This window comes from Agelaius phoeniceus, chromosome 4 (genome assembly GCF_051311805.1).
Source record: "Agelaius phoeniceus isolate bAgePho1 chromosome 4, bAgePho1.hap1, whole genome shotgun sequence".
NCBI lineage: Eukaryota > Metazoa > Chordata > Aves > Passeriformes > Icteridae > Agelaius > Agelaius phoeniceus.
Genome location: NC_135268.1, coordinates 69,044,882 through 69,106,131, shown reverse-complemented (window position 1 = coordinate 69,106,131; position 61,250 = coordinate 69,044,882). Strand labels below are relative to the sequence as shown.

The 61,250-nt window shown below is 48.0% G+C and overlaps 2 protein-coding genes across 2 annotated transcripts; one reads left to right on the top strand and one right to left on the bottom strand.

Annotated features, from left to right (window-relative positions):
* Positions 1–16,032: 16,032 nt before the first annotated feature.
* Positions 16,033–28,185, bottom strand: LOC143693877 (uncharacterized). Its single transcript, XM_077176642.1, has 7 exons — positions 28,132–28,185; positions 23,565–23,657; positions 21,292–21,463; positions 19,229–19,369; positions 18,042–18,171; positions 16,852–17,004; positions 16,033–16,182 (listed from the first exon to the last, which is right to left on the bottom strand). Exons 1-6 carry the CDS (start codon positions 28,183–28,185, stop codon positions 16,863–16,865), a joined length of 732 nt encoding a protein of 243 aa, XP_077032757.1. The 3' UTR covers positions 16,033–16,182; positions 16,852–16,862.
* A 14,313-nt stretch (positions 28,186–42,498) lies between these two features.
* On the top strand, positions 42,499–45,680 carry FOXI3 (forkhead box I3). Its single transcript, XM_054633701.2, has 2 exons — positions 42,499–43,280; positions 44,442–45,680. Exons 1-2 carry the CDS (start codon positions 42,575–42,577, stop codon positions 45,029–45,031), a joined length of 1,296 nt encoding a protein of 431 aa, XP_054489676.1. The 5' UTR covers positions 42,499–42,574; the 3' UTR covers positions 45,032–45,680.
* The last annotated feature ends 15,570 nt before the right edge of the window (positions 45,681–61,250 follow it).

Sequence of the window (61,250 nt, the reverse complement as noted above, 5' to 3'; positions counted from 1 at the left end):
TCATCTTGAATCCAGGAGAGGACTTGTTTACTGCTCTGGTTCATTAGTTGAAGAATGAAATATTGTCTGGCAATGTTAATATTTCACATTTTATTATGGCTTTTCACTTGAGGATCTAAAAAATATTTACAAGACTCAAAGCTGGAATAATAACCTTTTTTTTTTTTGCAACAAATTGGGGGTGCCCTTTCCCTGGCAGTAATGAAGGCCAGGTTGGATGGGGCTTTGTGCAACCTGTCTAGTGGAAGAAGTTTGGTTTGGTTTTTTTTTTTTTAGAAGATGATTTTCCTTCCTCCATACCCCCCATTACTTAACCTATCAAAAATTGTACATATAAAATCATAATTAGAGTTACAAAATTCTTTAGAGCTGTATAACAAAACATCCCTTGCCTCTATACTTTTACTAAGTTAAGCAACGTGCACTTGCATGTAAAAACCATCTCACTGCTTGTCTTTTTAAGCTTAACTAAAGCTGCAAAACACCTCACAGCTCCATGGGTGGAAAGCTGATCAGAGCAGCCAAAGGCTCCCTGTTCCAGCAGGAATGGTGGGATAATTGCCCGCGGTTGTGCTCAGAGCACACACCTGACCTGAATGCCTGTGGAGGAGTTTGTGGAAATGAGGATGTGCCTGGAGCAGCAGGAGGAGGAGCGTGCAGCTCCTCTGCGATGGGAAATCACTCTCTGGAAACGCTGCTTTGCTCTGGAGATAAGGAAGCTCCAGGGAGATTAAAGAAACATGTGTTGGAAATCAGGTGTTATTCTCCAAGGATTTTTCTCTTGGCAGGATGTGGGAATATTGCTTGGTCATTAAATCTGGGGATATATATATATTTAAATAAAATATAATGTATAAAATATAATAAATATTATATTTTCTAGATATTTTATATTATATATATCGATTATATATATTATATCTAGATATATATTATATATATCTAGATATATTATGTATAATATATATAATATATATATTATATATATGGGTATACCTTATATATAATAGATGTTGTAATATATTATATATATAATATTATATCTATATTATATAGAGATATATATCTATATATACTATATCTAAAATATAACATGTATATACAATATAATATGTATTGTATATAATATATCATATATAGCTATAATATATATTATGTATAATATATATAATAGATCTATCTATATTATATATAGGTATATAATATAAAATATATATATTATATATATGAGTATATCTTATATATAATAGATATTATTTATATATATATATATATATATATATATATGTATGTATATATTCTATCCCTTCTCTCTAGCAAGAGAAGGGATAGAATATAAATGCAAGGCTGGATAAGGCAGGATAAGGCAGATGAAAAATTGGAATGGTTTGGGGGGCAGCAGGAATCACTGCACATGTTGGTGGGTTGATAAGGGCACGTGTTCATGCTGGCACCTCTGCTGGGGATGCCCAGCTGTGCCCAGCTGTGCCCTCTGCCACCCCAGAACTGCACCTGCTGGGTCTCAGAAAGAGCAGGAGAGAGGGAAATTCATCTCTGGGTTATGATACAGGAGAGGCTGAATAGAGGAAAATACAGCCTGTCTGCTAGGATGATGAACTTCTTTGAGCTGGATTACACAGCTCTTCAGGGGCAGGACAAAAATCCATCAGAAGCTCTGCATCTTTTCCAGGAACAGATATAAAGAAAGTGGGGAAGGGAATGAAAATCTTCATCATTGATGAGGGCAACAGAAACTGGGGAGGGAGGTGAGAGTGTGTGCCCATGGCCCTGTCAGACAGCCATGCCCACCCAGCAGATCTCTGCATCATCTCATTGCTTTCTCTCATGTTTGCTTTTTCTGCCTCTTTCCCCCTATTCTCCCAGCTCAGTAATTCTTTCCCAGGAATTCACATAAAATGGTGCAGCAGGTGCTGTCCCCAGCCAACAGCTTAGGAACAAAACCCAAAAATGTATTTCTGTTGACAACTGTGTCAGACTGATTCCTCAGGACCACCAAACTCCTCCTCTCCCAATAACAATCTGTCTGCTTTCCACTGCCTGCTCTGTAATAACAAAACTCATTTTTGGTTGTTCTGTTTTTCATGTCTGGCTTTGTACAAGCCAGGCTATGTTGGTTTATTTGACACTGACACTTGTGCCAGATAAATATAGGTTGGATTCAAAGAATTGGTGTCCAGGCTATTTATGTTAGCAGCCTGACTGAATCAGTTTTAACCAAGGTAAAAAGTAAAATCTGAATATAGAAAAGGAGCCAGGAAAAAACAAGAGCAGATTATAAGTTGCTTTCATGTATTTTCTTCTCTTTGCAAAACTGTATTTTTCTCACCTTTGTGATGAAGTTGCCACTCACCCCCTTTAGATCTGACACCATCCATAGCCACAAAGCTGACATTTCCCAAGGCAGGGACACCCACAAAAGCAGAGGAAGGTCAGAGTGACCTGCAGGCTCTCCTGGGGAGGCACTGACACGTCTGGGGCTGCCTGTGAGCAGCCCTGCAGCAAAGCTTTGCTCTCTGCTCTTGGCCACTCAGGCTGTGCAGTGCTCCCCTTCCAAAAGCAGGAGAGGCAGCCCAAAGAAATCACAGCTGGCAGAGGATCCCCAGGAGCCTTTGGGCAATGAGCTGGAAGTGGCTGGAATCTACAGAAATTCACAGTCAAAAATTGGTGCTTATCTATTAAAACTGGGGCTGAAGCAGAGTCCTTTGGCTCTGGAGGCTGAATCCACATTGTTCCAGGAATAAAATGAGGAAAACAACCTGATCTGAAACCACCACCACAGACAGCAAAGACTTCCCAAGCAGCACAACCAGGGGCTGCCAGTTTCTGATGCTCTCAGTGATGGGCACAGCCCAGGGAGGCTCCGAGCACTGAATTTGAAACATTTCACATTCTCTGCTCCAGTAACTGGGAGAGATAAACACCTTCCTGCAGCTTGGGGGATAAATAAATACCTTCCTGCAGCTTGGGGGATAAACACCTTCCTGCAGCCAAGGTGATGGGCGAAGGCAGGGACACCTTCCACTGTCCCAGGTTGCTCCAAGCCCCATCCAACCTGGCCTGGGACACTTCCAGGGTTGGGGCAACCGCAAGTCTGGGAAAAAAAAAAGGCATCATTCTAGCAACAGGTCCCTTGATGGATCAGATTTTATGTAAATTCATCAGATTTTATGCAGATTATTGCAGAAGATGAAGATGCACGTGAAGATGTTTTTTCTCTGATAATTTGGTTTTTTACTTTTTTTTTTTTAATATATAGTTCATGTTTCACAGAGCATTGATGGAGAGCACTGTATCCTGTCCCTTCTTTAATGAACACCCAGGGTGTGCCAAAAATTGCTCTAATTAGAGCAATTTTAGTGCTTTCCAGTGAGCTCACTGCTTAGGAAGTGCTACTCCATTAAACAGAACAAAAAATATCACATAGAACCCCATCCACCCCCAAAAAAAACCCCAAACAAAATATAAAAACTGTTGTTGGGGGACAGAAGACAAAAGAATTTCTGGCAAGAGAAAAGACCTCCATGGAAATCAGATTTCTCACCACTGCTCAGTTCAGACTTTTGCCTGTTGGTGCTGCATGGTGCTCTGTTAGAAGCCTTTATTTTTTTGGTAAAAGGAAATCCTGTTTTTCTGGCTTGTGCTTGTCAGGATGGCCCCAAGGGAGCTTTAAATATTCATTTACTTTACCAGAGTTCAGAAATACTTAGCTCAAACCAATTAAGTTTTTAATTAAAATGCATTAGAAGGAGAATCTTGCATGTTAAATGTCTCCTTTTATTTTCTTTTTTTTTAAGAGACACAGCAATCAGTAGAGTTTGGCAGCCCCTGTATTCCAACAAGGAGAAGCCCAATAACATTTTTGACCTTTGCTTGTGAATTGCATGAGTCACAGAATTGAAACTCACAGAGCAGAACCTTGCAACTCCATTTCCTTTTCCCAACGTGCTGATTTATGTATTGACCCTATTCCCCAGCTCCCTGTGACAGAAATGCTGTCATTTTAAAAAGAAGCAGGGTTTCATCTGTGGGCATCGTGCTCCTGTGGATTGCCAGGCCAATATCTGCAATTCTGTTAATGTAGGAGCTGCTGCAGTAATTGATCTGTGCCACCACTTGAATGGTAAATCCATAAATCCATGTTTTAAACAAACTGCTCTAAAAAACTGCAGAGAGCCTGGCCAAAAATAAATAAATAAATAAATAAACCCAAAAAAACCCCACAAACCCTGGAGAGAGCCAATAAAGAAAGATAAAATAAAATAAAATAAACTGTTACAGAGCCTCCCCTGTGCAGTGTCTTGGGAGGGGACTTAGGTATGGAGTGTCTAGAAGAGGTGAACAATGGTGTTGGTTTTAAAAACAAAATGAATCTTCAGTCTTCTTATTGTTTTGTGCTTCCCCAAAACACAAAATATCCCATACCACTGAGACAGCAGGATACAGAAAGCATTGCCATGGGTGGGATGAGTCTGAAATCCAGCTTTTCATGCTTGTTATTAGAGATAGGAAAACTTATTTGCAGTCTTCATAAACTTGATTTAGCGTAAGGATTTTGATAGAAAATGAAAAATGCCACTAAATCAAAAAAATACTTTTAGCTCTGGTGGAAAACAAATTGTGAACAGTGAAAAACAACCATCTCCAAAGTAAGGGTGGGAATATTTTATAAAGATACATTAATCTCAGGTGAACTTCTGGTGAAATTGCTTTTCTGTAAGGCCAAAACTATAAGAACAAAAGTAAAGGGCTAATATCTTCTCAAAGGAGGAAAATGTCTGTATTTGAACATTTTCTAGACTCCTCAGATGGAGACAGCTGGCAGCACCTCCACACTGGCTCATGGTGTAACATAAAATAATGAAAATATCTCACTGCAGAGGCAGAAATGTGTCCTCAGAGGTGGGGAATGAGCAGCAGAGCTGACCCAAAGCACAGCCCCAAGGGGCCCAGGAGAGCCTTCCATCAAAATAGAAAATGTCTGGAGTGGCTTTGAGTCTAGGATTAAAGCAGCAGCAATTCTCCATGTAGGAGAATTACATTTAGAACAAAGAATGTTTTTAATGTGACTGCCTTCTAGGAAAGGGAAGTGCAAGACAGCAGCATTTACCAAGAGGTTTCTGTCATTCCCATGCTCTTTGGGGTATAGAAACTGAAAGAGCATAAAGCTCCTTTGAAAGTCAGACTGCTGAGAAGTTGCAAAGTGATTACCTGAGACTGTGAAATAGATTAATTAACAAAGAAAAAAAAAACTGCAGTGCTTAATAAAAAGTTCCATATTCCAGGTGTCTGCCAGGTGAGTTTGGCTTTCAGTGCTATTTTTCTCCCCACAGCAGGGAACAAAATTTTCCATTATCATCAGGAATACTGCTAGCACTCAATGCCTGAATGGGGGACCAAAGACAAAGGACAATGTAATCAATCTTTTCAAGCTTTTGAGAAGGGTTTCTCCTCTCACCCTGCACTCAAAAATGCTATTAGCTATTAGTGGAAGTATCAGTATTGCTCCTTTTTCAGTTTTGTTGGCCTGGCCCACTGTCCTACAGCCAGAGCTTTGGCCCCTTAATACTTCAGAAATTCTCCATTTGTAGGTTAGAGTGGCAGTGTCACCCTTGGCTGTTCCTCCTCCTGTGATTCACCCTCATCCCTGGCAGGGATAAATGTGGAATAAAAAAGCTGTGGCAAGAGGCAGTCTGTATTTTTCATTTCACACTCTGACACATTAAACAGAGCCTCTCTCAACTCAGTGCTTGGGTTTTAAATTTACCCTTCCAGCTCTGTGTTTAGGCAAAAAAAAGCCTGTTTGCTTTTTAAATGTTTAGTTTTCTGTTGTTCACCATCCTTTGTCCTTTAAATAGGGCCCCATTGGTAACTTTTCCAAGTTGGCAAGAACACTGAGAAATAGAAAACATGAAAAAATTAATATTTCTAAACTGAGAAACAAATGTTTTCATGTTTTTTTAATCTGATAGCAGCTAGAAACTTGGTTTTGGTGAACAAATGGACAGAGTTAACTTTTCAAATGCTTTTCCACAACTATCCCAATGTCATCTCCCAGACATGGCCCTCACCACCAGATCCCAGCACCAGGAGTCAGCCCTGGCTGAGCTGGAAAAGGAAAAGGAAAAGGAAAAGGAAAAGGAAAAGGAAAAGGAAAAGGAAAAGGAAAAGGAAAAGGAAAAGGAAAAGGAAAAGATCATGAACAGGACAAGGAATAGGAGGGAAAATGCAGATTTCATGAGTTGCTGTTGGAACCCTGGTTAAGTAGTACTGTGTAATTAAATAAAAAAACCCACATTGGGGGCCATGAGTAGTTCATCACTGAGTTAAAAGTAAAACCAATTTAAGTGTCATTTCTTAATTAGACAATTTATCCTTAAAAAGCCTTAGAGAGAGAGAGAGAGAGATAAAGCTCCATTTTTAGTTTGTTAAAGTACTATGAAACTCACCATTTGTAAAAATATAATATAAATAAAAAACTAATAAACATCTAATATAAATAAAAAAAACTAATAAATGGACTGACTGAAGAAAGTGCTTGGTAACTGCCCAGGGACCCCTAAGAGGCTTCTGAGCATCCAGGTGCTGTAATCCTGGGAATGGGAGGGAAAATGCAGATTCCATGAGCTGCTGCTGGAACCCTGGTTAAGTAGTATTGTGTAATTAAATAAAAAAGCCCACACTGAGGGCCATGAGTAGTTAGTTATTGAGTTAAAAGTAAAAATAATTTAAGTGTCATTTACAACCAAAAAGAAAACCACACTAAAAGCAAAAAACTCCACAAGTTGCCTGTAAGAGCTGAAATGAGGGATGCAGGACTCCAGGCTGCTCTCTAAAATGCAGTTTATTCCATCCAAGAGGTTACAGCAGTGCAGGGCTGTGGGTGACAGAGCCTGTGCCTACAGCTGTCAGCTCCAGCTGCAGGCAGCCCTGGAGACCCTGAGTTTAGGTTACATTGCATTATAGACTTTGCTTTGCTGAGCATCTTAATGCCAATCTAGAAAAACCAATCTATACCTTAACTTTTATCTCTAGCCTATCATAACTACTGTAATTACCATATTTATGTCACTGTTCTCCAGTCACTGAAAGTTAGTATATTACAGTTTAAGCTAGAAGTTGTTTTTCAGTTTTCTTGCAGTGGAAAATTGTGGGACCTTTTTTCTACTTGCAACATTTGCTGCCTTGTTTGCCTGTGCTCTCTTTCTGCTTGGTAAAAACATCTTCTTGTTTGGGGTGGGTTTATCCTTTGCTCTAAGCCATAAAAACCCCTTGTAACTAACACACCCTGTGCCTCCTTGGTTATCCAGTGAGACTGGCTCAGCAATTCTTTTCTTCTCTATCAAAACTTGCTTCCATCTCTATTCCTTCATCAGACTCTACATTCAAAAATCTTTCTGCTAAGCACACATATCTGTGAGAGTTTCTTGTCAAGCTTTCACCCTTCCCACAGCTGCCAGTGGAGCTTTGTGTTCCCTGGTTGAAGCTCTGAGCTTTCCTGCCCACAGAAGTGCTGCTCCTTGTCACAGCAGGCTGTGCTGCGTGGCCAAGCCTGGCAAGGCAATTCCTGCTGGGCTGGGGGTGAAGGGCAGGCAGGCACTGCTGGGGTGCTCCTGGCATTAATGGACCTCACCAGTTCCCATTTGGGAATGCAGCAGTTCAATGTGCTCCATGCCATGCTGTGTCACACATGTGCTCATCATTTCTCAGCTCTCTGCTGCCAGAAAAACTCCACGGTGCAGGCTGGAGGAGATGGGTGTTTGTTGTTGTTAAACAATAAACAACATTAAATAAATCTCTGAATAAATGTCTGGAGAGTATCCTGAGGTGGGCAGAGGTTGGCTCACAGTAAGAGGTGCTGTACAGAGTAAGGTGTGCAGCCAGAAGGTGCCAACTATTAAAACCTGGATTCCCAAAGCAGAGCTCTGCCAGCAGCTGGGCTGGGTGTTAAGCAAGGAGATATAAGCTTGAATTAATGAGTGATTTGTGACAGAAGAATGGCTGATGGTGACAGGCTGCAGGAGGTCTGGCATGGTGCACAGGGCATTGCTGAGGAGTTGGGATGTTGGGTTTCTGGCATGTGGGGTGCACGAGCTGCTCTTCCTGCAGCCCCAGAGCTGTGCCTGAGATCAGGCTGGGACACACACAGGTACACACACACACACAGGCACATCCACACGGTGCAAAACAGAAAAATGCTCAAACCCAAACTCTGGCCACAGATCTGGCTTTCATCCACACCAATTGTCACTAATCCTCCACAGCAGCTTTGTCTTGCTGAGTCATGGGCCAAGCACAGATTCAGTTACTTGGACCACCCTGTTCCAGAGCTTCAGCTGATTTCCCTGGCCCTCTGATTTAGCATCACAGAAGAGCCTTCAGGATTCCTTTCAAACCCATTCTCCATAGGCTGGTATAATGTGGAAACAATACAATAAATAAAGATAATAAAAACCCAACACAAAACAAACCAACCCCCCAAAATCCAGCTTCCAGTGCTATCCCCCAGACAAGATTATTTATTATACATATCGGTCAAAGTTTTGAGTGATCAACAAATGAAGGATTGGGTTGCTGCCTTCTCTGAGGAGAAAACACCCCAACAAGCAGTGTTTGAATAGGAAAACATCTATTACAGGATGTGCAGCCACCGTGGAAAATGTGAATCCAGGAGCAGCTTTATGAGGGGTGACTCAGACATTGGTCATCCCCAGAAGAGTGGTCAAAACAGTGAGGGAAGAGTGGCAGGAAAGCACCTGCATTGCAGAGCTGAGTGACTCATGGAGAGTTTCATCTCCAGCCTCCCAGATTTCTGTGCTGTCGTGCGAGTCCCATCCCCAGCAGCATCCCAAATCCATCCACCTGTCTTTCCCTACCAGCTGCAGGCCTGAGAGTTTGGGGCTCACACTCAGGAACTTTTCCCTTCATTCCCAGAGGTGAAATTTTGGGGGAAGAGTGGCTCCCCTTCAATGCAGTTTTCATTCAGGGTGAAAAAATGTTTTGGCCACAAAACTATTTGAAAACTCAGGTGGGTTTCAGCAAACACCCCCTGCTAGCTTGGTTAGGATTATGTTGATTAAAGGCACAGCTGATTCTGCCCTGAAAAAGGTGGATAATCAAATTAGGTCCAAAATGAATTGAAAAAGAGTTAGAATTTTCTAAAAGTCCAAGTATTGTCTTTTCTCCAGTTCCTCTGGTTTTCAATCTTCTTCTTCAAAAGCTAGAAATGTGCCAGTGAAAGGAAAAGGCCTGACTCAGTTCAGACTATTCCCACACTTCTTTTAACCTTGAGCAGCTTGCTCCTGAAACCACAGAACTTCCCAACCTTGCACTCACCTGACACCTCACTCCTGGCCAGGATGGGACAGTTCCCACACCCTGCACTCCTTCCCTGCTCTGGGGCAGCTCCAAGCTCTCCATCCCACAGAGCCACAGCACCAATGCTCTCCCTGTCTTACCAGGGTGACCTCCAGAGAGCACTGGAGTCAGATATTAGACTTCTCCAAGAACTGCAGAAATGTTGCTTGGATGTTCTTCCTGCAACCACAGTATTGGGATCAGAAAGAATTGTATGAAAAACCAAAGAATCAGAGCTGGCATTTCTCCATCTGGCCTGCACAGCTCCATTTGGAGTTTTAAAAGCCCATTTATTTTGTATTAGGCAAACAGGGAACTGGTACAAAGCAACAGTGGGTACCAACCACCTCTTGTATGTGCACTGGCTGGGTTCCAAGGCAGCAGTGGACAGGCTCAGAGGGCACCTGATTCCCCAAGCACATCAGCTGCTGCTCAGCTCTTCTGCTTTGCACCCCTTCTTGATTTCTTTGCTAGTCTTGATGCAATTTTCCCCACCTCTCAAGATTCACACTCCTCCAAAAGCCTCAGTGGGGTGTGCAAAGGTTTTGGGCTCTGTTTTGAGCCAGTGCCCCAATTTTGGGGGATTCTGTTATTGTGCCATCTTTACTACCCTGTCACACCTGGCACTCGGCACCAGTCTGGGCAGCAGCACCATGTGAACAAGCCTAACTCAGCCCCAGCACCTTGCAAAGCCAGCCTAAGGCAGAATTAAAGCCTCCAGGCTGGTATTTGTAGCAGCAAGATTGGGTTTGTTGATTTTATTGCAGGAGGCTGTGACCACTGCCAGAAACAGTGCAGGGCAGGCAATGGGGAAAGTGAGCACTTCCAGCTGTGGGACTGCAAAGAGTCACATCAGAGGTCTCCTCTCTCTAATTTTTATTAAATTTACTTCTAATTTTTTTCCTAATTTATTGTTTTACAAAGCCTGATCCTCTTGAGACAAGTGGAAAATTTTCCATGGAACCCAAGAGCCTTTGGATGCAGTTTTCAGGGTGTGTGAACCCACCACCAGCACAGTGAGAGATGCAATGGGACTTTGGGAGCTCCTGTGTCACCTGCAGGGCAGTGCAGCTGGTCTGGCTCTCCAGGTGAGGCAGGCTTTTGGCACAGCTGAATTGAAGAAGGTGCAGGTGATTGCCAAGGTGTCACATCAATCACAGCCTGTATCTGCTTTTGAGGCAGGGCAATTTGAAATAAAATGCTGAAGTGCTTGTTTTCAGTTTTTGTCATTATTTATGTCTTTCACACACACATTTCTTGGATCAATCCAGTGAGATCTCACAGTGGGAGCAGTGATGGAAAGCAGGAGCAGCTGGCAGAGGAAGGAGCAGCTCCCAGCCTGGAATACCCTCACATGGTGATTAGAGCAGGAGCTTCCTGATGGGACTGTTTGCCCTGCTGACCTGTTTAATTAATTGACTCATTATCAGCAACTCCCCCAGGAGCCATCAAGCATCACCCATGAGAATGTTCTCCCTTGATATCCATCCCATAGAGAAATAAAATCTACTTATTTTTCATATTTCTCTGGCATATCATTTTCCTGCTGGGTAACACACAGCTGGATGTTTCCATGGAAGGATGAGAACTGAATTTGCAAATATTGCAGCATGTTTCCATTTAACAATTGCTCTTTTAAAAAGAGGCTTAATATAGGCTTATATATACATGGAATTAAGCCTATATATATATATAGCATTAATTCCATGTAAGAGTGGCTCCTCCTAAGGGGGATAGGCCTGGCTGGAGATCACCACTGCTCACAGGGAGAGCAACAGTGCTCAGGTCTACAAAGGCCACTTGATCCCAGAACTGCTGAGATGTGTCTGAGAATGACCTGCAAGGTAAAGGAAAGGCACAGGCCAGCCAAAAAACCAATTTTTTTCAAGGTCCAGTGACCAAGGAGATGAAGAGGAAAGTAAAGTATGTGGGTCAGCATGAGCCTCAGTCAAAACATTTTGTTTTCGACTCATGGAAGGAGAACTGAAAAATATGGGCAAAATCAAAACATATTATAGATTATGTTGCTGGTAATTTAAAACAAAAACAAAGTAGTATCAGGGGAAAGTTCTAAAAGTTTTACCAGGTTTATATTTGATGGAGGCAAATCCACCAAGCAGCTTTCAAGCTGACCACAGAATCACAGAACAAGCTGAGTTGGAAGGAACGCCCAAGGATCATCCAGTCCAGCTGCTGGCCCTGCACAGCCCCATCCCCAGGAGTCACCCCCTGTGCCCCAGAGCATTGTCCAGACACCCCCTGAGCTCTGCCAGGCTGGTGCTGTGACCACTGCCCTGGGGAGCCTGCTCAGTGCCCAGCCACCCTCTGGGGGCAGAACCTTTTCCTGATATCCCACACAAACCTCCCCTGACACAGCTCCAGGCCATTCCCTGGCTCCTGAGAGCAGGAGTGGGGTGGTTCCTGCCAGGAGGAGGAGATCTGAGGCAAAGCACTTGGAACCCACCTCTGAGCTGGGCACAGGTGCATGCAGAGGACTTGTCATCATCATGGAGCCATTTCTAGCTGTAAACTCCCTTTTATCTTGCAGCAGCATCAGATGGATCTGTACACCATGAATGGAGTCATCCCATCCAGCAGTACATTTCACTTTCTATTGATGATTCATGTGGCTTTTAACCAAAGCAAAGAAACCCTCTTTGTCTAAGCAAGCTCAAATAAAGGCAGTGAAGAACTTTCAATGGTTTATGAACTTCCATGAAGGCTGTGTCCCAAATTCAAGCCCAGCAGACTGTTCCTGAGCACTGACAGCACCTGAGCTGCCACAGAAACAGCACAGAAAGAGTGTGGAACAGACATGAGGCCAGCTGAGTGTGGTTGGGAAGCAAAAGACCTGATTTGAGGGAAAATGGGAGGAGTGGCTGGCACTTGCTTTTGTTCTGGATTGCCAAGCCATCACAATAAACCTTTCACACTTCTCTCTGTTTCTCTCCATTTCTTTTGGACTCCGTCATCTACCACTCAAAAAGAGTTGTTTGACCACCATCCCCTGACCAAAATCAGTTTTGTAAAATGTGTTGATTGGCAAATTTGCTTATAATTTCTGCTCAGGTTGCTGGCTGAGCCAAGGGCAGGGCTGACCTGGCTGCAGCAGGTGTGGATTTGCATCATTAACTCCTTCTCTGCTACCATGAAGCATTTGCTGAATGATTTATTGCACATTTGTGAGTTGGGTGGCAGCCATGGGAAGAGTTTTGTCCAAAACAGGAGGAAAAGGTGATTGCTCAGTGATGGGGCTGAGGATCAGCCCTTGAATGTCCTTGCAGCCTTCAAAGATGAGGTGACATTCATGGGCACTGCTGTTTTCAGAGCAGTGGAGGTGACCAAGCATTTGCTGCAGGTGTTTCTCTTTTATAAATGTCACATCATGAAACCACAGTGTTCTGTTCTGCTGGGCTAAATTAATCCTCTAATTACATTTGTAAAAAACACCTCTGGAAATTTGTGCCTGTGTTACAACACAAGTCACCAGTTCTTCCCAAGCAGGCTCCTCCAAGGGAGCTGCTGTGGGATTTCTGCCTGTTCCCATGCAAGGTGCAGGCAGCATCAAACACATCAGAGGGTTCAGTCATTCCTTGGTGAAGTGGGTGCTCTGTAGTGGTGGCCAGAATGACCACAGACGTGTTTTAGCCTTTCAGCGCTGTGAAATTCATTTAGCCATTCAATAAGGATGTTTTGCACCTCTGATGTACAATGGGATAATTTGTGGAGAGTTCTAGAAAGATTCAAAGTAGGGAAAGTCATAAGTGGATTAACCCATGATAATTTTGAATTAATTTTTCCATAAAGGACTCATGAAGTAAATTTAGAGCTCAGTCAGTGCTTCCATGCTGGGAAATAGAAAAGACAAAATTAAAGATGGAAAATGCTACTTCCAAATTCATGATGAAGATGAGGGATGAACCCAGAGCATCCTTTTCCCTGAACAGACATCTCCATTATGAATCCCAGGGAAGACAATTCTTTAGCAGCTCAGCAGGACCAGGCAGGGTGTGGGATCCTGATGCCATTGGGATTCTAATGGCTGAACAGCCAAGGGACTTCAGTTCCACCTCCAAAATGAGAATTTCCCCTTCTACCCAGGAGATGGCACTAAGGCATTCAGGTAAAAAGCATCACTTCAGCCTCACTAAAAACCTGGTTGTTCTGAAGCTAGAAGCTGGGGCAGGGTGGGGGGAAAGCTGCAAATTTTACATTCACTGGGTTGTGCTTCTTGTGATGGGACCAGCTGAGTGTCCTGAGAAGGAACATGTTTCTGATTTCCTTCTCATGGCTCCAGTGAGTTCTCCCCAGACCAGAGCAGCCTCCATCCAGGGATGTTCCTCTGTTTTGGACACAGGGAAGCACCAAATACAATGAAGAAATATGCCCATGGCTCAACCATAGCAGAAATGAGGCAACAGGATCCTGGAAAACATCTCCTAATCTCCACCAGCCACTTCCTGACCCATGCCCAGCTTGTTGCTTGTTTCTCTGTCTTGTTTCAGGGCTTTTCTCTTGGATTTTGTTACTTCTATGAAACCTGGTTGCATCACTTTTGGAACCCTGTAGAGCTCATGGCTGGTGTCATCTTGGTGCTGCAGGAAAAGGACTGGAAATGGATGGTGTTCAGGTAAAGCCAGTGTTATCTAGAGCTTCCCAACTCTTTTTGACCCCAGTGCTCTTCAGTGTTAACCCTGTGTCACTCACATGAACAGGACCCATCCACTGAAAAGCCTTGGATCCTTTAATTTGAAAATGAAAATTGAAAACCTGATTCTGTGTCTGCTGCCTTCTGCCATCTGGATCTATTTGCACACAGCCTGAATGTCCCCTGCATGCAGCAGTGACTCCTGGGGAGGTGTGAGAGCCTTTTGCTGTGTTTGAGCTGCCTTGGGACCATCACAATTCCCATTCCCAGGGAGCTGGGATGGGGGAAAAGCACTAACAGCAATCACTGCCATGACACACAGACCCCTATTTGGGAGGGGCAATGAGGGCTGGAGAAACCAAGGTTTGAAAGAAAATTTTGGGAAGAGGAATGGCACGAGATGAGGATGCAACAGGCTGGATCCTTTGTGGGGGCTGAACTTTCAAAAGCTGCATCTCTAAGCCTGGTCTGCAAACCTGGGAAGAACCTGAGCCAGGATGCTGCCAGAAAAAGCAGGAAGGACAAATATCTCCAACATCAGCAGGTTCCTTCCTTCTCCCTGGCACAAACTTAAGGACCCCTTTAGCAAACCCAGCATCCATCTGCCTGATTGAACATCCTCATCAGTGTCCCTGACAGCACAAACCCAAGGTTCCTATCCAGTCTTTTTTTCCCACTGCTTGTGGTTGTGATTACAATTTAGCAATATGCTTTTTCCTAGTATATTACCTTGTATATGTGCTCTGAGAACTTTATATAGACACAGCCCCCACCAGTGCAGCAAAACCCAGCACAGCAGAGAGGAAATGAGTTTGAGGAGCCCAACTCCAGCATGGGGAGACAGGAAAATGATGCTTTTTTTATGAGAGGAAGTTATCAGTAAGGCCACAGGGTAAATTTTAAGTGGTGTAAAAGCACATATTGCCCTTGAGAGCATCTCAGTTCTCATGGTCTCATTTTCCTCACAGAAGTCAAACTGTCTCCTCTCTGACCTAAGCAAGTATTTTCCCCTATTTTTAAGTTAAAGGTAGTTTCATTGTTTCTGTCCTCCAAAACTGCCACCAGTCCACTACACTCAGCTACAGTGGAAATCCCAAATGCTGCCTGAGCTGTGGTCAGCACTGCCCCACACCAGAGCAGCTTTGAGAAACACTGGCCCATCCTACTTCCCTGTATCATCTGCTTGGAGCTTCCCTGTATCATCAACTTCTCTGCCAGACACCACTTTGCTAAATCCTGCAGATTTAGATGATGAACTCCCTGGGGCAGGGACCAGTGTGCTGCTGTGTCTACACAGATCCTGTCACCAACAGGTCTGGGGATAGTTGATTTCACTGTAAAATAAGCCATTTGTTCTCATTATTTTTGACATTTTAGCTGTTTATCTTGCTTATCCCTCAATACTGCAAGGATGCCCTTTAAAAGAAATAACTTTTAGGTGTCAGGGAAAGGTTTCTCTACACCACCTACTCTGGGGTAATTTTGGCATCAATTTAGAAGACCCATTCAGGTCGCTAAAGCCACAGCAGAAGGGCTGTCAGCCCTTTCCAGGTCTGGGTTCGGCAGCTCTCCATTGCCATCTTCAGGCTGGGAGCAGCCTTGAGCCTTCCAGAAACCTAAAAATCCCAATTTTTTCAATTCCCCTTTACCCAGCATGAGCTCAAATTGATGGTCAAAACCTGGAATAAGTTGTTAAGTGTGAAGGAGGGGAAGGAGCTCTGCAAGGCTGGTACTCAGCTGCCCTGGAAAACACGGGATATCTCCCTCCCTGTAAGTGCACGAGGTTTTAGAGTAAATTAACACCAACAATGCTGTTTAACACACACCACTTCTTGCTGAGAGTCAAAGTTTTATCATCAAGTTCTCTTTAAAGTACATAAATTGAAACTGCCAGAGTGATTTTAGCTCTGTAACCTCCACCGTCCCCTCAAAAAAAACCCATTTCCTGACAATGATAAAAGCTGAGGTTCATGGGAGATTTTAATCATAATTTGCACTTAAAGAAGTCTTTTCCAAACATTTCACATCTGACAGACACAGTGATGAGTTTGGTAGTGATGAGGTTTCTGAGGCTTTCAGGGTCTCTGATGAGCAGGATCACACAGGCAGCTTGGAGGGCCAAAGAGGTGTAAATCACAGAACAACATAGGTAACACATCCTAAAAGAAATCAGAAAAATGTGCAATAATGTAGGTGTCCTGGTCCAACAGCCTAGATGAGGCTCCTCAGAGCCAGCATTGTCACCCAGGGAACATCTCCATGCCACTCCCCACCTCTCCAGTCTCCAGACAGTGTCTGACCACCCTCATGGTGAAAAACATTCTCCCAGTTAGATCTGGCTGGAAAATCACTTTCCAGGAGCCCAGAAAATCATAGAATGGTTTTGGTTGGAAGGGACCTTTGAAGGGCATCTCACCCACCCTTCCTGCACTGAGCTGGGACAGAACAAAATCATAGAATGGTTTTGGTTGGAAGGGATCTTTGAAGGGCATCTCACCCAACCCTCCTGCACTGAGCTGGGACAGAACAAAATCATAGAATGGTTTTGGTTGGAAGGGATCTTTGAAGGGCATCTCACCCAACCCTCCTGCACTGAGCTGGGACAGAACAAAATCATAGAATGGTTTTGGTTGGAAGGGATCTTTGAAGGGCATCTCACCCAACCCTCCTGAACTGAGCTGGGACAAATGCTGCTGCTCAGAACATTCCAGCAGCCAAACTCTCAGGTCTCTAGTTTGTACCAGGTGCCAGGGCTGTTTATACTTTTCCCCACTGAAATCCCAGCCCTGAGGGCCAACATGGATGATGCTGGTGCTTCCCACAGCCACCTTGGCAGCGCTCAGTTCCCGGCCAGTTTCCACCGCGGCGTCCATCGCGCGTCCTTCCCGAAGGGCAGCCACTGGGCAGAGATGGGAGAGGACCAGTCCAGATTCTTCAGGAAGATGCTGTAGCTGTCTCCATACTCAGTCACCCAGCGGCTCCTGCAGAGGACGTGGAGAAGGGCATGAGGAGAGCACCTCCAGCCTGTGCTTTGTGCACCAGGACAAGGGACCTGCCTCCCTTTCTGCCTCCCCTCACCAACAGGTCTGGGGATTGATGATGGTTGATTTTACTGTAATATAAGCCATTTGTTCTCATTATTTTTGATGTTTTAGCTGTTTATCTTGCTTATCACTCAATACTGCAAGGATGCCCTTTAAAAGGAATAACTTTTAGGTGTCAGGGAGAGGTTTCTCTACACCACCTACTCTGGGGTAATTTTGGCATCAGTTTAGAAGACCCATCCAGGTCTTTGGCCACCCAGCCAGGAATCCATGTGGGGCAAACAAAAGCACATTCAGGTGGGATGGGGGAGAGGGGAACAGCCTGTGTCCATCAGGAACAGGGCAGATGCTACAACACACACATGGCTGTCACCAGGATCCATCTCCCACCTGGACCAACCATTGCACAGGCACAGTCTCCACCCCACATACAACTCCAGGATCACAGATTAAAATCTGCAGTGCAGAGTTGAAATATATGTGTGTTTGGGGAAGGTGGGGGGCATGAGGCAGCGGGGAGGAATTGCCTTTCCAGTGAGAAATGGGAGCTGAGGAGCAGTTTATGCCTGTTTGGTTCATAGTGTGCAGATGAGTCACGTTGCAAACAGCTCCTGCCCTGTTTGATTTGAGAGAGCCCTTTCCCAGGGGAAGCCTGGGCATGGAAATGATGAGACATGCCTCCTGCCCCAGCCCCATGGGGATCTTCCTTCCACAGGGATGAGACTGTCACAGGAGTTGTCTCCCCACTCTTACGAACCCCACTGCAAAACTTCTCAAGAAAAGGCTGATCAGGCTTTGGGAGTGGATTTGTCCCCGAGGGAATTTCCTTGGGCTCATTGCATAACACAGACAAGGAGAAATACATTTGAGAAGCACCTTCCAATTCCATGCAGCTCCAAAACCTCCCTGAGCTACTCCTAGCCTGTCCCCCAGTCCCAGCAGCCACCCTCTCCTCCATCCCACCTGTCCCTTACTCATTGAAGCGGAAATCCTCAGGGAAAATGGGAGAAGGCCTTATCTCCTCCGTGTACAGTCCAGCATGGATTCCTCTCCGGGGCTCGAAATCTTGCTTGTAGATACTTTTCCAATCAAGGTCAGAGCAGTCTAGTGAAACAGAGTCCAAATAATTTAAAGACTTTTCTTTGGATCTCTGTCTCCTGCACAGTCTGAGTGTTTCCCCTTCCCCTGAGCTCCACTGGCTGTTTGTGCTTCCAGCTCTCCTGTTGGAGTTAGCATGATGAAGGGATTAACCAAGGGACAATGCAGGAATTGCTTCCCTGGTGTAGATAAGGTCGTTTAGATGAGATTACTCAGCCCTTATTTTCTATTCCCCGTGTGAGGGAAGCCACACAAGGCAGACCTGGAAGTGACATCTTGTGATCTTCCTGTCTGGATATTGACTTGTCACCTGGTATACATTTTCCCATACTGTCTATTTTCTTTTCCATCCTGCCACTCATCAGGGACTAAGCCAAGGAAGAGATTCATGGCTCACTTAACCCCTAATTGAGGACCATCACATCTGCTGTAATATCTCCCCCAAAAATCCCTGTGGGAGCTGGTTTGAAGAGGCCCCATCTCCCACCAGCCACTCCAGAGATGTCTCATCTGTGTGTGAACAGAATGTCCTTCTGATCAAGCAGATCTAACTGGGGATAAACACACAGGGAGGACACACAGAGAAGAGCCACCCATTGTAGGGAGGTTTTCTAGGTATTTTAAACATGACTGATTCCTATAGTGAGTAATCAGTGGAGTATTTTTGTTGTTTTCACTGAGGCTGAGGTTACAGGTGTCTCACACATGCATGGCCATGTCAGGCTCTTAGTGCAACCCAGCTCCTGTCTTATGGCATTATTTCCAGGGAGACCACACTGAGCAGGGCTGTGGTCCCTGGGATGGGCTGTCTGGAAACTGGGGTGAAAGAAACACCATTTACAACACTCCAACCTCTTCCAGAAGATAACTGTTTTTCTCTGCCCTGCTTTCACCCCACGGATGGGCAGATGGTTACAGGGGATCTGTGAGCCCTTCCTGTGTCACTCATTTTCCCTTCACCCTCTCCTCAGTCTATTCTGGAATTACATTAAAAACCATAAAACCAGCCTGAAGGCCACCAGTTGTTCACATGGGGCAGCTTCCACAGCCTCCATCCACTGACCTTGCAGCAAAACACATGAGCTCCTATTCTTGGTTTTGTATTTATCAGCATTGGACAGCACTTCCTTGTACAAATCCTGGGCAAACTGCTGGTAGGTGACCACGTTAGCAGGTGCTGGTGGCTCCCTCAGCTCCAACACCCCTGAGACATGGGAGGAGAAGAAGGTGAATTAGCCAGGAATCACCATCAATAACTCACCCAAATCCTACCCTTTGGATAGGGTAACCCAGCTGGTAAAAATCAGGGGAGACCCAGTCACTTCAGCAGAGCTTTACTGAGGTGCATCAGTTTTGGTGGTTCCTGACTCAAGTAGGGGAAGGATTGATGTTGGTGCAGAGCAAGGGGAAGGAGCCCACTGTCTCCACATGGCTAAAAGAAAACCCTCTGCAGCAGGTGTGTGTGTGAGAGGGAGACAAACTGCACTGCTGGGTACACAGGGGACAGCAGGAAGGGAAAAGCCCAGAGGAGTTTTGTCATTAGCATAAGGCACCCTCAGATGGGCTTGGCAAGGAGCTCTTTGCAGCCCTCAGAGGTAATGGAGTCCATATGGAGACACCTCTGTCTGAGCTGCTTGTCCAGACTCTCCTTCTATTGAGTGGAGAGGGAAAACCCACCAGGGCTCACCTCACCTCACTGTCAGGGTGGCATTAAGCTACAGGAGATGGCTGTGCCTTTGCTCCCCTCTGATCATGAAAGGATCCAGAGATCCAGGCACCCACACTGGGAGAGATCAGCTCAGGGCACAGAGAGGACATCCCTGGCCATGTCTCCTGTTTGCTTCTGGAGCACTGCTGAGCAATGACAGCCTCTTGTCTCTCGAGCAGGAACTCAGAGAAAAATCTTTGCTTTGGGATGGCTGAGCATGTCAGAATGATGCTTGGTGACCACTCCTTTTGTCTTCCTCAGTATTTTAATCCATGCAAGCAAGCTGTTAAATGGTGTGGCTGAGTGCTGGCCACCAGCACACTTGCTGTACCCTTAGCAGAAGGGTTTTTTGAAACACCCAAACCCCTCACACCCAACCAGAGCCCTTTTCCCTCCCTGCAATGCGGGGTTGACTGCATGTCCCTCTATCCCAGCAGAGCTGTGAAGATAAAACCCTTAGAGACCCTTGCTGGAAGGGGCTCTTCATGCACCAAGATGTTTCTAAAACCCCAGCTCCCTACACCCATGCTTTGGGCTGGCCTGGTGTCAGAACTCAGCGCATCCCTCTGGGTGTCCAGAGCTGCCAAGGACCCTGCCGGGGGCTCAGAGACCCTGGCACACAGCCCAGAACACCTGGGGATTTGATTTTGACCCTTGGAGCAAGTTACCAGCTTTGTATGAGGACCCGAAAGTCACACAGGTATGAATAGTGTAATAACAAAATGATCACCAGGGGAAAATGTAGATTTTAGGATTTTTGGTATGGGGGTTATGGGGACAAGATGGAGGAATTTGGGCATGTCCAGCCTTTCTCCTTCTTCTTCTTGTTCTCCATTTTCTGCAGTGATGCTGGCACTTTGGGATTGGTTTAGAGTAGAAGTGCACTGTCTGACATAGGTGATGGGTATTGGGAATTAAGTGTAAATATGTTATACTTGTAAATATAGTAAATTAAGTGTATATATGTTATACTTGTAAATTAAGTGTAAATATGTTTTACTATGTAGTTTGTAGTATAAAAGGACAACACCGCCTCGGGGGCGGTCAGAGTGCTCGTGGCTGCCCTGCTGAGCCGATCTTGGCTGGGCAGAAAGAAAATTTTATAGCTAAGAATTAATAAACAACCTCAAGAGCGAAAAGTGAAGGGTCCAGACTCGTTCTTCAGCTGTGTGGGCTGAAGCAGAGACACCCTGCACACCTCGGGGCAGCCATTGCCAACAGCAACCCGAGAGCCTGGGGGCTGCACATTCCTGGTGACAGGGAGCTGTGCCCTTGTGTGCCCCTCTCCAGCTCAGCCCAGCACCCAGGCACCACCAGGATGCTGCCATCCATCTCTGTGTGCCCAGCAGGGGCTGGGGGGCTGCAGAGGCCCAGCAGAGAGCCCCCAGGCAGCTGGGCACAGCAGCATCAGGGCTTACCCTCAGTGCCATCTGTGGGAGCAGGAGGTGGAAGGGGCGAGCAGCAGCTCAGGTCGTGCATGGGCTCGGCCAGAATCTCCAGTTTCCCTGCCCATCTTGGGGACAGGTCAGAGGGCTGGAACTCTGGCAGGTAGCACTTGGGGAGGTCTTCCAGAGGAGGGTAGGAAGGTGTCTGCAGAAAAAAGTCCTGTGTGAATGGAGAGGCAGGAACTGGGGAGGGCAGGGGCTAAAGCATCGTCCACCATGGGCTCAGGTGGGGTCGGCATCCCTGGGGATACAGGGCCCACAGAGCAGCTCTGGGGCTCTCACTGGAGTACAGGAACCAGCACAGCTGCCTCTGTCTGCCCATCTTACAGCCTGGGACTGGGAGGGAGGGAGCCCTGGCAAAAGCAGGAATGACTCCAGGGTTCCTGTCAGGGAAAGGCTAAAGAGGATCCCGGTGTGGCTGCTGCCTCCAGCCTCTCCAGCTGCACACTGCATCTCCAGATGCTTTTTAGGGGCTCAGAAAGGGATTCTCCTGCTGTGAGCAACTCCAGGCTGCTGGGCCAGCAAGGACCCTCCTCACAGGGTTTGTCTGTTGTTGTTTTGGATCTCTGTGGGTTTCTGTTCGTCCCTCAAACTCCAGGGAAGTTCCCAGGGCAATCCCCTGATGTTTTTCCTCTGCCAGGCTGACAGTAGGACAGGTGGAGGCTGTAGGAACTCCCTGTGTTGGGGGCTTCCCCCACTGAGGACAGCCAGAGCTTCTCCTGAGGTATCTCCAGAGGGACAAGGGCCTCCAGGAGATCCTGGCAGGGATGGCTCACCAGCCAGTGCTTTCTTCCTTAACCCAAGGAGTTCCCCTTCCCCTTGGGAGCAGGTTAGTGCCCAAAATTCCACAGATAAAAAACATCACTGTTGCTTTATCCTCTTAAAAAAGAACAAATCCTCTCAGGGCCAAGAGGGAAACCTGGGCCTCCTGAGCACCTCATCACCACACTACCCAGTGGGACAGCTTTCCTTGGCAGGTCTTGGGAATTAATAAGGAGCCAAAGGGAGCTGCAACCCAAGAGAATCAGACACAGCTTTCTTCCTTCCTACACCAGCACCTCGAAGGAAGTGTGCAGCCTTTCAAAAAACAGAATTTAAATGAAATAAAGAAAGAAAAAAGAGAAAATAGAAAGAAATGGAGATGCAGGGCTTGGGAACTGCATTCCAGCAGGCAGGGGTTAAACCCTGCCGAGGAGAGAAGGAGAGGGGAAAAAGGAGAGGGGGAAAAAGGAGAGGGGGAAAAAGGAGAGGGGGGAAAAGGAGAGGGGGGAAAAGGAGAGGGGGGAAAAGGAGAGGGAAAAAGGAGAGGGCTCTCCAGGCTGCTGCCCAGGCAGGGATGGCAGCAGTGCCCCTCTGCCCCGGGGGCACACTCACACAGTGATTTCTCTGTTGTTGTCCCCACCTTTTCCTCCCCAGCCTCGATGTTTTCCCCCTCTCTGGTGAGGGTACGAGCCCCAGGCAGCCCCGCAGCCGAAGGTGCCCCCCAGCCCCTCTCCGCAGTGGCCCAGAGCAAACCGCAGCTGTCCCCACCGGGCTGCCACAAGCAATTAAACCGGGGCAGGCAGAGCGAGGCAAATCAGATTAAATAGCTCAGGGGGTCGCTCACACTGCCAGGAGATTAAGGGAAAAAAAAAAAAGAAAAAAAAAAAGAAAAAAAAAAAAAGAAGAAAAAACCAGCTTCCCCACCGAAGTCCTCTCAAGCCCGTGTCAGGGCAAGGAGCCATCTCCATCCCAAACGCAATTCCCCTCCTCAAGGCTCCCAGGGATGGGTTCCCAGCAGCCCCACGGGGAACAGGCGCAGCCCAAGGCTCCGGCACCGGCTCAGCCAGCGCTCGTTAGTGCCCTGACTTAATGAGTGTAATTAGCATCGCTCCCACCAACAGCTTTACCGGAGGGTGCCGGGGGGGATTTCCCGCAGGAGGGACGGGGGCACAAGCCGAGGGCATCTGGGCGTGATGGGAGCTGCTGGTGGGTGACAGCCCTGGGGACCACAGCCTGGGGACAGCGACAGCAGCGTGGGGACAGTGACAGCAGCCTGGGGACCACAGCCTGGGGACAGCGACAGCAGCCTGGGGACCGCAGCCTGGGGACCGCAGCCTGGGGACAGTGACAGCAGCCTGGGGACCGCAGCCTGGGGACCGCAGCCAGCCCTGGCTCCCTTTGGCACCATCCCCATCCCCAGCTGGGCCGGGAGGGGAGCTGGCAGCCTGGGCTGGGCATCCAGGGCAGGGAAGGGAGCACGGTACCGGGACGTGTGCCTGGATGGGCGAGTGATAATCGTCGTGCCAGCAGAAGTCCTTGCGATAGACGCTCTTGTACTTGTCCAGCGCGGGGGGCAGCTGGGAGGGAGAGGAGCAAACACAAGGCAGCACTAAGCCTCCGGGGAAGCCTTCAAACGTGGTGATACAAACCCAAAATGGTCCCTCAGAGCTCAGGAGAGGATGAGCTGCTCTTCTGGGCCACAACAGGGCGACTCCTTGCTCTGTTAAGCCCCAAGTAGGATAGCTGGGAAGGTCCTACTCTTTTGGCAATGGTTTGTGGGGCTCTTCTTGTCCCAGGGCTTCCCTTGCAACAAACCCCTTCGTCCTGCCTTCCCCAAACCTCCTCTGAGTGCCCAAATGGCCCCAGGCAGAGCACTAGCAGAGCTGCTGGAATACTTTGATCAGCTGCTGAGGTCCAGCCTCACTCAGGTCAAATCAGCACATGCTTCCATCTTCCATCTCAGTAACGTTTGCTGTGTGCTTATCACATATTTAAAGAGCTGGCTAATGTCAGTACTCATTCTGCAAAGCCATTGGGGAAACTGTGGAGGAAAACTCTGCCAGGGGATATAAAGGCAGAGTGACACCTGCACTGACACCAGAAATCCTTGCAGTGCAGATTTAGGGAGACAGGGGGAGGATTTTAGGGAGAGAGCACTGTCTGTGTGTTTTGTGCCTCAGCATGCACCATGAGCACTGCTGGAGCCAGGAAAGCTGCTGAGAGGAGCCTTCAGGCTGGCTCCAGAGCTGTTTCTATGCTGAAGCATTAAACATGATAACCCATCACTGATAACTCACCAATGCAAGGCAAGGGCTGGGGGAAGTGTGTCATAGACATCTTTTATGAAAAATCCTTTCTTTAGGATTTTTTCTCCTGAGAAGCTGAGAGGCCTCAGGAACAAAATGTAAACAATGATTGTCTGCTGCTGTGGAATGCAACAGGTGCATCTGTGATTGGTCTCATGTGGTTGTTTCTAATTAATGGCCAATCACAGCCCAGCTGTCCGGACTGTCTCAGTCAGTCACAAGCCTTTGTATCACTCTTTTTCTATTCTTAGCCAGCCTTCTGATGAAATCCCTTCTTCTATTCTTTTAGTGTAGTTTTAATATAATATATATCATAAAATAATAAATCAAGCCTTCTGAAACATGGAGTCAACATTCTCGTCTCTTCCCTCATCCTAAGGCCCCTGCAAACACCAGCACAGAGGTGAGCTCTGATTGCAGTGTCACTGTGATCACACAAACACATCCACCACACTGGGGTGGCTTGGCCAGCCCTGGCAGGAGCTGCCTTCTCCCTGTGACTGGGGACACTGCAGCAGCACACAGAATCTTAGGGAGGCCTTCGTGTGCCTTGCCAACAGCCACCCACCTTGGGCAAGGATATATTTTATATTCTCAGTCCTTTTTTCCTAACATTTCATTCTTTTCCCCCTCTGGGTTTCCCAGACCAGTGTTTCCCTTTGGCCAGGATGCAGAATTCCATTGTCACCAATTCCTATTATCTTCCCAGCCCAGCAGACCCAGCCAAACCCACTACTGGAACACCAGTGAGGATGAGAGTCCTGTGTGTCCTTCACCTTCCAGGCCTTTGCATCTCTTATCATCTCCATGGTGACCCAGGAACCTGGACCAGAAAAATCCCTCAGTTAAAAACCAGCAGACCAGGTCTTCTCCTCCATCCCACCTCAAGGGATAAGGGAACTGGAGACCTGGAGCTGGCTACTGGCAGGAGGAAGGGGATTCAGATGGGGCTGAAATACTCAGATTAGCAGAATACGACTGATTTCAGCCAACCTCAGCAAAGTAAAATATACCCAAGCAGGATGTAAGGAGATGGACACCTCAGGGGATGCAGTCTGCTGGAACTCAGAAGGGAGGAGATGGAGGCATCCCAGCACCAGCAGCAACCCCAAAATCACCCAGGGGGTGAGCAGGTGTGACCCCTCCTGCAGCAGGAACATCAGTGATGGGATCCAGCAATGCCTGTGGGGTCACTGTGTTTCCAGGGTCAAGGGAAAACTCCATTGTGACACCACTGAACTTGAGAACCCTGGAGGCCCCGGTGGAGGAAGGGGAGCCTGAGGGGGTGGGTGTTGTTTCTTGGAGGGAAAGGCACCCAACAATCATGCTGGGGAGCTGTTATCACTTTTCCAGCTGTTATCACTTTTCCAGCCATGCTGGGGACACGTGGCCAGGAGAGGGACAAAGGCTGCCCCTTGTGAGCTCTTGAAAGCTCCCTCCCAAATCCTGCTGGAGAGGTGATCAAAAGGTGGGGAAACTGAGGAGAAAAGGACATTGCTTTGTGAGTGTGCTGAGCAGAAGGAAAGCATCCTTACCTCCCTGCCTGGAAGGATGGGGAACACTCAGAATTAGGGCAGGCAGGGCTCAGAGGGTGGCTGAGGACACCTGAACTGTCCCCCTCAAATGCTGCCATTCTCTTCCTCTGATGAGGCAGCAGGAGATGCTCAAATGGAGTCCTCTGTCCCATGAATAGAGAGGAACACCCCACCAGATACACAGAGCAGTATTTAGTCCTTAAAAACCACCAAGCCTTGACCAGGTGTGGATGCATTTCACCAAAAGACTGATCTTGCCTAATTTTGGGTGTAGACAAGGAGGACATCTCCCTTTGAGCAGATCCTTCCTGACCTCCTGGCTCATTTAGGACCATTCATGTGGCCAGTGCAGGTACATAGCTGGGGCTGAAATAAATCCAGAAACCTGAGTTTTGTGAGCTGAATCTCACCCAAGAGTCCAATTTCTGTAGCTGCACATGAGCCTAGTGCAGCCATTGGCTCAGAAATGAGATTCTCTGCCACTAGAGTGATGCAAATAGTGGTGAAGGCTGGTGATGAGGCAGGAGGATGAGATCTCAGCTGCAGGAGGAGAGCCAGTCACAGACCTGTGCTCACAGGCACCATTGGAATGGGCTGAATTCCACGAGTTGTTTCTCTCTCTGCACACTGTTACTGTGTGCAGCTGCAGCCCAAGGATGCTCTGGCAAGGCTTGTGTGCTGCTGACAGCTCTGCACGGGTCTCAGGAAAGAGGAGAAGCCCTTTGTCCTCACTGCATTTTATGCAAATTTATATTAGAATAAATAACGCGACACGGAAAGAAACTATTTCCAGAAATGTGAAACTCTCATGTTCTCCTGTGCTTATATTAAAGGGATTACACTCCATTTCCTTCTTAATACAGCTAATGCTCTATGGGAAGCCCTCAGGCCAGGGATTAAAGCACTTATTCAATTAATTAGGAACAAACTTCTGCCTTAAAGTCAAACACACAAATATCAGTAAGCCCTTGAGTGTCTTCCTTCCAGGGCAGAGAAAATGGATCCTGTTTCTGATGTAAATGAAACCAAGCCTGTAATCTAGAATTACCTGGAATAATAAAAAATTAAGAAGAATCACTTTGAAAATATCACTATTCTCTAATACAGCAGAGTAAAAAAAGGACAGTCCCATCATCTTGAACTCAGCATTGGAACCCCATAATGGGGAGGAAAATCAGGCCCTACAAGCATAAACTAAATGAGATACAATTTTAGGATGCAACACTGGTAACCAGCTCCAAGCCCAGGCACAGCAATGTTTGGGAATATTTGAAGTTAGGGGTGAAATCCTGGCCCTGGTAAACACAAAAAAAGAAAATGCTTATTCAGTAGGATCTGAATTTAACCTAAGGTGTCTGATTCATTACTGAGATAGGAGACAATTTCCAAAACCTGGCTTCAAATCCTAATCTTTCTTGATGATAGCTTGATCCTTCCGTCTTCTCGCAGGCACAGCTCACATGAAATTAAAAGGCATTTTGCCAGAATGGTTTATGCAGGAGCAGCCCACTATTGCTGTTCAGTTTCCCATTTCTTCCTCCCATATATCAAAAGATGAGGCTGATAATTGCCAGCATAACCCCAATAAGAAGTGGAGAGGAACCAAACTTGCAGCTCCTCTGCCTCCAAGAGAACTTTTTTGCCTCCTTTTTGCTAATGCAGATATGGAGAAAGCTGTGCCCTGCATGGCTGCTCTCTGTGTAGCTGTCTGCACATGCCTGAGACAGAAGATAGTGCTGAAGACCAAACAAACACCTGCAGGAGGAAATTACTCTTAAATAATTGGTTTATTTTCACAATACTCAGGGGGGGACAATGGCTCAGATTCCCAGAGTCAGGAGCTTAAACCATTCCCCTGAATGGCAGTGCCCCTCTTTCTCAAGGCAATGGCAACTCCAAACATCCAGGAAGGCATTCAGAGGGTGCTGGTGCTGTTGGCCTCCCCACATCTGCACAAAAGCAAAGCACACATCAGCCAGGACCAGAAAGTCAGAGGCTGACATTCATGTGTTTGAGTGGCACCTTGGGAGAATTTGCCACTGGGCCCAAATGTGTGAGGGCTGAGCTCAGATCCTTTAAAATCACATAGGAAGAGTTTAAGTAGGAGTCAAGGACCCCAACTACAATGTAAAACAATGAGATTTGTGTACCTGGCCTGTGCAGATCCCTCCTGGCATCCTGCTGGTCATTCCCCCTGTACTCAGAGGTACCTCTGGAAAGTCAATCTTGTAGTCATAGTAAGACTGCAGTTGCTCATAGGACATGATGCAGAGATAAATTTCACCTCAGTTTGGCCCTAACTTACCATTTTTGCTGTCTTTTCCACCTGTGAAACACAAGAGTTCTCTCTAGGTCTGCACTGCCCCTGTGCCAGGCACTGCTCTGGGCACTGGCACAGGGGCCTGGGGGAAGCATCTCAGCTATTAACAACTCCATGCACAAAAACATGGCCAAGGAGGACAGACCTCCCTGTCAGCCCAGCCCCTGACAAGTGCTCTTGGGCCAGGAATAAGATTCATTGCCCCCATGAGGATGTTGAAAGAGGGAAGTGATGGGTAAGCAGGACCCCCAGCCTGTGGAAGAGGCAGGGTTTAATCTGGGAATCTCCATTCAGGTTATCACCACCGGGACACAAAGTGCAAAGAGGAGACTCTTCTTCAAGGGAGGGGTGTTGACAGCCCATTCTGTCAGCAGGAGGTCAGCCACCCATTTGGGTGTAAAAACATGAACTTTTGTGGCAGTGCAGCAGCCCAGCATGGCCACATTTCCCATGGATTATTTATTTCATCCTTCTCTCCCGCTTTCTTGATAAATTGCTGGGGCATTTATGACTTCTTGTGAGCAGAAACCAGCAGCATCCTTCAGCCTAAATCTGAGGCCCCTGCTGCTCTCCTCCAGCCACCTACAGCACTTACAGGGCTGAGCCCTCAGAGCCAAACTCCTTGTTGCAGAGACACTCCTCCACAAGGGCAGCTGGTGAACTCAGTCGTGGTGCTCCAAATCTTAGGGCAACTCTGCTGTAACCTACTAAAACAATCAATTGTTTGTCCCTGATAATCCCCCAAAAACCATCCATCAGCAGAGGATGGCTGAAATCTCATCACTGCCTATGAGATGTGTCCTGTGATATAAATCATGGCATATTTATGCACCTGTGTAAGGCAAATACATATGGGTATTGTCAGGGCGCCTAAATCTGCTCCCTAATGCCGTTGTTTAAACAGCCCTTTAACCACATCACTTTTCTCCTCGTTAAGTTAAGTTGCTGGAGGTGAAAAAGTCCTTCCAAAATGGTTTTCACTCACTCACTCAGGCCAAAGTAAACATGCCTCTGGGACCATTATGTGTATCAGGTATCCAGGCTTTGTTAAGAGCTTGCCTGTTAGGTAAATTCTGCTTCTTTTTCCCCCTGCAAGAAGCAGGTTAAAATTAGAGACAGGCCCACAGGAGTAAAGCAGAGAAATGGGAAAAACAGAAAAAATTCAGAGCAGAGCACACAAGTGACCCAGGTCTGGGAAGTCTCTTGATCTAATGCAACTCTGGTTTCAATATGACATTGACTTGATTTATGCCTGTCACTTGTGATCATATTCATCTCATGGGATGAACATTTTATTTTCTCTGTTTCATCTCTGTTTCTTCTTTCTCTGTTCATTTTCACCAGCAGTCAGCAGAGCCACCCTATGGAGCTGAGAGCCCAGGGTAGCAAGCATGAGCCTTTGCTAACAAGACATAAAGGGGAAATGTGCACCTTTAGCACACCATGAAAATCTTCCAGCTGTGTGCCCACAGGCCTGGAGGAGCTCCTGGGCTTTCCCTGAGTGTCACCTCACATTACAACCACATCTGCTTCTTAAAGGCAAGGCTGGCAGGACAATGACCACTCTCAATCTGCTCATCCAGACCCCCTCCACACCCCCCTGCAGTGAAAAGGAGCTTTTCCATTGACTGCTCCAAGGCTCAGGCTGGCTGTGCCACAGAGAGATTCCCACTGCAGCCATTAGAGCTGTTCAGCTGATCTAAACTTGTCGGGGAGAATAAAGGAACCACCTGCTTCCAGTGACAGGAAAAGTAAAGTGAGATCAAACAGAAGCAGGAGGAGAGAATTTAAGCAATGCAAGAGGTGGCTGCATGTCATTGCAGAAGTCACCTTTTGTCTTTGATCTGTGCTTAGGAAGTGGGCACCTCCTGGATCAGATGGCCAGGGGAGAAGTGTGCCACCAAAGCCACCCCACCCTGAGGTCTCGAGTGTTTGCTTTCCCCAGGGATCCTCCCCCTACTTCCTTGTAAATCATCTGCCCTAAGGTTTCCTTTAGAAAAGCCAAATAATACACATTAGGGAGCAGGGATCGGGACTTGTGTCCTCTCCTAACACCAGGATCATCATCACTGTGATGAATTTGAGCCTTCTCTTTTAAAACTGTATTGCACGTGCACAGGTAGGTTCCCTAGAGACCAGGGACTTACTATAAAAGCTGCTGTGCAAATAAAAAAGCCCTGTCCCTGAAAAGCTTGCAGTCTAAACACATGAGACACATCAAGACTTCGACTGGAAGGATTTTAAAGATGAAACACTTTGAGACAAAGCAAGCTACACATCACACAGAAAATCTGTGGCAGAACTGTGGATAAATCCCACTTTGCTGAATCCTCACTTCTCCTCTTAACAGCTCCTTGGAGCACTGCCTGTCTTTTGCTAACAAAGCATTTGTTTTAGCAGCACACTTTGGGGAAATTAAACCCTGTGCCATTTTCATGTGGCAAGAACATGCAGCACCTTTCTGAAGGCCAAGATTCATATCAGGTGCGAGTGCAGATATTCACCCAACCCTGGGCATGCAACAAAAGAAACCCTCTGCATTTAGCTTGTTGATGCCTTCAGTGAGTATTAACAAGTGGAAAAATCACGGGGAAGAGAGAGCCTGGTCTCAGGTTACCCCATAAATTGGCTAAGGCTGCAGAGGGGATTACAGCCCCAGAGCCACCCTAAGCACGGAGATGTCATTAGGGCAAAATCAAAGGTAACCATGGGGCTTGGCAGGGAACTGTCAACAGCCACGGGAAAGAGCCAGCCTGGGAAGGAGCTCCACGTCAGGATGAAATTCAGTCACCTTTATTTTCATTTCAGGTGAGGGGTCAAGCAGAAAAGCTATCCCCAGCGGCCTTTATTTACAGTTTTCAAGGGAGTGGCTGATGGAGCATTTAGAAGAAGAAGGATGAACCTGCTCCCCCTCACTCAGGGAGACCTGCCTGATGACAGACAGGGGATGCTGTAATGGCACAGGAGCTGGGAAGGAGCCTTTTATGAATGAAATGGCCCTGGTGCTAATGAAAAACTCCCAGTGTCTCAAACGGGGCCAGGACTTCATCTGTAATATTTGCAGGGAGCCCAAGGAAATTATTGTCCTACCTCTCTGTAGGACACTCTCTGTAGCACAGGAGCTCACTCCCAGCATTGGTAACAACACAGAGCCCCATAAGCAGATTTCAAGGCATTTTTCAACGTTTTTCTTTTACATTTTTATCTCCATCCTCCATAGGCAACCAACCTGAATTTCTAGAAAACCACTATATTACATTTTTTTCCATCTAGACAGGTTTAAAATGTGCTATAAAATCCTTGCAAGGTTTTTGTATTTCTCTGGATCTCTCTCTGTTGAATGAATAGAGAAGCTACAAATGGTTTTGTGTTGTCACGTCAGAGTAGCCACATCCCTGCTGGAAAAAAATACCAGGGACTGTTCTGTGTTCTGAGCTCACATCCACACAGCCCAGCCAGCACTCCCAGTAACAGACTGGCCCCATGGAAACTGCCCACTGGAGAAGTTTATGGCCTCTGAGCCATGCCTGGGGATGGGAGAGAAGTGTAAATCCCAAAACATGCCTGGTCCCTGCTAATCACTGGACAGGTCACTGCCTGGGCCCTGGCATGGTCCTGCTCAGTGCAGCAGTGGAAATGCAGCCACTGAGTCTGTTCTGGGCATCCAGGGCTCTCCTGTGCTCCTACCAGGTAAATGGAAGATCACTTGAAGTCCTCACAAGGGAGTCCAACTGAAGGGAGTTTTAAGTCCTCACAGCTTCCAGCTGACCAGCACGGGGAGGAGGGGGTGATGGCATCACACAAAAACCCCACAGGGCACAGCTCCAACTCCTCCATGCACTGTGGGCTGCAGCCAGCCCTCCTGCCATTCCCAGAAATCCCCACCCAGACAATGAAACAGGCAACAAAGGGCCAAATTCCTCCTTTTCCATCAGGGACTGGAAACCTCCCTCCACCCTCCCTCCTCTTTAAAGACCCAAACCCAACCAGCAGCCAGTTTTGCAAGGGTTAACCAGCATGAAATGAATGTGGAGAGACAGTCCAGGACTGTAATCACTTATTATTTTCAGGTAATATGCTTTATCTCTGGCTAATCTCCTCATGTGGAGAAACACTCCGTGCAGACAAGAGTCACTGGGGTTATCTCTGATGCTGGGGCTCCACGGGCTGCTGCCTGCCATGGACCCACCAGAGGCCAAGGAGAGGACTTCAATTATGGCCTGAACTATGCTCTGCTAGCTGAAAGGCCATTGTTTAATCTACTAGAAATCATCTATTTTAGCAGATAAAGGGATTACTTGGGTTTTCTTTCCCCCAAGAACAGCATGTTATTCCAACTACTAATGGAACATTCAGTATTTAATTAAAGAAAAAGCACGGGGAGAAGCGGCACAGGCATCAACATCACTTCTGGGGAAATTCAAATTGATTGTCACCCTTTGATGCTGCTCAATCACCTCTATCTCACTCACCCTTCCTACAACCCAGATTAAATCATCTGGTTCTCTCCATCCTGAACAATTTTTTTTTTTTTTTTCCCTAAGGGATCCCATCCAAAACTTTGGGACTATGTGATGTGAATTCACCGCTCTGCAGGAATCTCCTGACTTGCAAAGAGCCAGATTATGCTCTCCTTGTCAAGAGGGGACTGTGGAAATTTGGTTTTGCCTCTTCCACACACTTGGTGTTGGTTGCTGTCTGTCTGGGCCCTCTCTGCCTGGCCCATTAAAGTGACCTGGGGACACAGGTCCCATGTTTGGAAACTCAAAGTGGCTTCATTGCCAGCAGATGAACTGGAACTGCTGCATGCAAAAATCTGCTCTTTGTCCCTTTTCCCTCCCAGTTCCCTTGGCTTTGCCATCTCCATTTTCAGAGATGTTTGCCCTTTATTTTTTGTCCCACAGCCTAATGACCATAAAGGGCAGTTACAAGTCATTCCCAAGTGCTCCTCTGTGCTCAGCAAGTACAGGATCCTTTTTTTGTGTTCTCCACCCCTTCCATCCACAGACTGTGGACCCAAAGGGTCTGTGGGGGAATATTAAGAGGCAGGTGCAAATGCAGGGTACAAGGGTGCACACTTCTGTTGAGAAAATTGTAAACTAACAACAAAAAATCCAAATGAAAAGCAATAAACCAATTTCTGTTAACATCTGAATCTTAACCCTCTTCCCTTTACCAGAATAAAGGACAGGGTATGTTCAGGGAGATTATCCATCCGTGCAGCAGAGCTTCCTCACAGAGATGACTTTTTGCACATCCTCCTGCTGACTGGCACACTCCCAAAATCGGTGACACTTCATTGCAAACCCCAGCTGTCTTATTATTTTTTTCTTTTTCTTTTTTTTTTTTTTGCCTTCCTGACCATTCATTTCTTTGCACACGAAGCAAGGACAGGGACTGACTGAGCAGCCTGACTTTTTCCTCCCGTAATTTTTCTGTGTCTTTCCATGGCTGTTTCAGTCGATCTGCTCCCACAGGTGCCAGCTGCATCCTCCTCCAGATCTCTGTGAGGGATCTGCTGTGTGGCACAATGTCCCAGACCAACAGGGCTGTCCATCTTGTCCACCCAGCTGTGGCTGCCCGTGCAGTTCTCATCCTTTCTCCCCTTCCTCCTGGCCTTTGCCTGGCTCATGGCAATGTTTGATCTGCATCATCCATCACAGGACACAGCAACCTGGCTCTGCAGGCCTGAGGAACCGGCACCACCGCCGGAGATGTGATCATCTGCAGGTTTTTGATCCTCTGCCTTTGCCCAAAGTCTTTGGTGACTGTAACTCCATCCTTCTCCTTCTACAGGCAGCTCCAGAAGCTGCTGTGAATTATCAAGTCACCCTGTCTGCTACCAGCCATGGTGTTGAACCAGTTGTTCAGCTTGTTCTTGACCAGCACTGCTGACCTCACCTCTTCATAATGTTCTTCAGCAGCTTCTTACACATATCACATAGCCCTAGGACACTGCACACACCTATTGCAACATTCCGGGTCAAATGACTTCTTGAAATTGTGCAACTGAAGAGATGAAGTGCTCCTTGATATCTCTGAACTTGCCAGGGATCAGCCTCTTGCGCTGGTTTTGCTGTACTGTCCCTCTTGCTCTGTGGAAATGACTTTACCTTCTGACTCCTCCAGCGAGGAGCACAGTGAGGAATTTGCTTGGGTGTCAGGAAACACACGAGGTTTGGAAGGGCCCTTGTGGGAACTCACCCACTAGGAGCCCTTTTCCTTGTTTAAGGGATCTTTTCTTTCCTGGTAACATGCAGGTGCCTGGCTGGGCCAGTGACCCATGCCACAGCCACATCAACCCATTCTCAGCCCCTCAGAATTCTTCAGTCTCCCAGCCTTTAACAGAATTATTGAATGGTTTGGGTTGGAAGAAACCCTAAAAATGATCCAGTTTCAACACCCCTAGCGTGGGCAAGGACATTTTCTGCTGGTCCTGATTGTTCTAAGTCCTGTCCAACCTGGAATTGAACACTTCCAGGGATGAGGCAGGTTCTCCAGTCAACCTGTGCCAGAGCCTCACCACCCTCAAAAAGGAATTTTTCCTAATATCCAATCCAAACCTGCCTTCTGTCAGTTTAAAGCCATTCCCCCTTGTCCTGTCATGGCATGCCCTTGTAAAAAGTCCCTCTCCAGCTTTCCTGTGGGCTCCCTTCAGGTACTGAAAGGCTGCAATAAGGTCACCTCAGAGCTTTCTTTTCTCCAGGCCAAACAATTCCAACTCTCTCAGTCTTCTTTGCACCTTTGCTAGCAAGATCTTCTTGTCAGCCTCCTTCGGAGGCATTATAATTTCCCAAACACTGAGGATCTCTAAATCTCTTGATGGGTCATCTTTAAAAATTTTGGTAATATTTCCCCCATCTCTTCAGCCTGTCCTTCTCTCAAAGCAAGGAGATCTCTTCAACATTAATGCAGAAGAGTCCAGGGGAAACCCAGGTCTTGCTCTTCCTCTCCTTGCAAATTTTGATCTTCCTAAATGCCAGTCAGAGCTTTTCAGCTCTGTTGACTGTTTAGTTTTTGCACTTGCTCTTCTTTTTGCTCATGTAGAGTCCCATGAGAATCTGCAGGCCCTTGCCATGCCTGTCCTGGTCAGTATTGCCCTTGCTGGTTTTTGACATGTGCCAATCACTCACAAATGTCAGTCACTGGGCACACCAGTGGTTCCCTCCCAAGGTCAGGCTTAGGCACACCTTGACTGGTACCAAAATCACCTGAAATCCTTCCAAGAAATCAAGGAAGTTCTTCCTCAGCATCAGTTGTAGGAGCCCATGGAGCTGTGAGCATCAGGGAACCCGGTCCACAGCCCTGAACAGAAAGGCTGATTTCTGTAGGGTGACAAATCTGGAGTTTACCAGGTCTGGTTTTTTATAAGTGTGAGTCCTGCTGATGCCTCTCTGGTGTTTGTTTTACATCACTGCCTTAAAACAGGGTTTCTCCATGTGGGGTCACTCCCTTGCCTGTCCACCTGATTTTCAAAGGCACACAGGATTGTGCTGGAATCTTCCCCTGGCTCATCAGCAGTGAGATTTTACCCAAACTGATCTCAGACTCCCCTTTCTGCTGGCCACAGCCTCCATTAGCAGCAACCCTTTTGCTGGACCACTTCCCCTCATCAAACACTGACCAAGCTGGAGACCCCAGAGAGCCAAGAAGAGTGAACAGACTCCAAAATGTTTCTTTACATGTTTCTTTACACTTTACCAGAGTGTCACTGTGGTCAGCCATCTCTGTGTGCCCAGCTGAACTGAGCCCCTTCTCTCTGTCCTGCTTCAGTTCTGGCCCCAGATTCCTGCTCTGACTTTGTCCTTTATCCTTAAGCTCCAGGTCTTGCTCAGATATTTATGGACTACAAACAAGTCACCCCTAATATGTCCTTAAAGAGAATTCACTAAGTCATTAAAGAGAATTCCTTGAGAAGCTTCAAGGCACAGCTGCACGTTGTATGGTGGTATCTGCTCACAAACAGTTTAAATCCTGTAATTATTTGTATTGTATTTTAATGGATAATAAACAACTTCATCCCTGTTATTTTACCCTGCTACTCATGATTTTATAGGTGCCATCACAATTTCATACAGCATCAATATGGAGTTATTATGATGTCTTATTCTTGTGCCTCATTCACCCCAAAAGCACAACAAGGAACAGCTGATTGTTCTCAAGAACCACAATAACCTTTTAAAAACTTATTAACTTTTGATACAGACTCCATCACCTCTTCAATATAATAATTTTTCCCTAAATGTGTCCTTTTGCTTTTCAGTATCAAAAGACATCCTGCCAATTTGCCTCCTGTTCCAAGGCAGAGATAGATCTGTGTCAGTGAGCTGTTCTCTTCTTCATTTAACACTCCATACCCTCAATTTTAGACTCCTTCACAACCAGTAGACAGTGATCCTTTATTTTCCCCCTAAATCAATGACAGAAACAGAATGATGAACAAATTTCCACCAAATTTCCCTCAGCAGAGACTCAGGTATTCATTTTGCACAGTGAAATTCTGAGATCTTGGTTTAACCAGTTGGATCCACTTAATTTGCACTACGGTGATTTTATTTCAGTTTGTGAAACCCACCTCCAAGAGAGAACTAATCAAACACTTTCAGAAATCAGTTACATCAAGAGTTGCTCCCCCTTGCTGGAGAACAACAGCAAATTGTTTTGACAAGGTCTATTTTCTATCTACACACACTTGTTTGCATCAGTTTCATTGCCTTCCTTTAAGAAGGAAATTAATCATTAATTAAGAGATGCACCCATACATTTCTTACTTTTAACAGTGAAGGGCTGGAAGTCTGAGCATCACTAAATCATTAGCTCAAAGCTTTTAAATAATGAGCCAATATCAGCTTTCTTAGTGCTCTAAAACCCTCCCAGTGTCCCAAAATGAAAAGCCAGCCCACACAATATGGTCCTGGTTCAGAGAGTTCTGGAACCCTTGGCTGTGAATTACCAGGACTGGCTGATCATAAAATATTTCACTGATGTGGTTGCTGTTTAACATAATCCCTAGTTACTAATGGAGCTCAAAATGTTCTTTTTGCCAGCTCCTGAAACTAACACATATCTGTTTTTTTCTGCCCCAGACAAACATGGAAAAGAAATACTAATTTAATACTCCTCCATTTCCTTGTGGTGGTGGTGGTGATGGCAGCCCCTGCCTTTATCTACTAATAGTTTTGATTATTTTTACCTTAGCTGACCATAAATTTATGTTTTTCTGTTTCCATTACTCATTCCAGAGTGGAGGTGGCTCATTCAGATGAATTAAGACCAAAAGATTTTGCCTTTTACCTTACCCTATAGGAATGACCACTGTAGAATAACCAGCCCAGAGCACCAAGCTCCATTTCAAATATCCCATTACACACAAAAAAAACATTTTAAAAGCCCAGAGATGCTTTATTTCAGCTCAGGTCAATCTCTTGCTCTAGGCAGGAGGGCAGAAGCCCCTTGCTTAACATTCCTCCCAGAAAAGACACAACCCAACAGTACCAAGTCAGGCACACATCATTGCCAAGTGGACTTTTTTACTGTTGCAAAAATAAAATGAGGGAGGATTAAATTTGTGTGATCAGAGTGAGGATTTTAAAGTGCTTTTTATGAATCCTAAGCCTGAGGAGAGGCTGGAGGAATGCAGGGTGCTGAGAACTTCTGCAAACATGTTTGCAAAGCCCTGGAGCGTGTGCTTAATCCAGCCACAAACAGGTGACTTCCTTCTGTCTCCCACCAGGTTCCTTTTCCCCCCAAAACACAAAAGTCAGGCTTCTTTCTTGGTTTTGGTAAAATCACTTCTGATACACAGAGTTACTGAAGCCTGGCCACATCCCCCAGTCCCTGAAAACTCTGAAATTCCCACTTGCAACTGTCTCACTCCGGAGGTGTCTGTTTAATCCCACTTTTATTGGGAGCACAGCTCTGGGTACTTTACAGGGGTTACAGACAATGAAGCTTTTATCAAAACTTCAGCTAATCAGTCTCTAACAAGCTCTCACTCAGGAAGGGGCTAGGCAGGCCCAGGCTAAAGCTAACCTGAGGGGATAAGAAAAAGGGGGAAAGAAAAGGATTGGGAAGAGAGTGTTCTTCTCAAACTGGATTAGTGCTCCAGTCAGCCACAGAAACACTTGTGAGAGCACAGCAGCCACAAAAACCAGTGAGAAGTGGACACAGAGCAGACACTGCTCCTTTCAACCAGGATTGGCTCCCAGCAGCCTAAAGTGCTGCAGCATCTACAGCTTGTGATGAACGATGATTTATTCCTTGTTTTATGGCTCCATGACACTCAACAACATAGAATTGCACTGAGAAAATATTAATATAAATAATCCAGAGCATTAACCCTCAGTTTGCAGCCTGCAGAGTTTAACAGAGACTCTGAACTCACAACCAAATCAAGCCTGTTGTTGGTAGCCTGAACATGGTGGGATGAGGACACCTCCCCAGGAAACATGGTAGGGTCTGAAAAATCAAGAAAAGGTTTGAAAACCTCTGATCTCATCATAAGGAGACCTGGCAAAATTTTGATTGCCAGAACTTCAGTCCAGTAGATAACTAGATACAGAGAGGGAGGAATATACATCATTCTCCTTAGGTAAGGGATTAAAATTACTTTAACCTGTGTACACATACACAGAACATCCCTCCCAAATTCACAGCAGTGAAACATCTATTGCACACCATCAGATATTCTCTGTTAGCCATTTGCAGAACAAATCAGGGGTTGAGTGAAAAAAAAGATATGTTCTTATAGCATATTAATAGGGAGGAATAGGGAGAAAAATGCTTGGCTCTAAGGAAGGGATACTAGATCTTAAATTTAATTTGAGCTGCTCTTAGTCAATTCCTTACAGTTCTTGAGGGTGGAGATACTGGAGTACTTCAAGAGAAAAGATAATTTTTCCATCTTGCCTCTGAGGATGAAGAACTCATTCCCAGTTTCACTGATCATTCTGGAGAAAGACAGAAAAGAATTTTTACTGAGCAGATTTTATGTGGACCATGGAGTCACCACCTTGCTCCTCGCCAGCCTTGGGGAAAAAGGGAGGCTCAGGTTGCAAATGCAGCCAAAACAAAACAAACCTGCAGAGATCTGGAGCCATTGAAGGGATCCTGGTGTCTCTGTCCTCCTGGTCAAGGCAAGAGAAGCCAATATGGGCTACTGTGTTCTGTTGTCCCAACACACACCCTGTTCCCAGAGCTCAGCATCCCTGGGAAACACAGAGAGGTCCAGGTGGGTGCAGCTACGGGCACCCCACTGCTCCCACTGCTGGGCTGGGTGCTCAGCTCTGAAGCCTTTTCAGGTTTCTGTGTTCAGCTGCACACACAGCTGAGATCCAGAGCAGGAAAGTGGAGCCTGTACCTACATGTTCAGAGGAGCAGGGCCCCAGGGGCACAGCCAGTGTCCTCCTGCAGGGGGAAAAGTGTGTGTGCAGGACAACAAGGACAGGCACAGCACCTGAGCCAACCTGGGGACAGCAGCAGGCAAGGATGGGGAGGATCCTGCTCTCCTGCAGTACTTGGGAAGCCTTGAAACACCTTCCAAGGCAGCTGCTGGGGAGGTTTGCACTTAACCCCAGCTGGCTGGGGATACAGCTCAGCCCAGCTCGAGGTGCCACAGGCTCCTCTAGCCAGCACACCTCACTGCCCACTCACAGAGCCAACAAAGCTGCTCAAACCCAGCCCCAGAGCTGCTCCCAGGGATGGACAGTAGCCTCAGACTCCTACCTTGAAACTGATTTCAGTTTTGTGTTTCGTCATCTCTTGCCAGCTCCCCGGTGTGTTTCTGCAAACATCTCCCAGAGCTCTCCAGAAAAAAAAAAAGCAGCATTTAGGGAGCAGAGAGGCAGAGTGCTGGATCTCTTCGTGCTCTCTTGGCAGAAAGGAGCAGCAACAGGTCTGTACTGAGAGCTGATGATGTTTCGAGGCAACCCTGCATGCTGCTTGCAGGATAAATGCATTAAGAAAATTAAATGTTTTTACAGCCGTCACAGCATCAAAGCTTTATTCTCTCCACGCTTTAAATTAAGTGTTGGTTTGTATATCCATGCCATCCCAGCTATGTAATAACCTCTCTAAAGCTATTTTTGTTTCACATTCCTTACTATTTGGTAAAGCAAGCTGGAGTTTTCTGAGGACACGTGTTTTTATTAGAGCTAATTCAGCATTATTTTCTAACCCGTTTCCTTTGTTGGAGGCAGAGAAATCAGTGAAGGGAAGCTCGAAGGCAGCACCCCATGCCTGTGAGGGAAACTGCCTTCCCCGCCTGGCCATAGCCAGGCTGCTCCTCTAGATGGCTCTGCCTTTGCCCAAAAACATCAAATCCCTGGAGCAAAAACCTCAATTTCGAGCGATACGGAGACACCACTGACTGCTCCTCTTCCTGCTGCAACCATCGCGGGGGTTTTGGCCAAACGGATAAACACAGATTTGTTGCAATTTTAGAGAATGGTATTTTCGGCTTAGCTCTTCAGACTCAGAGGGAAATTGCTGTTTAAAAGTCTGCCTGTTTCTTGTCCTTTAAATGTCTTTTCTAGCTGTGATTTCTCTGTAAAATGCTTGCTTTGGCTGCCTGTTGTCCCGTCGGATTTCAAACCGGCATTTTCCAGCGCGACCCTGCTCTAAAAAAGATGAGGAGCTGCTATAAATCTTAAAGAGAAGGAAGCTGAGAAGAGAAAAGGCACCTTGGGAAACGTAATGCCAACTTTTCTCCTGCTGTTCTGGGTATTCAAAATATGCACGGGAAGCTCTTTTCCCAAGGGGTTCAAAATAAAATGAGCAAAAGCAAGAGTGACGGCAACAAAATATCAACAGAAAAAGAAAAAAAAAACAAAACCACACACGCACAAACACAAAAACACATGAAAACAAACAAACAAACAAAAATCAACAAAGCCCCCGAACACCTCTCTTTATGATTAAAGGAGAAAACCCAAATCCTGATTCTTTAACTCAAACACTTTTCAGTTATTTTCTGTCTCAAAAATCGTTTATTCATTTGTTTTAAAACGAAATACAAAGTTGAAAATCCTTCGGCTATTATATCCCTGCTCAAATCACGCAGGGCATGAAAATTTGGGATTGAAGTCAGCTCGGGAAAGCTTCACTGGTTTACATATCCTTTTATAACTATTTTATGGAAGACATAAAGCGCAAAGATTTTTCCCAATCGCCCCTCTCTGCCCCAAATCCTGTTGTCAGACCAAGACACCCGGCGCTCGCAGAGAGCGCTTCGTGTTTACACCAGGAAAGGGCAATTTCGAGGTATTTTTACCAGCAGAAAACTGAATAACTACTCCATTTAAGAACGGGGAATGAAATGTACATCCCATGTACCTGGTATTTAGACAAAGTCTCTAAATCACCCCGCACTATTGACGGTATTTCTGTTGCTACACGTGTGCTTTGCCCCGGACCAGAAGATTTACCGGAGCTGGCCCCTGTGTAGATCCTGGCTGTCGGGATCCTTACGAACACCGAGAGCTTTTCCTCTGCAAAAGGATGCGCTTTCCGTGCAGGCTGCCCCGGAGCACGAAGGCGAAAATAACTTTTATTCACTAAATCTCGCCCCGCGCCCTCCAGCCCGTTCCGCCCGCGGTACGAGCGAAGACACCGGTGGGGTTTGCTTGTTTGTTTGTTTAATTTTGGGCAATTCCTTATCTAAAATTAATGAACGGCGATCTCAGCCGCGGCTGTTGGGAGACGGGCGGCAAAACAACACTTCAAGAACGGAGTTTAAGTGAACGGAGTTTAAACGAGCAGAGTTGAAGCGAGCCCTTGGCGCTCCCGTCGGGGGAACCGCAGCGATGCGGGGCAGAAGGGAGCGGGGGCGATCGCATCCCTGGCAAAGCGGGATGGCATCCCAGAGCGCCAGGACAGCTCCGGCGAGGGGGAGGCCGGTGCGGGGGCGACCGGGCAGCGCCGGGAGAGACCCCCAGGCTGGGAACGGGGGGACGGGCACAGCTCGGGCGGGGGGTGGGTCCGGCTCGGGGATGCTGCCCCCGCGCCGCCGGGAGCCAAATCCCTGGCGCCTCCCGCAGCTCCCCCGCCGGTCCCTCCCCCATCGCCGCTGTCGGGGCCCGGCCTTGCCCCCCTCCGCCTCCCGCCCGCCGCCGAGCCGCGCTACTGGCTGCTCCCTGCGCGCCGCCGCCGCCCGCCCAGCCCCGGCCCCGGCCGCGGGCGGGGAGTCCGGGCGCACGGCAGCGCCTATAAGGGCGCCGCGCCGCAGCCCCCCGGGAGTTTTTGGTCCAGGGCCACCGGGGCCGCGGGGCGGGGGGTGTCGCCGGGAGAGCACGGGAGCGGGGGGGAGCGCCGGCCGCCCTGCATGGCCAGGGATTATGAGCGCCGGTGAGTTGCAGCAGGCGCAGCCCAGAGCCTCGGCGCCGGCGGCCGCCCCCGCGCCCCCGCAGCCCCGCAGCGCGCAGGAAGCCCCCGACATGGCCGTGTACTGCAGCGAGAACTTCAGCGTCTACCCCCAGCCCAGCCTTCACCCGCCCGGCGCCGCCGCCGCCGCCGCCGCGGCCGCCGCCGCCGCTGCCGCCGCCGCCGCCTCCTCGGGGCAGCGGGCGGGCGGGTACGCGCTGGGGGACTACGGGGCTCCCGCCAACGCCGGCTACCTGTGGGGCATGAACAGCCCCGCGCCCTACCTGCAGGGCCCGCCCGGCGCCGCCGCCGCCGCCGCCGCCGCCGCGCCCTTCCTGCCGCCCGCCTCGTACGGCTGCTCGCGGGGCGGGCAGCTCGTGGGCTCGCCCCCGGCGCCCGGCTCGCCGTCGGCGGGCGGCGCGGAGCTGAGCTGGCTCAGCCTGGCCAGCCAGGAGGAGCTGCTGAAGCTGGTGCGGCCGCCCTACTCGTACTCGGCGCTGATCGCCATGGCCATCCAGAGCGCGCCCGAGAGGAAGCTCACCCTCAGCCACATCTACCAGTACGTGGCCGAGAACTTCCCCTTCTACAAGCGCAGCAAGGCCGGGTGGCAGAACAGCATCCGCCACAACCTCAGCCTCAACGACTGCTTTCGCAAGGTGCCCCGCGACGAGGACGACCCCGGTGAGGTGCCGCGCCGGGCGGGAGGGATGGCTGGGCGGCGGGGAACGGCGGTGCGGACACCGGCACCGCCGTCAGAGAGGGCCGGCAGCATCCCCGTGGCCGGCGGGTCCCCTGTCCCCTTCTAGTCGGGCGCTGTCCCGACACCGCGCTCCCCGTGCCCCCTGGGCCAGCGCTACGATGAGCCCGCGTCTCTCCATCCCTTCCAGTCGGATGCTGTGGTGGGACCGCGCTGCGCGTCCCCTCGGGACCAGCGCAGTGATGGGACCGCGCTGCCCCGTCCCCTGACCCGGGCTCTGTGATGTGACCATTGCCTTTCGCCCAGCCCGGCCCGGCGGGAGGTGTAGGCGGGGGCCGGCCGGCCCCAGCCCTCGCCCCCTCCCCGAGCAGCCCGGGAGCGCCGGTTGTGCAAGGCTCGGCTCCTTCGGCCCGTGATTCACGGCTCCCCTCCCTGCCCGCCGCTGCCCGGGCCGGCCCCGGGGCGCAGCCGGTGCCCGGGAGTGGGCGGAGGCGCGCCCGGACAGCGCTGGTCCAGCCCGGCGGTGCCGGGACGTGCCGGGCTGGAGCCGCTCGGGACCTTGCGGGGTCACTGCGCCCGTCCCGACCGTGGGCAGGAGGCGAGCGGGGACAGCTGATGGCACCACAGTGCCCCGCACCAAGGCTTGTGCGAGGGGCAGCTTGTGTGCAGCCCCTGCAGCTCAGTGCTGCTGCCTGCCGTCCCCTCGGAGTGCCTGACTGTGCCAGTCCACCTCTCCATCAGCTTTTCCATGAGCCATGGCCCGGGCACTGCCTTGTCACCACTGCTCAGATGGCTCTAAGTGGCCCAGTTTCTGTGAGGTGCCAGAGCAAGGGGAGCCTCTCTTCAAATTCTCTTTAGCCAGGTTGGAGGTACAGGTGCAGATCTGTCTGTGCTTTAGGATGGGCAGATTCTGCTCTTCTATGTGGCCTTAAGGTTCACTTGGGCACTGGAGGGATGGAGGTGGAAATGTCCTGGAGACAAGTTTTGGATCCACATACTGGACAACAGAGGGAGGAGGAGCAGGTGCGGGAGGGGTGTGGGTTCTGTGCCAGCTGGACAAGACCAGGATGCTGCTTATCTGCCAGCAGCAGGGCTTGCTGTCACAGAAGTTGACTTTCTCTCTTGTGTCTCCTGTTTTCCACCAGGGAAGGGAAACTACTGGACCTTAGATCCCAACTGTGAGAAGATGTTTGACAACGGGAACTTCCGTCGCAAACGCAAGCGGCGCTCGGAGCCCAACGCGCCCGCGGCCGCCTCTGCAGCCTCCTCTCTGGGGGGCCTGAAGGCCGAGGAGGAGAGACCCATCCCAGCCACAGGCAAACCATGTGGAAACAGCCCACCCCCAGAGCTGGACCCCTCACCCTCTGCCAGGGACCATCCCAAAAGCTCCTCTCCCTCCAGTATCATTTCATCCACGCCCAGCTGTCTCAGCACCTTCTTCAGCGGCATGAGCTCCCTGAGCGGCGGAGGCAGCCGGCTGACGGGGGGTCTCAGCGGGGACCTGCATCACAGGAACTTCTCTGCTGGACAGCTGAGCAGTGGCACTTTCACCCCTTCCAGCAGCTCTTCTCAGGAGGTGCCTTCCCCAGAGCAGCTGCAGAGGGTGGCGGGACCTTCCCCTGCCTACTACAGCTCCTTCCACCCCAGCAGCGGCAGCCAGGGAGCCCAGTACAACCACTACTACAACTTCACAGTCAACAGCCTCATCTACACACGGGATGGGACAGAGGTGTAGGTGCTGGGGCAGCCAGCCAGCGCTGCAAAGGGAAAGGGAGTTGGACCATGCGCTTTTGCAAACAGCATTTCAACGTGGACACTTCCCAGGAGCTCTCCCAGGAAGACTGATCTTCTCACCTTTCGAAATAACAGCACCCCTTAAGCACCAGCAGAAGGCAGATGCAATGTTTTTCCCCCCATCCAGGAAAACGTTAGGTGGTGTAGATGGTTTGCCATCTAAATTCTGCAGGCGTGGACTGAATTAATGTTTTCAGAGGTTTCTAATCCTGAATGTAGAACAAGAAGTTTAAAAACCATAGCCATAAAGTGGTATTGGCAAGAGCCAAGCGTAGACATCCAGTGAGTCTTAGAAGAGAACAGGGAAAAAAAATGAAGAGATTTCTTATGAAGTGCCTTGTACAATGTATTAAAAAACCTCTTCTGCCAGCAATTGCCTCTGTAAGCTCTTGCTTGTGCCCTGATCCTGCAATATGCAATGCACAGGGGGAATATCCTGTATAAGCACCCACCCAAAACCTCCTCAAACTCACAGAGGGTCTTCCTGTGTCTGGCATATTGTACAGCAGGGCTGTGTCTTGTAAAACAATCTTCTTTCCCTGAGCTTAGTACCAAAGATAACTCTAGTCACGCAGCTTTAGCACAAGAATAAACACTGGGGTATTTTTATACATATTTGTACGTAATGTAACTCTTCTGTACATACGTTTCTATGTGGTTTTATATTTGTAAATTATGCTCTGGAGCTGTACTTATTTATAATGTGTTTTAAACTTTGTTAAAATTTATTTTACTTTGTTTCCCCCCTTTTTGTTGTTTTATTTGTTTTGAATTTTTTGTTGGTTTTGTTTTTGTTTTTAGTGTATTACTGAAACTTTTCAGGCTGAACAGCTGTTGGGAATAAAATATTAACAATTGTTAGATATTGGCCTGGTTGTTCATCACTATGTTTGAAGTATTTTAAAGCTCTGTGGGAGACAGGATTTTCTTTCACATCATTTGGGATAAAAGGTGTAAAAATTTATGAACAATTTCATGTTCATAAATTTCCACCCTTTTGTGCAGTAGGGTGGAAAAAAACCTGCTTTACTCCCAAATGAGACACATCTGAGCTGGTTTGCAGTTTCTTGGAGTCTCACTGTGCAGGGCACTACATCAGTTTTGTTTGTTTATTTTTCTCAAAGGTCTGAATCGCAATTGTTCTTTTTCGACAACGTTTGGTAAAAAAAAATAAAACCTTGCAACAGTAAAAGAGGCGGGACTGGTTCCAGCGTGGTGCCAGCTCGCAGGAGGCTCAGTCCGTTTTGCAGATCAGTTTTTCTAATGGCATTGTGTGACAGGATTGCACCTGCTTACACTGCTGGCCAGTGAAGAGGTGGGACCAGTCAGCCAGAGGGCCAGGGAGCACTTTTGGGAATCCTCCCTGATTTCCTGCTGCTGGGAAAGGAGAATCCATCATCCAGTAACCATTGCACTACACCCCTTCATTCCTGCCGTGTTCAGGAGCTGTTTGTTAGGGGCTGTGTGCAGATAGAGCATAAATGTAGGTGTGTGTCTTCATGAGGAATGTGGCATCCGCAATGAAAGGGCATAAATGTAGGTGTCTTCATGAGGAATGTGGCATCCACAACGAAGTTAAGGTGCACTTGCAGCTGTTTAGCACCCAGGCATGTGCCGTGATTTGGGGCCATCCCTGCGGGCTATTCACAGCACGGAGCAGTTGGCAGCGCACGGGCTACCTGCAGAACGTACAGGGCAGTGATGCAAGACAAACCGCTGGCCTGATCCAAAATATAATGAAGCCATGACGAAACGTCAGATGACTTCCATGTGCTTGGGATCGGGACCAAGTACTTGCCCCGGCACCGGCCATTCTTCCCTTTGTGCAATCGCCGGGACCATGGGCGGGTGGCAACTCCTCGTCCCCCCTCCCCCTCGCCCCTTCCCAGCACAGATACCATCTTCCTGGCTTTAGGGGTAATTCCTCCTGGTTTTAATTCCATCTCGGGTGATGCAGGGGCAGCGATAATGGGAGGGAAAGGGCAGAGTAACACTAGGGAAAGGACGAGGTGGTCAGTCTTGTCCTGCTTCAATCCCAGCAGGTGTGGAATGGCTTTATTTGGAGTTTGGTCTAAGAGCTGTGGAGGGATTCCCAACACCTCTGAAAGATAAAGATCCAGTCCCTAAGTAAGCCAGGAGCTGCATACTTGTGTATCTAAGTGACCATTGCACCCCTTCTCCCCTCTGCCAGCCTGCTCTCAGACCTTAGCAAGCATTGAGCCAATGCAGGACACTCATGTGTGTCCAGCTCGTGTTCTTCCACTCAGATTTTTTTTTAAATTTACCCTCTTCCATCTCTGTGGAAGAGATGCCATCTCTTTTTGGTTTAAATTATTTTAAAAATGCCACCATTTTTTAAATTTACCATCTTCCATCTCTGTAGAGCTGTGTCTCTACAGGCATTACCCATAAATGTTTAAGGATGCAGAACCAATGGCAAATACACGTTCCCACTTCTATCAGCTGTGTGTTTCTGCACAGTGCCCATAAACTTTTGCTCTGGAGAATCCCAAATCTGACAAATTTGTATTGCAGGCTGGTTTGCACCTGGCAGTATGTCCTCAGCAATATGCCATGGCTGAACAGGGTTTGTGCCTCTTCAGCTGGCAGGGGCACAGCCAGAACCTGCCAGAGCAGAATCAGACAAGGATTCACCCACCAGAGAGCTCCAGGCTGGTCCTGAGGGATGATGATGATGTGCTCAGGGGAGGCTTTGGCAGGTGTGACTGTCCCCAGTGCACCTGTACAGCCATAAGCTGCACCAGAACCTGCTTCTTCCAGGGAAAGCACATCCTTAGCTGGAACCAGGGAATGTGGCCTCTCCTCCAGAGGAGCCACCTCCGATGTGCTCAAGGGACACTTGGGAGCAGATTTCAGCAAATAGGCACCCAGTCTGCAGAGGAGACAGTGAATGAGCTAATGGCAGCCTTTTAGGTTTCCTTTTGCCATTGAAAGGGACTTCTTTTAGCAAGTCTTGGGAGAGGGAGGGCAAGAGGATTGAGTTTAATGAAAGGCAGTTAAAAGCAGCAGAGCTTTTGTCATGGGTTTAGGGATTTGCTGAGACTCCCCGACTGAGGGAGGGGGAAGACAAAGGCAATTAGCCTGCTGTCCCACCCTGAGAGTCCCCAGTCCCCTATAAATGCCAAGGCCATGCCTGGATTGGGCAGTTCTCCATGACAATGAGCCTCTCCCCAGCCCGGTCAGGTGATGGCCCAGGAGCCCGGGGCACAGCCCACTCCCAGGAAAATCGGCCGAAAAATGTCCTTCCTTAGAAGAAAGGCTCAAACTTCAGGCCTTCATCCTCTCTGCTCTGGCAGATCTGTGGGGCTCACCCCGTAACCAGCCCTTCACAGAACGTCTGGCTTTAGGGGAGCAGTGATTTCATGCAGATTAGCTGGTGGCCCACGGATCCCAGCTGCTGGTCACTGAGCTAAGCATCACAACATAGCTGTGCTGGGAGCCCTGACCAGGGGAGAGAGAATGATGCATCTGGTTTTTAAACTTCTTGTTCTACATTCAGGATTAGAAACCTCTGAAAACATTAATTCAGTTCACACCTGCAGAATTTAGATGGCAAACCATCTACACCACCTAACGTTTTCCTGGATGGGGGGAAAAACATTGCATCTGCCTTCTGCTGGTGCTTAAGGGGTGCTGTTATGTCGAAAGGTGAGAAGATCAGTCTTCCTGGGAGAGCTCCTGGGAAGTGTCCACGTTGAAATGCTGTTTGCAAAAGCGCATGGTCCAACTCCCTTTCCCTTTGCAGCGCTGGCTGGCTGCCCCAGCACCTACACCTCTGACTTCATTGATATCAAAAGGTTAATTCATTACTTTATTATACTATATTGTTCTGTACATCTAAAACTGAATCTGCCAGCACTCAACCTTGCACACAACTGCACTCCCTGCTCTGAATGTCGTGACAGTCAGCCCACAGTCCCAACACATGCAAACACCTGGCCCTGATAGGCCAAGGAAACAAAACACCATCACTTTGGGTAAACAGTCTCCATGTTGCATTCTACTTTTGCACAAAGACAGGCACAGCAAATGATGAGAATTGTGTTTTATTTCTCTGATGTTCAGACAATGTGAAACTGAGAAATATTCCTGGGAAGAATTGTGCCTTGCTTTTCTCTGTGAAGAGAAATGTGGGGCTACATCACAAGAAATCTCATCTTTGTTTGTTTTCTCCACTCTTTTTTAGGCATTCAGAGAGGTGCCTCCCCAGCTGTGGTACTGAGAAACCATGGTTATGCTGATGACTGCAAATTCAGCTGCCTGGTACCTCTGCCACACTCCCAGTACACACAACCCTTGTGGGGATCCCAGTTGTTGGTTTCTCTAGGTCTGGATTTTAGGCACTTGAGACAGCAATTCATGTTTGGACTCAGGTGTTTATTATTTCTTATCAGTAAAACAGTCTCTCTACTGTGAGTTCTGCAGCCTTTCATTAGAAGGCACAAAATGGCCAACAATCTCTTGGTACAAGGGCTTTTAAGACTAAGCTATCCAATTAAGAACTGACACCTCGATTATTTTCCCTTTTAACCCAATAACCGATCCCTGGAAGCCCACAGTGCAGACATTTCTGCCCAATTACAAAATGCCACCCAAACCCAGGAAGAAGAAAGAAGAAGCATGAAGAAGAAACCCAGGATGACACCCTGTGCCCTCCATCTTGCTTCCATCCACAGCATACTAAAAATCCCAAAACCTCAATTTCTCCCCAAGTGATACCCCTACACTGCTCTCTATAATCTATTTCACACTTTTGTGGATTCCAGTCTATCTTGAAGTCTGGGAAACTTTCTCCATGAATGAGGGTCAGAGTCAGTGCTGCCCTGGGGGTCAGGGCACCCCAGAGCAGACAGAGAAATATTCCTGGTGCCCTGGGTTTCCACAAACCCCTAAAAAAGGCATTCCCTACTGGAAAACAAGCACAGTCCAGAGGCATTTCCAGAGGTTGGATCAGTAGCACAGATGCTTGCTGGCTCCTACGTGTGGCATTTCTCCAGCGCGGGGTCGTTCAGCTCCGCTCAGCGCTGCCCTTACCGAGCGCCAGCCAAGGCAGGGGCAGGCACCCACCCGGTGCAGGTCTGCACTTGAGCTGCTGCAGCACAAATTCTCTGCCAGCACAGCTGGATCGGGCCCGTCCCCTAGAGGAGACCCAGCTCCACCAACAAAGGGATCTGCAGCAGCCCCGGCTGGGGCGCTGGGAGGGGATCCCGGGGGCAGAACAGAACCATCCACGCTGGGTTTCATCGCCCGCCAACTCCTGCACAAGTGGGGCTTCAATTACTGCCACTGGCCACGGGCTGTGGTTTGCTGCTCCTCTGAAGGTGGAGCCTTTGATTTGCCCCTGTCGCTCACCAAATCCACGGAATTTGGCCACGGTGTGTTGTTGCCTGTACAGAAGGTTTTATTGCCTTTTTTTTTTTTTTAATGGTGATTAAGGGTGATTTTTCAAAAAACAATTTTAGGAATAATTCAAATGTTACAGCAGTGTTGTAAACAAGAATCCCTGTCCTTGCCCTCTCTGTGTTTCTAGAGATAAATAAAATCTCCATCAGACTTCTTGAGACAAGGCCCTGCAAACCCTGCAGATCTCCTGATTCTGAGTGTGATGTACCTAATTCTGCCCAGCTGTTCCTGTCAGTCTTGTTCTGATAGCACACAAAATAAGAGGGACAAAGACTCATTTTGTGGCTTGACTAAAGAGAGTCAAGATGAGAATCAGGCCTGGCTGGTCGTCCATGGATGGCTGACACCTCAGCTAGAAATAGCTGTGCCAGATGGAGATTGCAGTAATTGTGAAATTGGTATTTCTCCTTAGGTTTTGGAGAGTAAAAAGACTGGTTTTATTGCCCTGTTAGAAGAGCCCTTCAAAACTAATTATTCTTTTTTTTTTTTTTTTTCCCAATTGCTGAAAAAAGGCAAATGGATTTGACTTTTCTTTTTTTTGTCCTGTTCGGCAGAAATCTCCATCAAGCTGAATTTCTGCCCCTCAACAATTTCTGTTAAAAAGAAGGTTGGTGGAACGTTTTTGACCAAATTACTGAATGCAATATTCACCTGGGTAAGGTGACGAGAATTTGCCCCTCAAGGAATAACTGAAGTGTGATGTAAAACATCAAAGGTGTTGTTTTTTTTTTAACCTTATACCTGAGCTATCTCTGAATCATATCAAATAATCTTCTCGTTTCATAACACCATACAATGCAGGCTAAAAGTGTATGTGATCTGCTTTGTGTACTGCTGAATGGATGATTAAACTGTGTAACCTGAGGGATAGTCATCCAGGGCCTGCCCCAAACACAGTGAAGTCAGGGGAAAGACTCCCACTGACTTCAGAGGGCTTTGAGCAGACCCATAATCAGCCAGGCTCTCAAACACTTCAGGTGCTGTCTATGAGACTGCCTGGGGACATGAAAAAGCAGCTGAAGGTTGCACATTTGTGAAATGAAAGTTGCAGGCCTGATCCAGGCATTGGCTGCCCTAGGAGAGCAGAAGTTCTGCCCCAGCTCCTCGGATCATTTCCCCTTCCCTGCAGCCCATTGTGTCTGGGATTTATTGACAAAGCAAAGCTCTCACCATGCAGCTGATCCACACTTGCCATAACACTGACAAATCAGGTCAGGACTGATGGTTAATCTGCCTTCAGACCCTTGAAGGGGTGCTGATTAATTTATATCTCATTTATATCTAATTTATATCTAATTAAAGTAAATAGCAGAGCTGAGCTGGGCCATTTCCCTCCCAGGCCAGTTCAGGGGGTGGCAGAACCCACACCTCACCCCACCATTCCTCAAAGGGTGATCCTGGAGGACACAGAGGTAGTGCCTCAACTCCACAACAGTGTGGGGAGTCAAAGTGAACACAGAGCAGAGCCAAGCTTGGGCTTTCTTCAGCAGAGTGAATGATACTCAAATGGGGACAAATTACACTCCCCTTGGGTGGAAACGACATTTTCACTCATGTAAATGTTTTAGTCTAGACAATGGACATCTAATGAAGCTGTCAGGCAGCAGGTTCAAAGCAGACCAGAGGAGGAGGTGCCTTACAGGTGATGGAGACACCCTGGGATCTCCTACAGGAGATCCTGTAAAAAAAAATCAGGCTAAGTAGGAGCAGACAAGTTGCTCTCTGCAGGTGACTGAAGAGCTAATTTAGGCCAAGCTTTTAGATTCCCCCAGGGCAGTAATTCATGGATATCTGCAGATATGGGACATCTATCATGTGGGGTCATGTGTCTGGTTACAAACAGTAGCATGACCACCAGAGATGGAGGTTTCAAAGCAAGACACAGCCCTAATCCATAGATGAGCATCCTTTGTAGTGGGAGAAGAAAGCTCCTGCTGGGGAAATTCTTTGAGGTGGAATAGGAAGTTTGGATGAGCTTTTTTACTCTACTTATTTATCCCTGTCCATGCACTGCTGTAATCTGTGCAAGCACCTTCCAGCAATGCAGCAGGATCAGTGCATGGACTGCTCATGAAGTGTAAATCTTTTGGGTTTTGTGACCTGCTGAGCCACTTAGATGCTCACAAATCAATGGGATGGAAAGGGATCCATCCAAGGGTGCTGAGGGAGCTGGCAGAAGGGCTCACCAAGCTCCTCTCCATCATTTATCTCCAGCCCTGGGTAACTGGGGAGGTCCCAGCTGGAGGTGCCAACGTGACACCAATCCACAAGAAGGGCTGGAAGGAGGATCCAGGGAAGTGCAGGCCTGTCAGCCTGACCTCAGTGCCAGCCCAGGTTATTGAACAGATCATCTTGAATGTGATCACACAGCACATACAGGACAGGCAAGGGATCAGACTCAGCCAGCAAAGGTTTTGGAAAGACAGGTCCTGCCTGACCAACCTGATCTGCTTTTATGACCAGGTGACCTGCCCAGTGGATGAGGGGAAGGCTGTGGAGGTGTCTACTTGGACTTGAGCAACGCCTTTGACACAGTCTCCACAGCACATTCCTGGAAAAGCTGGCAGCCCAGAGAGGTGCTGGAGCCACAGTCCCTGGAGGTGTTTATGGAAAGACTGGATGTGGCACTCAGTGCCATGGTCTGGTTGACACACTGGTGCTCAGCCACAGGATGGACTCAATGATCTCAGGGTCTTTTCCAACCTCATTGTTTGTGTGATTCTGGTTTCAGGGAAATACTGTTTCTTATTTATCCAGTCTGCTCTCCTGTTCTCCTAGAATAAGCTGTTTGTGAAGGGAAGCCTGGCTGGAGATGGCAGGAGGTGAGAGCTGTGGTGCACTGAAATTTGCAGCTCCACTGTCCCTAGCACCTGGGGCAGCAGTTTTGGAACTGAGCTCAAATCATTATTTGGTCAGGAGCATCAAAACCATCAGAAGTCTCAGTGGCAGAAGGTTGGACGACCTTTGCTGGGCAGCAGGAGAACAGCACTCCTGAGACAGCTGTGGTGAGATGCCCTGGCCTTGCCCTGCTGAAGCTTCATCAGGGCCCCCATTTGGACCAGAGATCATCCTCAAGCCCAGGGAAACACATTTACATCCTGGTTAAGACAATGTGAGTTTTGTGGCTTTCACAAGCAAAGTGAAAATAAACCACAGTCTCTTCAGACAGATCTCTCAGCTGATGAGAAAGGTAGGGGGGACTTGCCCTGCTTGCACATGTGAGTGATGGGGAGCAGCTCTGTGTGACTTCATGTGGGCAGACGTTGTCAAAAGATAGTAAGAGCTGTCATACTTCAGTAGAGAAAAAAAATAGTGTCTTCCTCCTCTCCAGTATTTGTCCCTTTTCCTTGGCAGCACGGTGGGGCAGCAGACCTGACAAGAAACCAAGGAGACCCTTTAAGGAATCAGGGAATGTGGTACAAGGGGTGGTATTTATTTTCACTGTCCCAGGCAGGGAATAAGTGGGCAGTGGGAAAGCCACAGCAATGAGCTTGTCATGAATATTAAGGTCATTTATCATAACTCTGAACGCTGTTCTATTCCAGACAGCAGCTGCTTGTCCCAGTGTGAAACCTCATCTGAAAAGGTGACAATCCAAAGAGACAAATGTGACTGAGGAAGTGTTACAGGCCCTGTTTCACTGCAAGGGAACATCATGGGACAGTGATTTGTCAAAGGTCACACAGTGCTGTGGCAGAGGTAGGTGACAAATCCACGCTTTGCGATGCCTCCACCACTGACCTGTCCCTGCAGAGTCAGCCTGAAACCCTCTGGCATGGCTCCAAACTCACCCTTCCTTCTGCTGGTACAGGAAAGCACAACAAATCCCAGCATTTCTTGCCTAAATCTTATCAGTAGTGGCTTCATGGAGGCATGGGTGCTGCTGGGGAAACATTGGCCCTGCCCAGGAAATCCTGCAGCATTTACTCTTCCTCCCTCCAAACCCCACAAGTGACCTGCACATCCAGGGACTGGTTCTCTCCCAAGGGATTCTCACAGGGTGTAAGACCTGGTCTTAACCACAGGACAGCTGGAAATGTGCTAAACCTGCCATAAACAATACCAGCAGCTGAGAGCTGCAGTGACCAGAAACTTGTGATCCCTTTCCACACGCTACAAACCTGCCCAGGTTTTGCAGTGAGAACATTTAGTTTGCACAGCACAATATTAGAAGAAAGGGTTAAAATGCCTTATGAGCTGAATCCTGCCCTGGAGATCTGATAATCTAATTAGAGCAGTTCAAGTCCCTTCTCTACCCCCAGTGCAAACCTCTTTGCATCCAGGAGTGATACGAATCTGATTCCACCCAGGCTGAGCTCTCTCCAAGCAGCAGCCTTGCTTGCACTTGTGCAGCTCCATGAAGGCACTATAATGCTCCAGGAACATCCTTTCTTTCTGTTCCTGAGGGTGGAGGGATATTTTTCCTCCAGATTTTGGTGGACAGATGGGCTCCTGGACGTGCTTTGGATGCAGGAATGCTGCATTCCTCCTTGCCACTAGCAATCTGTTTCCACTAGAATTCGAAGGATGTCCAGAGTTTTTGTGAGGAGGGTGCTGGAAGCAGGAGGATGGATGACTTCTGAATGTGGGGGTCCCAGTTGTGGGTTTCTCTGGGTCTGGATTGAAGGCACTTGAGACAGCAATTCATGTTTGGACTCAGGTGTTTATTATTTCTGATCAGTAAAACAGTCTCTCTACTGTGAGGTCTGCAGCCTTTCATTAGAAGGCACAAAATGGCCAACAATCTCTTGGTACAAGGGCTTTTAAGACTAAACTATCCAATTAAGAACTGACACCTACCTGGATTATTTTCTCTTTTAACCCAATAACAGATCCCACAGAGCCCACAATGCAGACTTTTCTACCCAATTACAAAATGCCACCCAAACCCATGAAGAAGAAGGAAGAAGAAGCATGAAGAAGAAACCCAGGATGACACCCTGTGCCCTCCATCTTGCTTCCATCCACAACATACTAAAAATCCCAAAACCTCAATTTCTCACCAAGTGATACCCCTACACTGCTCTCTATAATCTATTTCACACTTTTGTGGATCCCAGTCTATCTTGAAGTCTGGGAAACTTTCTCCATGGATGAGGGTGAAAGTCAGTGCTCTCCTGGGGGTCAGGGCACCCCAGAGCAGACAGAGAAACATTCCCTGAGTTTCCATATCTGAACTGATCTCTTTCCCTGGCCAAGTCACTCTGACTGGATCCTCAGCTGCTAGGAGGTGTTGGCTTAATAAATCTAGGAAAATATTTCAGTTTGCAGCAGAGGAACTGCCCCAGCTCCCTTCATGTCAGGCATCCAGGTGGGACTCAGCCCCTGAGCCCCCCTGAGTGTGCACAGCCCATTTCCCTGCTGCTGACAGGAGCTGGGCACCCTGCTCACCTGCAGACACCCACCTGCAGACATGTGTGATCCAGTGTCTCACCTGCAAGCTGCATCCTGCCCTCCCTGCCCACCTACATGCCTCAGATCCCCACCAAAACTCCCCAGCTCTTTCTAACAGTGGGATTGGTTTCACCAGCTTCAGGTGTTTCCAGCACAGAATGTCAGATGTCTACATCTGAGCTAATCACCCTTTGAACTGATAGAGAAATTGGAGTGGTGCACCTGCTTGTATTTTTTTTTTTTAATTTTTTTAGGTTTTCTTCAGGAATGGATTAATTTGTCCCTAGATCCCTACTGCCAATGGAGAGATTTGCTTTAGGTGGCTCAGTTCCCTCTCCACAGTAAAATAAATGGGATTAAAGTAATCACAAGGGCAGGAAGGGCAGGGAAACCTTCAGCAGGCCTGGCCTTCAGACTGTGCTGCTGCAAGGTGGGAGATGGGGAGGGAAGGAGGGGTTAAACAGGATCAGACAAACTCGTCAGGAACCATTCATTCATTTCACTGCCCATGGAAGAGGTCTTTTCTTTCCTTTGCTCCAACACCTACAGGAGCCACTGTGCTTCTCCAATTGTTGGAGGAATGAGGCCAAGTCCCTGTTCTGATGCAAATCCCCGTGGCTGCATCCTGCCATTCACAGCATGGACAACTTCATTTTCTCTGAAAGCAGCCCAGGGTGGCTGAGTGACACTGAGCAATGGAATTCAATGGCCCTGGCTGTGAAATGCTGCTCAAGCAGTGGGGAGGAACAGCCCAATGGGCCCTCCCAACCAGTGAGTGCTCCAGTTGTCCTCACTGGAAGGATGCAGGCAAATCTGCCCAGTGCAGGTTTTCCACTGGCATTGCTGCTTGGAGTCAACACCAGCCCAAAGAAGTGAAGGGAAAATCTCCCTCCTTCCTTGCCAGGGGAACTCTGTTTTCCTCCACCCTCCTCAATCAAGGTGAAGAAGACCCTCCCAAACTATCCCTTCACATTATGTTTTCCAAACCTGCCTGGGGTAGAAAAATCAGGACTGGGCACACCAAATCACATTTAGACTGAAAACCCTTCTGGGTTTACGAAGTTTTTCCAAATCTTAACTGCATTTCTAGTCCTGACACCTGTATTGAAATGTACTGTATGTGGTAATTTCAAATTATTTTCTTTTTCCATTATATTTTTCAAGTCTTCTTGCACTCGGGCAATAAATTCAATTAGGTCCATGGATGTTAATAGAGAGCCAAATTTAATTTTCAGCTCCAGACATTCTTTTCCTTATTTTTTCTTTCTTTTTCTTTCCTTTATTTTTATATTTTAATTTCTTTTCCTTTCAATTTTTTTTTGCCTTTTTTTTGTAGATTTTTTTTTTAATCTTCTTTCTTCCTCATATTCCTTTCCTTCCTTTCCCTCTCTAATCCTATACAGAAGTTACACCAGTACCTGGACTCTGCTCCTTTTTCTTTCCTTTATTTTTATATTTTAATTTTTTTCCTTTCTTTTTTTTTTTTTTGGTAGGATTTTTTTTTCATCTTCTTTCTTCTTCATATTCCTTTCCTTCCCTCTCTAATCTGTTACAGTTACACTGGTACGTGGACTCTGCTCCTTTTTCTTTATTTTTTTATTTTAATTTTTTCTTTTCTATTTCTTTTTCTTTTTTTGTAGGTTTTCTTTTTCATCTTCTTTCTTCTTCATACTGTTTTCCTTCCCTCTCTAATCCTATACAGAAGTTACACCGGTACCTGGACTCTGCTCCTCTGCACGTTCCCCTTGCTTGTGTAGGCTGAAACTGCTGGAGGTAGAGGTGTGGCAGTGATGTTTGATCTTATTTCACATGAAAACTCTTCCATGCAGGGCTGATCCCCCCACGCACACCTTCACCCTGAAGAGCACCCTCCTGTGTCAGTGCTGGGGGGAGCCAGCAGGCAGGGGAAGGTAATACCTGCTGTGAGGAGGGCTGCCAGGATCTGCCGTTCCATCCCCTCAGGCCATGGAATCTGTAGCCTCCTCCAAAATAGAGGTGAACGTGATGGCACTGCCTGGAGACAGTTCATGCCTCAAAGCACATTCTGGTTCCAGCTGAGGATGAAACCTCCCCAGAGCCAGGATTTTGCCTGTGAAAAAAACCCCAGAGGATACTCCCTCTGAGGAGCACCTTGGAACTGCCCGTGTTGTCTCCATTCCTGTGAGGGCAGAATTAGGCACTAAAGGGCACCTTAATCTGCAGCCTTGTGTCTTCCCAAATGCAAATGGATGGGAGTTATGCAGTGACTGATTATATAAATGTTAGGGACTGAAACGGTGCCTCAGGTGTGAGGAGCATGCACTCCCTGAGCTGGCAGCCAGGCTGCAGGATTGCCACTGATGCACTCGCTGGGATCCAGGCAAATCCTTCCTCTGTGTCATGCAGTGTTACAAACACTGAACAGTTTCCTCACAATACGTTTTGAATGTCACTAGATGGAAACAGACCTCTTTTCTGCTGCCCACCTCTGTGCCTGGTCATTTTTAGCTCGGTTCTCATCTCCAGGAGCTCGCAGGGACACCCAGCCCAGCCAGGCAAGCTGCCCTGCTGCAGACATCTCCAGGGAGAGCACAATCCTCTCTCAGTCAGCTCCCCCACAGGAGTTCTGGGCCAGCAGCTCAGAGGAGGAAAGGCTGGGAGCAGCAAACCTTGGAATGCTCTTTACATGGCATGTCCATGCTGGGGATGGATCATGGAAACACGGAATGGTTTGGGTTGGAAGGGACCTTAAAGATCTTCCAGTTCCAGCCCCTGCCATAGACAGGAACACCTTACACTAAACCAGGTTGATCAGAGCCCCATCCAGCCTGGCCTGGAACACTTCCAGGGATGGGGCAGCCACAGCTTCTCTGGGCAGCCCATTCCTACTACACCACATTCCCAGTACACCCATTCCCAGTGTGTCTCACCACAGTCACAGTAAAGAATTTCAGATTTTACCTGGAAGAGAAGTGAAAGCCCTGCCTGTGCAGGGTGACTTTATGGGCAGTATCCATAGCAGGGAAAGCAGGAAAGGTCATGTCTGTTCCCAAGGCATGAAGAGGTCACCCAGCCCTGTTTGACCACAGGTGTGCGAGCTGGAGCAGCCAGTCCTAGGTCTGGTCCCTGTCGTGCCTTCAAGCTTTCCTTTGAATAGGTTCCCAGTGGAGGCCTCCTCTGTGGGCTGTTCACTGGCCAGTGGAGGAACCAGATTTTGGCTCCTGTGGTCACAGGTACCACCACCACCATGTGAGCACCCAGAGATCAGTGCTTCTTCAGCCCCTCCTTCACCAGCAGGTTGGATGGGGGTACTTGAACATGGAAAAGACATGGACAGCTGTGAGAAAAAAAAAATCATCAAACACCATTAAAAAAGATCAGGGAGTGAGTGAGACACACAGAGAGTGATGCAGTGAATAGCATGGCAGACAAGCCAGAAACATGACCAATACCTAGAGGTATGAAGAGTCAAAGACAGGGATGGAATACAGAAGATTGTGTTAATAGCTGTGAAACTAAATACAAAGAGCTGAAGTAGAATGGTTGCTCCCCAGCTCCTCCACTCTGCTATTTGTGATAATTTTAGAAACAATACTTGCCAGAGATACAAAATGGCCCACTGGGAGAACACTGAAGGTTTCTGAGGATGGATGGTTTCTGTACCTGCTCCTACATCTCCTAATCATTCAGCATTTGACATCACCACAGTGACAGCCTGCCATGTGTCTCCAGCTTTCTGAGGGTCTGTGGCTGTTTCACTGTCCTCTGCTGCACCCACACTGAGCACAGGAGCCCTTTCCCCAGCAAATTGGGATGTCTGGTAAAGCCTGGTAATGTGCTTCATAATTATTGATCCATTTGTCTCAGCAAGTGCTTTTCTGGCTTCATCAGGGCTCTTCAGACTATGGGGAAGGACAATATTTCCCCTCTACATTAAAGGGGTGAATTTTTGTGGAAGCAAGGATGTACATTGAAATTACTGCTGAGGACCATGCAGGGTGGTGTGCTCATCATCTGGAGTGGCTCCAGCCCCTCAGTGTCCTTCCTGAACTGAGGGGCCCAGAGCTGGACACAGCACTCTGAGTTTGGCCTGAGCAGCGCCCAGCACAGGGGGACAATCACTGCTCTGCTCCTGCTGCCACACTACTGCTGATACAGGCCAGGTGACAACGGCCTTCCTGGCACAGATTGGCCACTGTCACCAGCACCCCCAGGGCCTTTCTGCTGGGCCACTCTCCAGCCACTCTGCCCCCAGCCTGGAGCTCTGCAGGATTGTTGTGGCCAAAGTGCAGACCCAGCACCTGGCCTTGTTGAACCTCAGACTTTGGCCTTGGTCCATCCATCCATCCATCCATCCATCCATCCATCCATCCATCCCATCCATCCCATTCATCCATCCATCCATCCCATCCATCCATCCATCCATCCATCCATCCATCCATCCATCCAGTCCACATCCCCTGCAGAGCCTCCCTGCCCTCCTGCAGATCAACTCTCCCACCTAGCTTGGTGTCATCTCCAAACTGATTGAGGATACCTTCCTCAACAAAGAGATTAAACAGAGCTGGCCCCAGAAGTGTCCCCTGGAGAGCACCAGCTGTGACACTCCACCATGCAGATGTGGCTCCATTCCCCACTGCTCCCTGGGGCTGGCCATCCTGACAGTTTTTCACCCAGCAGACTGTGAACCCATCCAAGCCATCAGCAGATGGTTTCTCCAGGAAGACTTTGTGGGAAATGGTGTCAAAGGCTGTCCCAAAGTCCAGGTAGACAACATTCACAGCCTTTCCCTCATCCCCTTAGCGTGTCACCTTGTCAGAGAAGGACATCAGGTTATTCAAGCAGGACCTGCCTTTCACAAGACTTCTGGAGGAGTCACTGCTACCCTTAGACTCTATCTCAATTTAACTGAAATTCATCTTGGACACTTCTTGGAGGGTTGCCTCGACAGTGACTCCATCCTATTCACATTAGGCGTAGTCCCAAGTGTGGAATATCCCAGCTAGCTGTGGCTCCGAGGTCATGGCAAGGTGGCAGTGAAGTGTCACCAGCATCCCAAATGTCCTGTGGCTGGATAACATCTGGCCACTGTCAGTTCCCACAAGGACACCTGACATAACCTGGGCACAACCTGAACATGCGCCACGGTGGCTGGGCACCCACATCTTCCCCTGCTCCCATCTCCTGCCACCACAAACACAGATAATCCCCAGCTCATGCTCAATCAGTCCTCCTGAAACCACTTCATGGGCTTGAATTTAAGCTCTGCTTTATGACCGAGGGAGCACAATCCTCGCAAAGCCCCAGTAATCATAATAGGTGAAGGCAGAATTGATACATGTGGGCTTTTTCTATCACTCAAT

Bases quoted from the DNA above. Each gene is read 5' to 3' on its own strand.
- FOXI3 (XM_054633701.2), top strand. From the start codon at position 42,575: ATGAGCGCCGGTGAGTTGCAGCAGGCGCAGCCCAGAGCCTCGGCGCCG. The intron at 43,281-44,441 runs GTGAGGTGCCGC...GTTTTCCACCAG, and splicing joins CCGCGACGAGGACGACCCCG to GGAAGGGAAACTACTGGACC.
- LOC143693877 (XM_077176642.1), bottom strand. From the start codon at position 28,185: ATGTCCTATGAGCAACTGCAGTCTTACTATGACTACAAGATTGACTTT. The intron at 23,658-28,131 runs GTACCTCTGAGT...TCTCCCTCCCAG, and splicing joins ACAAGATTGACTTTCCAGAG to CTGCCCCCCGCGCTGGACAA. The intron at 21,464-23,564 runs GTACCGTGCTCC...TTTTTTCTGCAG, and splicing joins CCATCCAGGCACACGTCCCG to ACACCTTCCTACCCTCCTCT.